We start from the raw sequence: 72089 nt of genomic DNA on the forward strand, positions 1-72089 counted from the left end.
GAAAAAATGTGTTTCCGCTAAATAAGGATTCCCAATTTCATCATGGTTAAATGTTGATTGGAAATTGACCAAGCGTGATATTTAACAGTACAGACTTAACTGGCCAATCACTAATTTTTTTATATATACATCCTATATGATCGTAAGTTTTGAGCCAATCAATAAAAGGATTTATCTATTTCATTTTTTTGCAATGTTTGGAACTTTAACCTTTTAAGGACTGACTGTCCCTAATATGTCCATGGAATATTTTTAAAAGGTTAATTTTTACATTTCGTGAAAATATATACTTATTACGCGTTGACCTCATTTTCCTACCTCCTTTTGCAGCGTCGCTAAAAGCATTTGAAAATTCGTCCTCTTCATCAGACAATTCTTCACTTCGAGAATCTTTCGATATAATTTTATGACCTTCTGTTGGCCTGTCCTTTTTAGCTCTTGTGAAACAAGAATTAAACACTAAGAGGCCAAAATGATCATTATTTCGACGAAGAAGCTTCGCACAGGCGTCGTATAAATTCTTAGGCTGTCTCTCGCCATTCGGAAGAATTGTAAAATCACCTTTCAGTTTCTCAAGTTCATGGTCATCGAAGTCATTTTCTATCAATACGACAGGTGCTGACACGCCAAGCACTTCAAACACGATAGTTAAAATGGTATCTTTCCTTTCTTTCATCTTGTCTTTCCATTTACTCAAATTCCGGTACCCAACAGAGCAGCAATGTGTTACAACCACAACAAGATTTGAATGACTTTTGTCAACCACTTCAAGAAATTTTATCCCTCTAAGACATTTGGAAAGATTGCTATTCTCACTCTTGATCCGGGTATCAAGCACGTTCACCACCAAAAAGACAAGATTCGGATAAGTAAGCTGTTCTGGTAAATCTGGGTGCGTTTGGAAAAATCTTTTGATGGAAACAAAATTACAAGCATCTTGCTTCACACCAGCAATATCGTTGAAACCTGGTGTATCTATAACACTCATTCTTAAATCACAAACCTCGTAATCTGGGTTGTCAGTGGTAAGTACATATTCACATGTTGTTCTAGTTTCGGACTCAGAACTACTGGTGACCGCAACAGGGTTTCCTTCTCCTGTATCAAGCAAATGGTTTATTGTAGACGACTTTCCAACCCCAGTACTTCCTACCAACAAAATCATGGCAGAATTAAATGGACGTTTTATCTTTGCACTTGAAAATAGCAGTGATAAAGCTTTGCTCTGGGTGGTGGGTCGGAGTCTCGATCAAGGTTTTCAAATAATCTCAGTTCCTCCTTAAAATCTTCAGCTGAAGCTGGCAAAGGTTTCAATTCACAAGGATTCGTTCCCATCGCCATTCAAATCTATCAAAAAAACCTAGGCAACAAAAATATGTCTTATTACCAGTGTGATTATGAAGTATTACATATATTATGAAGTGATAGATGATGATAGATGATAGAGTACTAGTTGACCACCACTAGCGACAAATTTTTCAAATATGTTGAGATCGTGGTTAATTGGTTAATCTAATGGAACAAATTGACGCTGTGCTATTCATTCGACAGTATATTTAGCCGATTTGTCCTATTGTTTTTAACATTGCATATAAAGGAAAACTCTGATAATCTGACAATCCTTAGTCAACTTGTGCGATATCAATGGTGTTGAACTACACAGATCTGCTGCACGCGTCACCTGATAGAATGGGCAGAAAATCCGAACAACATTAATATTTTACTTCCGCCGAAATTTGCATTTAAATGTCAAACTATAGCCTCTCGAGTTTATAGTTAACTGTGCAATATAAAGTACCGAAACGCTAAAATATAACTCAGGATTAGTAGTTGATCGCTTATAATATGTTGCCATTGCCATTGCTACTCCAAATAGTTGAAAATAACATAAAAACGATGACGTAACGTATAAAATCGTTACTATATTAATGAGGCTTGTCTCAATTTTGTGACACGCATGGGTGGAAATCATGGCTTTAGTTTCCATGGCACGTTCAGCCCTGCAAATAGTTTTTCCATTGCACGGTTGCTTTCACTAGATTTAATCACTCAAAATATTAATCGTACTGTGCTAGCGCTCGCATTTGATCACGAATCCAAATAATATTGCGGATAGGATTATCGTTGATAAATACAAATGAGACAATATACGGTTTACTTGATAAAAAAAATTCATCAAGTTGATCTATTTTGGTGTTATATAAAACAAATAATGAATGTTCATGACTGCAATGTCCAGACATGTTGAGTGTCAGTGCAGGGGCGGATCTAGGATTTTTTTTACGTTAGTCAAAATTTTCGTAGGCCAATTTTCGTCACCAATCGTCCTCCCCCCGCCAGATTTATGAAATTTGTAAGGCTTTCCAAGCTTAATGCCAGGTTATAGTCTGCTAAATTCCTAGGGCACAGCCATTGAATGCCACACAAAACATTGTGTAGCAGTGTAGGCACTGAAATGGAAGGTTTAAAAAGGGACGTTTTGTGTGTATAAAATGCATGTTTTTATAGCAATAGTCAAATCTCAATAATGGCAGAAATTTACCCCTTCGAACAGACCGCTCAAGAAATTTTCAGCTCAAAATGTTATTGTCTAGTGAAATGTAAGAGCACAGGTTTATCACGTTATCATTGAATTTGGTCAAAGCGAAATTGCTTTATATTTATATATTATAATGATTTCGCAAATATCCATAGCTTTCTAAATCTTTCAAACTGCAAATTACAGATTATTACACTAGCTCACAATCTATACAATGCCAGCAAGAAAAATCTGGGTAATGCGAATAATTAATACAACAAATGAGAATATGAATAGGCTCGAAATTCTAAATCGATTTGACGGGCGACGGGCGAATGCAAATATATGCTAATAACAGCAGCCTCAAGCTATGGTAAAATATATAAGCTAACAATAACATAGTTAAATTATCGGACCATTGTTTATATGAACTTATAGTATTATCAGAGTATAGTTTACATAAACATCAACATTAGATAATTTACCTTATAACAGTACACTTCTCCCATCTGTCGACGACATGTTATTTAATAGTCTTAATAGTGTCATGAATATAGCGCCCGCATTAAAACTGCTCTATACCGGTTTTTCTTTTGAATTCCCTTACAAAGAACTATACACTCGACTGCAAAACACGGGCTCTGATCGGTCATGATCGGTGATATTACTCACGGTCAAATATAAATGCATAATATAAATACATAAGAGATGCCTGCGGAGGAGGCTAGTCTGACTCTGATCGCTTGATCGGCGTGATCGGTCAGGAATTAAACAGCCAATAAGAAATGAAGATCAGACCAACCTCCAAAACGATCACAATTTGTGTCGCCATGGAAACTATCGATCTGACCAATCAGATTGATGAAAAACGCCCATAACCAACCTCCAAAACGATCAGACCAAACCTCCAAAACGATCACCATTTTTGTCTCCTTGGAAACCACCGAATGGGCCAATCAGATTGACCAGAAACGCCCCTAACCAACCTCCAGAACGATCACGATTGTGCAGTTTGAAATTTGAATTCAGAGCGGGGAAATCAAGAGAGATCAGTGTTAATTTAATTCATTCGGCCAGAAAATTAATTATGCCGCTGCAAATTTACAACTGGACTGCGTTCGGAAAAATAAATATTATTTCACTTTGATTGAATCAAATTAGTGCGGAATTTTTACGTTAGTCGCGTGATTAGTGTGACTACCCCTAGATCCGCCCCTGTGTCAGTGTGCCAAAGCCTCCAAGACTCTAGGATATGTTCGAAGGTCAACATTTGACATTAAAGACACCACAGTCCGTCGCACATTGTATTTGACGCTCGTTCGTTCCCAATTATGCTATGGGTCACAAATCTGGGCACCTCAAACCATCAATCTCATCCGACATATGGAAAGGCTACAACGACGAGCGACGAAGTACGCTCTGGATCTACCGTTTCGTTCTGATACCACCTACACCCAGAGGCTTACACTTCTGAATCTCATTCCTTTGTCTTACTGGCATGAATTCCTGGATATGGTGTTTTTCTTCAAACTTGTCCACGGACTCGTGAGCATCGACAACAAGTTGTTGCCATTACCACCCATCCAAAACAAAATAGAAACGAGATCAACAAATCCTAACAACTTCTCATTTAGAACAACACGATGCAAAACCACCACATTCCAGAAGTCTTACTTAAATAGATCAACTCGTTTATGGAATGTCCTACCAAGCGATTTAACGGGCAATGAAATCAGCCTAAGTCGATTCAAAAGTGGACTTTTCCAATATTATGAAGTAGCTGTGGCAACTGTATATGACGTTGAAGACCCAAGAACATGGAAATCTATATGTTTGTGCTGTAATAAGTGTCGTAAACTGTCATGTGAATTATCGTGTTGTTATTAAGGCCTGTTTAAGCGGGTGCAATGCTGTAACAACGCTCAAAAAAGGAATTTATCTCAACTTTTGTTAACTAGATTTGAGTAAACATCATGTAATGAACTGGTCAAAAGTAGTAGTATTTATGTCATCATTTTGTTTGATGTATTGCATCCGTTTAATTTGGTTTTTAGTTTGTGTGTTTATCATTATATAATGGGCCGCTGTAATTGGCTAAAGCTGTAGCGTGCACCTAGCCAATTCTGTTTAGATGTATGCGTGTGTGTTTCCATAACTATATCTAGTATATGTATTTATGTAAATGTCAGTATATTCATTAATTGGCGAAGATGAATAAATAAATAAATAAAGCAATGGTAAGAATATTTCAATTCGGTGAAAGATGGAATGCTTCATTCAACTCGGCTTCGTTTTTCACCTCGTGAAAATATTCTTATCATTGCATTGCAGCACATTTAATAGAATATATACATGGTTTGGAGACCACATAAAACAACAATACAACTCATTAACTATGTTGAGGTAGATTTATGCAAAAATTGCACCTTTCCCATCACATGTCTATTGTATTTTTGCATAGATAAACCAATAGCAAACTTATAATTAACATATTTTTCAAGTGAAGGTCGATGAGCTTATAGAATAGACAATACAATAGACACGTGACGGGAAAAGAACCATTTTTTGCATATACGTGGACAATAACATAGTTAAGGAGTTGTTTTGTACTTTTATGGCTATTTTTTCTACGGCTATTTTTAAAACCAGGTACGGGGAATCAAGGAAAGAACGGCGAAGAGAATGGGGAACGATAAAACAAGGAATAGGAAAAGCCAGTGGATTGCTGATGAACGTTATATAATATTAACGAAATATAATAAATTAAAATTTGATTGACAGTTAATGAAGTAGCACGTAATTTGACGCACATTATCGAGTATCCGGATAAGTTACCTTAGTTTTTACCGAAAAGCGCGTGCTAGCCTGTTTATAGCGAAGCTGTTTAGCTATCTGTAATTTGTATGAACGGATTGAACTACTGTTGTAGAACGTGAAGACCCGGCAAAGAAGTAAGTTATTATGTTATTGAATTTGGAACGCGCAGATACATCGGAGGCATTACTTGTTAATTTACATTTATATTCTTACACTTATACTCATATATAATTAATAATTACTAGATCGAATAAAAATAATACTTGAAAATGGTTTATACGATTCCGTGTCTCGCGTAATACCCGTGTTGCTACCCTGATAATCCAGCCAGAATCTTTAAAAAAAGGAATGAGAAAAGCCGGAATCTTTAAAACATGGAATGAGAAAAGCCGGAATCTTTAAAACAAGGAATGAGAAAAGCCGGAATCTTTAAAACAAGGAATGAGAAAAGCCGGTGTCTTTAAAACGAAAGAGAAAAGCCGAAATCTTACGGCCGGAAGTTTGTAAGTAAATTAGTTACGCAATTTCCGCGCGTAATAATCAAATATACCAATTTGGCATGGCTATATTTTCCGTATTTTACAAAATTTCGCAGCCAATGTACGTTTGGACCTGCTAGTTTATGTTGTGTTCGTTAGTGACAACTGCGCTTATTACAGGAAAACTTATATCTTAATCATTTATCTCAAGTACCATAGGCATAGGAAATCACGTTAACTAGATTTATGCATGGGTAAGGCATGCAGTTGGACCAAAAACTTGGCAGTATAGTTGACGCCATATGATTATGTATTATATTCATTATAATTTATGTGAACATATGTTAGTGAGAGAATCACGTGAGGGGATTCCTCTTTCCTTTTTGTTTTGTGTTTGTCTTGAAATACAACACATGGTATTTACTCCTCGTTTGAGTCCTTTCCTTTATACTGGCGTGAGGTATTCTGGCAGTAGGGAGCTAAAGGTTCGCAAGCCAAAAGCAAAGTCTACAAGCTAAAGTAAAATTCTGAGTTACTGGGAAAACATCTGTAAGTCGTCTTTTCTATTCGTATTTAGTTATTGTAAGGTTTGGTTCTAGAGTTACACTATATTCATTTAGGTTTATGTTATATTTGTTCTATTTAGTCGAACCACGTTCACGTTCAGGGTCACGTTTCACGATTTACATATCGTCAATTTCGGGTTTGAATATATAGATATACAGATTATATACGAGTTTAGATCTATTATTGTCGTTACCATTGGCAAAAGTGTATCTACCCAATCTGCGTGCGTTTTGAACTGTTTTCCCCGCCTCAATTGTGCTCACACGTAACCATATTGGGATTATTGTTTGCGTTCGATGGTGTTAGAGTTTACACATATTATAATTTTGGCCCGCAAATAAGGTTTTAGTATTGGAAAAAACTTGCTGGCTTGACTCTCTAATATGTCTGATTTGTGCTAGAGCCTTCGAGGCTGAACTCGTACATACTAGGCGGGACAAAAAGATCAGCCCATTGTGATATTTGGTTAAGACAACTTTTTTAGTCCAAGGCTGTAAAATTCTAACATTATTTTTCATTCTCTTCAAAATCTTGCTGTCTAACTTGATTTTGAATTTACCTAAACTGTCTGGAGACGTCTTTTTTAATTTCAAGCGCAATTAAATTTTCTCTTGAGCATTTATTATTGCCTTTGTCATTCAGAATTTCTCTGTTTTTCATCTCGTAATGGATCGGCGGTCGAAAAAATCTCGGTCTGATATTTCACAGTACATTTTATTGGATGCGTTCAACCGAGTTGAAAGCAATACTCATATGGCCTTTCCAGGCTTCCGTAGTACACATGCATATTCTGTGACTAATTTGGTACTCGATCTAGTTATTATATTTCAAAATTTAACAATATATCATGATGCTAAATTGGGTATGGGCAATCGACGATTCACAGAAGATTCCCTATTCCTCTCTTAAAGATAGCCCTCGTTTTAAGTTAACCTGAAAGCAGCCATTTAGCTCGAGTAAACTCTTAGCAAGCGTCTTCTTTGAATATGAACGAAACATAATACTTCTAGTTTCAACAAAGCTAGACATCGGGCGAAACCTCAAACAGGAAAGGCCGCCTCGATTTGTCCGTGCTAAATATTCCAACGAATTTATCATCCTTGGAGAGATTCGTAGCGTTGCAAACGCGAGAGATGTGCTTGAGGATAACAAATAACAATATGAACGTGCGAATGCGCTCACAATTTCTATACATTGGCCGGCTGACATTTGATTTTGTCATACGTGTCCTATCAAACGACGTAAATGTACCAGTAGTATCGAAATGTTCGTCAGAACGAAGCGATGATGCTTAGGTAATTCACGTGTACACTTACAAAAATCTAGTAGTCCATGCCGAAAAGCCGAATATCCGAATGGACATATCAACGTGTGAATGCGCTAACAATTTCTATATGCTGCCATACATTTTCTATCAAAGCTCGTAAATGCAATCGAAATGTTCATCAGGACGAATGAGTACAAGCGTATACTCTTAGGGCTGCTTTCCACTGTCGCGCGTTTTTGCACTTACGTACACGTGCGTAAAACCTTCTAAGTTGTTGTATAATCAATTTTATGCCGGAAAAAATACACCAAATATCAAACGAATTCAACCCTGTGCATCTATTCATTCGTTGATTTATTGATCACTTGCGGTATATATGCGTGCATACAAAAATGCGACATCTAAGTATATAATCAACAACTAAAATTCAAAGTGAACTAATTGGCAGAGATAATTTTGAACCACACTATAATACCAGATAAATTTTACTCCAAAGAGTTTATAGATCAAGCAACAGAAACTACGCCATAAGTAAATAGCAACCAAAATAGCAAACACTGAGATGCAGGGATTAAATGCTCTTTAGAAATTGGGTTAATAAACTAAACAGCCTTTGTACAGGATCCTCGTAGAGAATTTCCTAAACAGCCTTGTTACTTGCAGAGTTTAGTGACAGGAGCGGATTAAAAGGCTAAAATCTTACCTGTAGGTAATATTCGCAACTGATCTTTTACAATTTTTTAAAAAGAACCGTTCAGCAGATTTCTAACAGCGTTATCGCCAACAACGAAGTGTTGTGTTGCAACTGGAATCTCAAGTATGGGAAATTTGCTTAGAAATTCGTGTGGGCGTACTGGTTTGTGCCACTGATCTGAAAAATCCTGGGTCGCGCATCAGCTATGCATAATATTATTGCAGTCATCTTGATGTGACAACTTTTAATTTACTGAGGGTGGTAATGCTGACGTACGATTTGAGATCGAGAGTTTCGGGGGAATTCCTGACTTCTATTAGGAAACGTAAAGCCGGTTTCCACTGGGCGGGATTTCAACCGAACGAAATTTTTCGTCTGATATTCTTTTCAATTATGAGTATTTGACCGTAGCGGCCTTACGAAAATATTTTATAGAATATTCTACTGAGATATTCTATAGAATATCCTATAGATTATTCTAAAAGATTTTGGTACTATATCTAAGAATATTCTATGGGGTATTCTATGGAACATTCAAGTATATAAAATATTCTATTGACGATTCTATAGAATAGAATATGCTATAGGATATGCTATATACAGTAGCATATTCTACAGAACATGCAATTTTAATGTTACACAAGATGTGCTTTTTACTCTTCTGTGCAATATTACCAATATATTGTGTCTAGCCTCGAGAAAACACCAAAGATGGAAATCACTTCATGAATAAAAATATATCTATTAGGAACACTGCCACTAGCTGCATATGTGTCAGTGCATCAAAAGTTAATTGTGGTTATTGTGCAACATATTGAATACTGTTTTATTGTCTAGTGCAATTACGTTTGATGTATTTTGGTAATATTAAACTATACGTAGGATATTTTTAAAATGTTTGTCTGACCAGTAGCTCATTACATTTTTTTTCACAGGACTTTTTAGCATTCTCAACCTTTACAATGTTACTGATTCTGCGTATCATTACTTGTTACATTTCGACACTGAGACAATGACTTCAGATGCAGGACAACCATATCTGTTTGAAACTGACATATTCTACAATAAGGAATATGATAGGAAAATTATTGAAAAATGCAGGACTTGTCTTATTATGGCCTATATGCTGTGAGTGCTGGGATAGTATACATTATACAATAGCTAACTGAAAAAAGTTACCAGCTTTCCACATATGCTATTGACTTTTCCTGGTCTAGTTGTGCTTGTTAGCATCCTTCTCCTTGAAAGCATTGGAGGTCTTTCCTGTCATGGAGTGTGTGGACAGAATCTCCCGGCTCCAAAACATACCCATAGTCGAGTACAAGAAATCCTTTAAATTGCCTTTTCCTTTTAAAACCTTTTGTTGACTCTTTATTAATTGAGACACTGGGACTGTAACCGTCTCTTCGTTACGTAAAAACTCGCTTCGACAGTAAATATCCAAATATCAATAATGGTTTATTAAAGATCAACATGTAAAAACGAAAGAGAAAAATATACATAACTCAGCTACGCTACGTTCTGATCACTTTAAATAATCCGTTTAGCGTTTATCCTACCTCTGTCCCCAATAACCAACCCTTTCAAGAAATGTTTCCAGCGATATTAAGCAACGACTCGATCCGAGCTACAATTTTCGACCAAGCGCAACACAAAACCACGCTTTTCTCTACTCTCCAAAGCTAACTTATGCATAATTAATTTATGCAGCATACATTATACGCTTCCCTAAATTGTTGAGTGTTATCGGAGCAATTTACGAACATTATGGCTAACAGTAACAATAAATATAAATTTATATATCGTGAATACGAGTTCACTTATCGTTTTATGGTTCCTCGTCGGGGAGCCCCGGTCTTCTTCATCCTTATCTTCTTCAGCTATCAACTTGATGAGTCACCAGCTGAGTATCAACAGTACGAGTTCGTTGATGGGTCTTTCCATAATCGTTGCGGCGTGGATACGTTTTCCCTTGTTATCTCGGTCACGGTCTCCGACTTCTATTTTCACCTTTCGTACCAGTGCATCTTCGTCCCGGAAGGTCTCTTGCACGCGGGCCAACTGCCATTGATTTCGTGGTTGGTCGATGTTTTTCACGATAACGTTGTCTCCAACGTGTAGATTTCTTTTGGGGCGTATCCACTTCTGGCGCGTTTGAAGAAAACTCTTTTCTCCGCTGATTCCAAAACATGTTTGCCAGGTGTTGCACGCGACGCCATCATTTTCGTACATACAAATCGACTCTGTTTCACGATCCATGGACCAAAGTAGTCGACGGCACTGTATGTGAATGGCTGGCTCGGCTCGACTCGATCTTTGGGTGGAGCCGCCATTTTTTTATCTTGAGTGGCCGTGCGTAGTTTGTGACACGTGGTGCATTTAGATATGTGTAGTGAGTCTAGTGACTGCCGAAGTACCTCCGACGATCCATAATCCGGGAGACCGAATAGCGGCGAGGGTCATACCACGTCCTTGAGGGTGGGTCTGGAGATGGTGATGGCATAGAATTAACTTAGTGACATGTGCTTTCTTCGGTAATGGATATGATGCTTCGCGTTGTCCGGTAATTCTGCATTTCGTATTTGACCACCGACTCGAATGGGACCGGGTCGATGAACGGGTCGAGGCGGGACAGAATACTTGCTCGTTTTGTGACTCGATTTATCTTTCTTGGTGCGTCGCAGCTCCCTTTCGCTGCTCTGAGTATCACCAATTCTTCTTTAAAGGCTTTCTTCTGGACATTTCTCACTATCTCTTTCTCTGCGTCGAGGATATCTTCAACCGTAACTATTTCGATCATTGGGTTTGAACATGGCAAGTTTTCCTCCGAGGATGTTGGATCTTTTCCTTGATTACCGTCGCCGACGGAGGCTTTTGAGATTTTGATAATAGTTTCCCTTTAAGGCGCAAGCACAAGACAATCGACCTCTTGGCCTTGTGCCAATTGGACAGATGTCGGTCGGATACAATCGGCTATATCAAATTCTTCTGGAATTTTCATAGTAAATAGACATATTTTCTTGACCACCGGATCATCGGGTGACAAAACTCCAGTTCTTCGTCGATGTTCCTTTGATTGGGTTCCAAAAGGTCCCACAAGAATTTAGGGTCGTTCCACCACTCTGTTTTTGAGACGAAATCGTTCGCTGTCATGCCGCGGGAAGCATAGTCGGCAGTGTTGGTCTTCGTGTCAATGTACCTCCATTGATCAGGGGATGTAAGCTCTCGTATTTGCTGTACTCGGTTAGAGACAAAACGACGGGCCTCTTTCGCGATGTACCAAAGGAGGACCTTACTCTCCGTGCAGAAATATATCTTCATTTCGTCATACCGCAGTTCTTTTCGCAGGAATGAGCCAACTTTAGCAGATACCAGAGGTGAAGTGAGCTCCAGCCGGGGAACGGTTACTTGCTTCAGGGGTGCTACCCCTGATTTGGCCATTACCTAGGCGCAATGTATTCTGTCTTGATTGTCTGTTAGCCTCAAGTATGAGCATTGGCCGTATCCCAACGTGCCAGCGTCAGAAAAATTCTGCAATTCCACGGACGTGACTTGACTAAAATCGTGAGTTGTAACGTCTGGGGAGTTGGAGGTTACTCAGCATGTCTAGGCTACTGTGCCATTTCGTCCAACTCTGGGCAAGATCGCTTGGGAGATTATCGTCCCAGTCCGCTCCTTGTCTACATAGCTCATGGAGTATTCTCCAAAAGGCGAATGGCGACAGCAGGCCAGGGGGGTCAAATATGGAGCTTACGGTGGATAATACTCTGCGCCTAGTCGGGAGGCGATTAGATGGTTCGTAGTTGAATCGCAGCGTGTCCGACTCGACGCACCATTGAACACCTAGAGCCCTTCCCACGGGAAGTTCGTCGTCGTCCAGATCCAAGTCCTTAAGATCACTTGCTCTTTCTTCTGGTGCGATTGATTGCAGAACTTCTTTACTGTTCATAACTACTCTATGTAGGTGAAATCCTCCTCGTTCACATAAAGCTCGCGTCTGCGTGATCAAATCAATGGCTTCGCCTGGTGATGGGACTGACTTTAGTCCATCGTCCACGTAAAAGTCATCTCGCACGAAGCTGGTGGCCGTTTTCCCGAACTCTTCCTCGTACGCGTCTACGATAGCTTTTAGGCTGACGTTGGCACATCTGGTCGAGGTTACCATTTGCCACCAAAGGAAGCGCAGCAGATATCTGTGCTCACCATTGACGTATACCTGGTGAAACATGTCTTTGATGTCGCATGTAACTACGGTTGTTGCTTGGTGAAACTTCACGAGTACTCCGAGTAGATTATTGGTCAAAGTATAAAATGACTTCCTACTTGCTTTTCATAAAAAAAAATTGTGATTACGCTTGCACGCACAACGCAAAAATGACTAAAACCGTCCCAGACGAGGACGGTGACTAAGAGGAAAACCCTGACGCCTCGTCCCAGTCCTAATTGCCTCACGTTCTTGCCCAACACGGTGGAATACTAGAGTTCCTCCTCCGGACCGTCAACGTCAAGTTTTTTGAGCTTCGAATCGCTGATGAAACAGACGTCGGATTGGACGTCCGACAACGCGTAAGTGAACTCTTTCCCTTCCGGGTCCTTGGAGTGGTAGAACCAGACCGGCATTATTAGTGAGTCTGTTGTGACGACTTCGTTGCTGGTTATTGTCCCCAGGACCACACGGTTGCAAGTTGCGTCTTTTTTCTGGGGCGGTTCCTTGGTGTTTGCAGCGTCGCCTGGCTTGCCTTGTCTGGGTGTGGGCTCACGCAAGTCACCGTGTAAAGCGGTGGAGTGTAGTTCGCCACATGCGCGGCAATTTCTCTTTCTTCTACAAGAGCGGTTGCTATGGCCCAACTTTAGACATCCCCAGCACAGGCGCTTCAAGAAGATGAATGCCCATTTGGGATGCATATTCACAAGGTCCAGTTCATAATCTTCTCCGTAGTAGACGCCCTTTGGCTTTGCCTAGTTGTTTTCTTGCTGATCGTCTTTAGACCCTGATCACCAATTTTCTTTAACATTCTTCGTTCTTCTCGGCGCTACAGATGGAAAAGGCCCTGGCGTAAGTGTTTCCTTTATCCGATGCTATCTTGGATGAATAAAGTTCGTTTTTGTTGAGAACAAAGTTATCTTCTGCTCTCACGGGGCCCTGGCCTGTGATGGGATGACACGCGATCCTTGCTTCCGATGCCAAGAAACGACAGAATTATCTGAAAGTTGGGTAAGTACCCGTGCCCATAGAGTCGCCAAGTTCGTTATCAGGAACGTCGTCTGCCTCTCCTCTTGTAGACTTGTCGACCAATCGACCCCATCTGCTGATGCTGTAAGGCGGACGTTTTCTCAGGATCTTCTGGTTTTCTTGGGGATCGTCCAATTCTCAGCCAATCAATCCTGTACTAAAAATGTTATGTTTTAAATTGCTTTATTACATAAAGGTCACATTCTGTATAACATTCTGTAGAATATTGTGTACAGCATGTTCTATAGAATATATTATTGGATATTTAATGTGAATGTACAATAGAATATTCTATAGGATCTGCAAATTCTATAGAATATGGCAATGGAATATGCTATAGGATAAGAAGTCCTATGATATTCAATAGCATTTAGAATATGCTATAGCATATTCTATAGGATTCTATTGAGCGCCCCCTTCACCAGTAGAAATTGAAAAGAAAATCGCGCAAATTTTGTCGGATCGAAAAATTCAGCCCAGTGGAATACCGCCTTAACGCATACAAATTAGTCCTTATTTGTTTTTCTTTCGCTTTAAGCGGTCAATATTTTACTTAATTAATGAACGGAATACAACTGTTTTCCGCGCGTAAGAAAAAGCGACAATGGAAACCATCTCGAAGTGGAAAGCAGCCAATACTTTAGCAAAGGAAGATAAAACAACATTGCAGCAAAGGCAAAGAATTTCCAAGCAATATTTTCGTCAAAATAAAGCATATTCTCCGTCTCTTTCCTTTTTGTAAACCTAAAACTGTTTTATTGGACCTCGCGTTTTCATTTCTAAGGCCTCGCGTTAAATATTTTGCTCCGATAGCTTAATATAACCTTTAAAGGCATTTAGTTTTATTTATAGGGCTTCGCTTTTTGGAGCCACGTTATTTTATTTTGTGGCCATGCGGCTTTGGGGCCCTTTTTCCGTCCTCATCGGGCCGAGCCCCCAAAGCGCGGGGCCAGTGAGCGGACGTCCTCTCTGCCATATTGTCAATCCGGCCCTGTTTCCTTTTGTAAAGTGGGTGTTCCTTTTTGTAGCCTGCATGGGTGTTCCCTTTGGTAACCTAAGTGTTCTCTTTTGTAATGTGTCTGTTTCCTTTTCTAACCTGACGGTGCTCTTTTGTAACCTGACTCTCCCCTTTTGTAATCGGGATGTTCTCTTTTGTAACCTGTCTGTTTCCTTTTCTAACCTGGGTTTTTCCTTTTGTAACCTGTCTGTTTCTTTTTGTAACCTGACTGGACCACTAAGCAATGTTTAAATTTCTGGAGGACTTGCTCTCGGCCAAATCTGACGCCACATGGTTCTTTTTGCTCATGGTAGTTACCTCTGACATAACACGATACAAAGTGAAAAACAGCGGCCTTCACCCACCTAAATACTTACACCTATTTGCTACTTTTCTCGCTTTTTGCAACTTAAACAAAGAAGTGGCTTCTTTCTTTAGCCATGGTTGCCACAACTAACGTCTAAAAACCGGACCTTTCATCTTTGGATTTCCCTCTCACTGCGACCTCTAATTGGAAACAAGCTTGTGAGAGTTTGAATAAACTCCATTCCAGTACAGTCCGTTGCTTCTCCACTTGGACATTTCACATTTAGACATGTAAAATGACACCATAGTGCTTCGCCGTTTTGCTATGTTCGACTTCAAAGGCCCGAAATAGGCACAAGATGTAAAATGAAGTGGCGGTGATTGTGAGGCTAGACGCTGTGGTGGTAGATTAGCCATAAATTGAGACTCTGATTTGGGTTCCATTCTTTTGCATACAACACATTTGAGCTTGATACGTTTAGCGAGGTCGTCGTCTCTTGTTATGCAATACACCCGTCTTGTTTAATTTTGGCTTTTGTTGTTGCAATTCCCAAGTGTCAAAATAAAGCATATCATCCGTTCACACAATGTATAACCCGACTGACGACATTAAGTAATATAATAATAATAATGATAATTTAAAATCTTATATAGCGCATCTTCTATAAATACCCAGAAGCGCTTTACATTAAAAAGGGTATAAAATCACAATTGATGATTATTTACAATACTTAGATAAAATCTTTATATACAGTTCTAAACAAATATGTCTTTAATCCTACTTTAAAACTATTTACAGACTCGGACAGTCTTAGTGTCTGTGGTAACCTATTCCATAGTGTTGGTGCAACTACAGAAAAAGACCGTCCTCCATTAAATTCTAAATTATATTTTGGGACTACTAATTGTTTATCTACTGAAGATCGTAGATTACGTTCAGGAATATAAATCTTGAGCATATCGTTTATATATGGCGGAGCTAGACCAGATAGTGCTTTATAAGTGAGTAATAGTATCTTATATTCAATTCTTTCTTTCATCGGCAGCCAATGCAGTTTAAACATCACAGGAGATACATGATCCCTTTTATTTGACAAAGTGACCATCCGTGCAGCTGCATTTTGGACTTTCTGAATTCTTTGTAGGAGTATGCTTGGTAATCCATACATTAAGGCATTGTTGAAATCCAATCGGGAAGTAATCATAGCATAGCATGTACCAAAGTTTTAGCAGATTCAAGGCTAAGATATTTCCGTATTTTACCTAATTTTCTCAGATAGTAGAATCCAGATTTGCAAACAGTTATTACTTGCATTTCCATATTTAAGTGCGAGTCCATCATAACTCCAATATTCTTTGCCTTTGGCGATAAATCAATAAGTTCGTCACAAACTGTTACCGAAAATGAGAATGGACAAGGGCGATATCGAGACGATAGCAACATTATTCTTTTTCACTTCAATTTCAGTTTATTCCCAGATAGCCATTTATTCACTTTTCTGATACATTGCTCAATCTCAAATTTAGGCTCACAAAACTTAGTACTTGCACCAGTCGATTTAAACGTCATGTATAATTGCGTGTCATCAGCGTAGAGATGATAGCCAATGCCCATTGATCGTATAATATCTCCTATGAGTGCAATATATAAAGTGAGAAAAGCATCGGTCCCAAAATACTTCCCTGTGGGACACCAGATCGTATAGTTCGTTTTGTAGATTGGCCATCAAGAACATATACCGTAAATGACCTTTCATCAAGATATGATTCAAACCATCTTAAAGCCTTTTCGCTAATCCCGTATTTCGAAGAGAGTCTGTGTATTAATATTGCATTGTCTACAGTGTCAAATGCCGCAGAAAGGTCTAGGAGAACTAGGATCACTGCACTTTGACTGTCCAAAGCTTGCAGAACATCGTTTTGAACCTTTACCAAGGCTGTTTCAGTGCTGTGGTGTTTCTTGTAACCAGACTGTAGAGATTCACTTAGATTGTTTCTCATGATGTGTTGATCTAATTGAATTACCACAACTTTCTCTAGGCATTTATAGACACAAACTTGAGATTTGAGATCGGTCGAAAACTAGGATATTCATTAGTGTTCATGTTATCTTTCTTCAGCCTTGGTTTTAGAGCTGCACATTTTAGGTTTACAGGTACAGTAGCAGTTTCTAATGAGTTGTTATTATATTCATAATCGGCGATAACAAATCAGTCAAGCACTCCTGCACGATCTTAGAAGGAACTGGGTCAAGAACACACGATTTTTGGGCCATTTTTTTCATTATGACAGTCAGATCCTCAGTGGATGTCGGTATAGAAAGGATTTAAATTCACTGTATTTCATCGACGATGACTCTATGGTGTTGGTACACACTGCAACTAATCATTTCTGATAGCGTCAATTTTGTTTTCAAAAAAGTCTGCAAAATTATTTACAAGTTGTTTAGATGAACTATACATGGTGGATATTTTCTTTCTATTGATCCATTAAACATTCTCTCTACTTTCTTAAAAAGTTTCCTTTGATCAGATCCGCAGTCATTTATTAACTTTTTATAATAGTTGGTTTTTGCATTTGTAATAAGCCTATTAACATCAATTCACTTCTGAGTATATAATTCTTTATCAACGGTTAATCGTGACCTTCTCCAACGATGCTCCAACCTTCTTTTTATGATTTTTTGTTCCTGAATTTCGGGGGTATACCATGAGGTATCAGGACGTAATACTTTAAGCTTACTTTTAATGGGTGCATGCATATTCAGTAACGTTACCAGTGTGTTTTCATAGGCATCAACAGAAGCAAAAGTGTTGATCGCGGTGTTGCTTTTTTGGGCTAAAGCTGATCTTCTTATATCGGCACAGAACAAATCAAAATTTATCGACTTGATGTTCCTGAAGCTAATGCTCTTCTTTACAGAATAAGGTTTAGTAAACAGTAACTTATAATTTACTGCGAAATTGTCCGAGATACCAGGATCAGTTACATTTACGCCGGACACAAATGTGTCATCTGATCTTGTTAATATTAGATCCAGCGTATGACCTTTTTTATGGGTAGCGACAAGCACATGATTTTTATAGTCAAACGATTTAATGAAGTTGTTAAACTTTTTCGCCGACATATTGTTTATATCATTAACATGAAAATTGAAGTCGCCAGCTAGTAGGACATCTCCAATGGCTTGGCTCGAAACCAGTATTTCCAACAAATTAGAAAATTCATTAAAAAAATAGCTTCATTTAGTCTTCTTTTTTACATAGAAGGACGGTAGACAATAATAATTCTCACAGTCTTCGATACCGATTTCATAGTCAGATCCATATATTCGAATGATTCTAACTTTCTAATGCTCAGATTTCCGTTGATGTATAAGGTTCTTCTAAACACAATAGCTACACCACTACCACGAGATTCTCGAGGAACATGTAAGAATGAATATCCATTAGAAGTAGCTTCACTTATTTCAAAATCGGTCTTTTCAGGGGAGAGCCAGGTTTCTGTTAGGACCAAAATATCCAGTTTGTTATCTACGATAAATTTATGAACAAGACACATCTTGTTTTTTAATGATCTTACATTCAGTATGCTAAAATGTATCGCTAAGCCTAAGAAATAACCTGTCTCCTTACTTTTGTAACCTGTCTGCTCCTTTTTGTAACCTGACTGTTTTCTTTTATAACCTGGGTGTTCCCTTTCGTAACCTGGGTTTTCCCTTTCAGGGTCGGATTAACCTTTCGCGGGGCCCGTAGCATTTTTTTCAGCGCGGAGCCCCTCGATCGCGTGATTCCTTATAGTGTTTACTCAGGGCCGCCCAGAGAATTTTGAAGACCCGTAGCAAAATCGGCAGCAAAAAATTTGCCATAGTAAGTTCATGTAAGTTTGTACTGTTGTAGCGCGATAATGCATGACCAGAACATTGAGAGGTGTAAGAAAGGTAAGTTTTCGGGAATAAGCAGTATTAGGGGGTTATGAGGGTATTCTCCTTCAAGAAGAGATTTCTGCAACATCCAATATAATATATTGCATATTAAATAACCTAAAAACGTTTTCTGAAAGAGGATTCTATACTTTCAACAACAGTTGAATTTTATTCTTGTAGCTTTTTTGAGGACCTTGCAACCCTGGTTCCCGGGAAAAATTGCTCCCTTTGACCCCACCCAGGGTGGCCCTGCCCTACTTCAAGTCTTCCATTTTTTAAACGTTCCCATCAGCCAACAATTTTCTTGGGAGAAGCCTTATCTGGTTGCATTGCAGGGGTGCCTTAATGAACCTCACGTTTTGATTTCTAAGGCCTCGCGTTAAATAATTTGCTCCCATAGCTTAATATAAGCTTTAAAGGCATTTAGTTTTAATTATAGGGCTTCGCTTTTTGGAGCCACGTTATTTTATTTTGTGGCCATGCGACATATTGTTAATCCGGCCCTGTTTCCTTTTGTAACCTGGGTGTTCCCTTTTGTAACCTGGGTGTTCCCTTTTGTAACCCGTGTGTTCTCTTTTTTAACCGGATTGTTCCCTTTTGTGACCTGACTCTTCCTTTTTGTAACCTGGGTGTTTCCCTTTGTAACCTAACTGTTCCCTTTTGTAACCTGGGTGTTCCCTTTTGTAACCCGTGTGTTCTCTTTTTTAACCGGATTGTTCCCTTTTGTGACCTGACTCTTCCTTTTTGTAACCTGGGTGTTTCCTTTTGTAACCTGACTGTTCCCTTTTGTAACCGACTGGACTCTTTTGTAATCTGTCTATTCCTTTTTCTAACCTGACTGTTCCTTTTTCTAACTTGACTTTTCCTTTTTCTAACCTGACCGGCTCTTTTGTAACGTGACTGTTCCTTTTGTGACCTGACCGTTCCGTTTTGTAACCTTAGTGTTCCCTTTTGTTACCCGACTGTCCTTTTTTGTAGCCTGGGTATTCTCTTTTGTAACGTGACGATTCGCTTTTGTTACCTAGGTGTTACCTTGCTTTAACTTGACTGTTTCCTTTTGTAACCAGCGTCTGTTTCCTTTTGTAACCTGTTTGTTCCCTTTTGTAACCTGGATGTTCCCTTTTGTAAGGTGTCTCTTTCCTTTTCTAACCTGACGGTGCCCTTTTGTAGCCTGACTCTCCCCTTTTGTAATCTGGATGTTCTCTTTTGTAACCTGTCTGTTTATATTTAATACACCCGTTATGTTTTGGCTGTTGTTGTTGCAATTCCCGAATGTTCACATCGGTGGGCTTCTTCGGTAATGAGACGAGATATTCTGTGATGATAGGGCAACAAGGTAGGATGTCTCGTTTCGTGAGCAATAACATCGTTATCCACGCATCCTCCAACTCGTATAATGGCTCCAGGATCAACGACTGGGACAACAACTTGAAGTCGTTTCCCTTTGGCCTCTCTTTCAAACTCATCTGGGCCAGTTTGATCCAATAAATGGGACCATATTCAAGCTCCTCTGTTGTCAGCGACCCGTGTCTGGCTTTATCGTCACACTTTATTCTCGAGAATAAGTTATTCTTCAACCTTAATACCCATGACATGACTCTGACTAACTTCTTCCAACTCGAGTATGCGTTGCCATCGATAACACTATTTGTTACTGCTGCTGACGCTACTATCTGTTTACTCCTAACTTCTTTCTCCATTTCATCGACATCTGGTTTCAAATGAAATCTTCATGTGGCCATTCGCTTTAGGTCTGCATGCGTACGAATTCTGGGATTTTCCTTCCATCTACCGGACAATTCAGATGCTTTTATCCCGGGGGAAACATCGTCTGCAAAACTTGATGTTCACTTGGTGTTCACTTGGGATATGTCTCCATCGACAGGGCTGTACATTGCTTTGTATCTCCCCGACTCGGTTCGATACAAACGCCTTGAAACGTCTCCGTAAACAGAATAATTTCTTGAAAAATTCCACTCGTGTTTCTTCTTGTATACTCTTACATAGGCTGCTTGCTAATACCGCTGCCCGAAGTTCGCGTCTCGGAATACTTAGCTCCTTTAGTGGCGCCACTCGTGACTTAGCTGCCACAAATCTCACTTCGACTGAACCACTCGAATCCACGTTTCTAATATGCGCAAGTTCCGAATATAATTTATTAAATAATATACATTAAAATGTTTTGTGTCACTATGCGTCATAGAAAATAATATATTAGGAAAGTACCAATACCATTGTGCCATAAACACGCACAAGACAAATCTCAGCCAATATATTAATTTTAACTTTAATAACAAGTACGATCGTGCTACAGGGTGTCGCAAAAAAAACGAAAACTATTGAAATCACACATTGTTAAAATTTGAATGCCCTGTGCACGAATTTTAACCCGTGGGGATTTAATGCAACTCAGTAAAATGCTAAATGCTTTGTGTTGCTACAGAAAGGGGACATGTCAAAGGTCTTGGTGATTGAGATTTAAATATTTAAATATTGTTAATAAATATCATTTTCGCGTACGAGCAAATTTTACTGCATCATATGCATGCATAAAAATGCTTATGGCAAACATTTACACACTCGTGGGTCCCAACAAAGTGCTTAGGCATTCAAACTCTAACAATTACATTGTTATGGGTGATTTCAATAGTTTTCGTTTTTTTTGGGACACCCTGTATAGGGACCAGGAACTGCGTAACCGTGTTTAATTTCTGAACTGCATTGTATTTATAACAATGGAGAGGACAATGTATTTCTAATCGTTTCCGTTTACTTATATATAGGCTGAATATTAATGATATGTATATATTATTTGCTGCAAATATATCAAGAATTGCTTGTAACTTGCTTCAAAGGTCAAAAGTAAAAATTCGAACTCCGTCAATCGATGCGGAATTATGCTTAGAATAATTGTGCCAAGTTTCATTCCGATCAAACAAGTAATGATAGAGCCTTAGGGTTTTTTTAAAGAGCGTCGCCCCCTAACAACAACAAGATTAGCAGCGGTTAGGGACCAGTTCCTGGTCCAACAATAACAATTACTACAGCATACTGGTAACTTTGTCAATAGTCCAGTTCATTGTTCAATGTTCAAACAACTGTAACATCTAACAATTAGGAAAACTTGATTTTATTTCGATTCTGAAGCTAGTAAAAAACTTAACCGCCACCCAACATTTTGAAATATAATATAAAAGTGATCAATTATGTCGTTGGTTATTTCAGAGTACACATATACCTGTGCTCTATGATGGGCATTTTCTGAGGTCTAGGGCGATCAAATTTCATCCTGCACCCCACCCGCGACACCTTTCTACGCCACTGCGTTTGAAGAAAAGTTGCGAGAAAAATTGCACCGTATATTATTTAACAATTAGACAACGAGGCGGAGTTGTCTAATTGTTTTAGTATAAACTATAACATTAATTTACAACTAGGAAACACAATACAAAAATACACAAAAGTATTAAAATTGAATTTTGAAACTTTAAACTCACTCCCGTCTTGTTTTCTTGCAGCGGCATAAAATTTTTTCAGACAGAGAGAAAGCTCGACTTTTTCCATTTCTTCAATTTGTGTACAAAATTCTTGTTGGCTTGCAAACCATTCTGAAATTTATTTCGTATATTAAAGGGAAGAAAATATTCTAATTGTTGTTCGCGTAAAATGTTTTAAAATTCAGTTTAAATATAAAAATTCAATTGAGTATACGTTATTTTTATGTATTTTCTTACCCTTAAAAATTGCAATTCCGTATTTTGTTGCTTTTTTTGTTTTTTCTGGTACGGAATTGTCCAACAAGTCGTCCAAAAAATCTTCAGATACTTCGGCGAAACGCGAATTTTCCGCCATTGTTTTGAATTTTGCTACTAGTAGGCTATCACTAATAGCCTACTAGTAGCGTAGCCAATCAGAACGCAGGAAAAGTGATAGCCTATTAGTAAGTTTATACTAATAACCTTTATTCTCGTTCTGATTTAGCTCGTGAGCATTACTGTCGTAAAGTTTCGTCAGTTTGTCTTCCTTTGTCTTTCACTTTCACGGAAGGTTTCCTTATATTCCAGGGGTCAGTTCGACTTAGTTGTATTATTTGTATACAGTAGCGTGGCCAGGCTGATGATTTGTCCCGCTATGCTAATATTTTGGTGTTCATTTACTGTGAAAACAATAAATTTCTAAAGAAATGAATAATTATAATAACTCGAAATTTACATAGCAGGAGAAAATCGTCATGCTGGCTATATGCTACTGGTTGTATAACTAGTGAACTGCATGTAGTTAGTCACAGAATTGGGCAATCAGAGTCTTGTATTCCTGAGTTAACTAGGATTTAACTGTGCAAAATGAGGTTAAGAGTTTTATTCAACCGGGCCCAGCTGATTTCGCGCTCATATTTTAGCCCTTCAGCGCTCAGAAGAGATGGCGAAATGGAAATCCATTTTGCAGCATTTAATCGATTATATCTTTTGTTATTCTTTGTGAAACGGGTCTTAAATTTTGTGAATATGTTTAGTGTAAGAGCTGGCCTCTATCTGACTATCCCTGACATATATATTTGAAACCGAAAAAAAATATACTCACAGTTTTATAGGGTATTCTTTCAATGTATCTTTCTCCAATTGCCGAATATTTTGACTAGTTACGGTGACTCAAAACAATTTTTTACATAAATGTAATTTACAACTTACAAATATTATTCACTTAAATATTATGCCGCATACTGTAGTAGCCTGGAATGTTTTTGATTTCCTTACAATTAGTGACTAAAGGCAAGGTGACTACTAGCCTATGTTCACTGAGGAGGCAAATTATTGCAAAAATTGGCTTGTATCATGAGTTTGTCTGACAAAATCACAATGTTTTAAGTTTCAACATGAAACATATTTGCTGTATATACAACCTGTATTTAATTGAATAGCCCAGTGTTGCTTTCTGATTTTTACTGCCTCGCGCACTGCGCGAACGCAGTCTTAAATTGCCGTCGGTGTTTTTTTTTTGTTTTTTTTTTCGTGTATTTTACGTTTTCGACCCGGTCTTCCTGGCCGCGCAGGCCAACTAAGATACTCGTATTTTGAACTCGTTTGATTTCGTATCGAAATATTTTCGTGCTAAACACACTTCAAATAGTAATCTAAGCCTAGTAACCCCGACAAAAGAAATATTTTACTGAAACAAAAATTGAAAAAGTTTGTTGGCGCCGGGATTCGAACTCGGGTCGTGCGAACCAAAAGCAGGAAACTGCATGCACGATATAGGTCGTATAAAATAACACGTACACGAGTCGCTGTGCATGGCCGATAGCGCAGAAAATCCAGACGTCTGTCGTTCGAGAAAATACGTACAGGTAATCATAATGCTGGATTCTCGTCTTGTCTTGCTTGATATTCTCACTCTGCATACACTAGCACAAACTGATTCCCAGAGTACATGATTCCAAACTCAAGCCTTATTCACGTATATCGTTAGCTACATATGCCTAGCACTAATAATGCAGTTTTAACCCTATATTCTGTACGAAGTGCTCTATTTACTAGAAACCCTCAGAAAGAAACATTTTTCTAAAGAAATAAATATTGACAGGAAATGGGGCACAGTTGCATGCAACGATTGGCGCGACGCAGTAACCGCCAGAATTGGCGTCTTGTTGGATATGAAATGAAGTGCGCTATGTCCATTTTATATTTCTATGGTGATTGTATCTGGTTTTATTTATCCTGGTTAAGCGCATGTTGCACAAGTTTGTGCAAATCAAGCCCCGGATGCTACATCCTACATGCCCTTTTTTGTTAACTCCAGACTTACTATGACGATACAAAAACTATGAAACATCCTTATTTGTAATATCTATTTTACTTTTTATTGCAGGCTTTCTTTTAAAAAACAGTGGAAATAACACAAGATTGCAAACACACTATTTATTACAATTATTGATATAATATTTTAACAACAAAGTCACATTATAATTAATTTAATACAGCTGTATAATTACTCTAACGACGGAGTTGAAAATTCGCCGAGGTTTTGTTTTGGTTTTTTTTATTATTATTTTTCGTCGTTGCAAGTGTGTTTGGGCGCGAAATATACTAGTATTTGAAAAGTGTATGTGACCGTATTTAGCTACGTCAAAGTTTTGTCTCCCTAGAGTTGCAGTGCACAGCTCGAAATCTTTAGCTAATTTCCGATGCGCGATTTCCCTCGTATGATTCGGCAGTCCCTCTAAGAAGAACAAATAAACCGTTCTTTTGATACCGTTTGATTAAGTTTAGATTTAATTGGGGCAAGAATATATTTAATACATGTAGATTCTGGATCTATTTTAATAATATCGCTGCTATTTCGCCGTTTAACTGTATTGTTTATGTTCAGAAGCTTTATATTGAAAACTGGCACGTGCGCGGCACGCCGGAGTTAACGCCAGAACAGGCGTCTTGTTTTGGAATGAATTGCCGCCACACAAGGAATTCATTATTAAAATAGAGAAGGCAATTGTTTTTGAAATTAGTCAAAATAGTTTGACTTTCACTTTCTTAATAAATATGAAATAAGAACTTTTATTTTATCACAGGTTCCAACCCACTAAAATCAGTATATTTCAATATGCTACATTAATTTGTGACTGCGTGTCACTCCTTCGCACTAATAAAAATGTACGCATGGAAAATTATCATAAATTCTCCAAAAGTCAGTAAACAGCTGTCACTCAACACGAAAACTTTATCAAACTTGTAAATTCAAAATGGCCGCGAAGCATATTTTAGCGAAGGCCTGGTTGCCACGTTTTGAGCGATTTTTGTGCAAAAATACGCGATTTTCTAAAAAATCTCCTCTTAAAAATAAGAAAAGTGGTGAAATCTAAGAAATGGTGGAATAAAGTTAATAGAATGACTGGAAGAAAGGGAAGCAATTTACGAGTTAGTTCTGTAATAGAGCCAAGTTACGCCACTGCATGGTTATACCGTTCAGGTTTTGGAAGACGTATGCAGTGATATTGACTCCTAACGAGAATATTTAATACTTCCTTGAAGTACGGGAAGATTCCGAATGCTTGGAATATGGTTGTCATTTTGTTGCAAAATTCAACTATTCATCTTTACGTATTTTGCATGCATCTCCAACGTTGAATAATTATATTCAAGCAATTATTTCATTCAACTTCAACAAATGTTGTACATTTATTCAACTTTAAACGTTACAATGGTGTATATCTATTCAACTTCTACAATGGTGTGTATCTACTCAATTTAATGGTGGGAATAGGTGAGGGAGAGAAAGCATTTCACTGGCATCGCAAAAGCGTAGGTTCGATTCCTGCCGGAGGAAGAACTATAGTTGCATAATTGACTCATTTTCAACCGTTCCGTGAAGTTTGTATAGTTCCACTTAGTCTAGGATCTGTAAAGGAGTTTGTATGCATTTCATTTAGGACAGATTATCTCAATTGTTTTAGGGTAAAATGACCATATATGGCGGTCAACATGGCAAATGTGCAAAAATCTGAATCCGGGACGAAAGTCCTAAAAATGACCTCACCCAGAAACTGCAAAGTCGACATAGCTCTAAATCCTGAATTATAAAACTCCCGATGAACTGAAATTTCACTCCCAATGAACGAGGGGAGGCTTTTTACTTCCAAGTGGGACAAATGCTTTTATATTTTGGATAGCTGCTATTGTACTATCAATTATTTATCGATGCTGAGAAAAAAATACAACTGATGATAAAAAAGTGGCATATATCGTGCAGAAAAGCGGCGAAACATTGCAATGGCGACATAATTGATGAAATGTCAACGGACAAAAAAATGAAAAAAAATTTATATGGCATTATTTCAAAACCCATTGAAAATTGGTTGAATAATTCTTGAAGAAGTCAACTAGAATCGTGTTAAAGTACAATATTTGGAAGGCGCTTGCGAGGGACGGCGAAGAACGGCGATTAAATTTGAAAAATAATGCTGAAATCGTGTTCTGGCGGAGGGTAAGTGAAATAAAATATGTCATATCGCAACAGAACATTGGTATTTCTTAGGAAATTGATAATAAATATACGAAAATAAGCATGTTTTTCATCATATGGTTTACCCTCCTGTCACCACCCCTAAAAGCAACCATTCCGAACCATATAAACAATTCAGAAAGACTGTAGCTTTGATAAATCAGGATTTAGAGCTATGTTGACTCTGACGTTTCTGGGTGTGGTCACTTTCAGGGCTTTCTTCCCGGATTCAGATTTTGGCACATATGCCATGTTGACCGCCATGGTCATTTTATCCTAAAACAGTGAGATAATCTGTCCTAAATGAAATGCATACAAACTCCTTTACAGGTCTTAGACTAACTCAAAATTAAGACCCTTAAAACCCCTAAAATTTATGTGCATCGAGTGAAGTGCAAAAAATCACACTTAACTATTACTTAGTCTATTAGTTTATCGTTTTGAGTTGTTTATCTATTGTTTATCTATCGTCCGCCAGTCCGCGTCCCGAAAAGCTACTCAATTAGAAGTGCTTTGTGCTAAAAACAATATTAATATTAAGTGTTGCCTTTTTTGTACACCCTACTGTAGATAACACATTGTCATTGGCATCGGTTGTGCGACAGGTTTGTGAAGCAGTCGAAACAGTAGCACAAGAATGTGGTTTGGGCTAATCAATATGAATTTTAATCATATGGGAAGTGCTGATTACTGCGTTGAAACTGTATCAAAGGAGGTCTAAGTTGATATGTAAATTACCAATACAAAAAGATTTGCATTATATATACATGCATAACTAAGGTAGTGACTAACAATACTACATGTCCTTTTACTTATATGATTTATGACTTACATTTAACATATTGGGCATTAATTAATAGAATGAACAGCCTGTAAATGCCAGACCATACAACAATATTGAACACCATGTAAAATCCATGATCATGTAAAGACTGAAACCGAGTATATGCATATATGTTAATTTTAGCGGTTTAGGAATAAAGCTGCAATAAAAGCACCTATTGCCACAAGAACTCCACCAACTGTGTAAACATTTCCTGTGATTGTTTCCCACCATCCCTTAGTATCAGGCTCTATTGTTGATCCTTCTCTTGTGTTTGATTCTTTTCTACGTTGCTCTTCGAGGTCTTTGTCTTTCTTCTTTCTTTCCTCCAATTGGTATCTCTCTTTTTGATCACGAACAGGTTGTGGATCTTTATCATCAAAAAGATTACGCAGTGCTTGATGGCAAACTTCTCCTTTCTTCTTATCAATGATGGCGACCACAGAAGAAATATTCTCCAGATTCATTTCAGTTGTCAGCAACACTGGTTCTCTGGACAGGGACAACTTCCACTCCAGGAACTTCTCTTTAGAGAGTAGTGTGCTTTTACTATGCAGGTCACTTCGGCCTCCATACCACCGTGTTTCGGTTTTATCCAAGACGGTATTCTTTGCCCTCTCGGTCGATGTTTGGTTCTTGGAGCCCACTTTTTTCGATGCTTCCAAACCTTCAGTGAAGGTTTTTACCTCAACTGCTCCGCCAACATAAGCTGAAGTGACTACGAATTGACCGAAACGATTAAAAAAATTCATAAACGCTCCCCTGCATTTTTCGTCGTCTGTATATTCGTGAGGTAATTCCCTTACAGCGGACACAAAATTATTGGTGAATGAGATTTCCTGCGACTCCAAATTTCCAAGAATGATCTTAACAATTCGATGTTCTGTCAACGATATATTCGTGGTCTTCGTAGACTCTTTACTGCCATTTTCCTTCTGATTTGCACTCGCACTGAAGTTAGGTGCCATTTTCAACATGCTCTGTGCAATATCAAGACTTATGCCGAGATTTTTCAATTTATTCTCTAAGAACAATTCATCGGACTGAAAGTTCCTTTGAAAGTTCTGCGTCTCATTAACTTTTATGATTTGAGCACAACTAGGGATATTAAAACCATACTTTGTTTCATTCACAGCTGGAAGCTCGAAAATATCAGAGGACACGGTGTTGTCCAATAAGATATTATATCCTCGACCAACCAGTTCAGCTAAAAAAAAATGATGTTTATTAGCAAGCTTATCCGAGTTTAAACGAAGCCTAAAAAAAGTTGGTAATGTGGAGTTAAACTGGCAATAATAATATAATTCGTTTGCTTGTCAACCTTGTTTCACATTGGTCATGCATACTTGAGCGAATTACCGTGGTAGGGTTGTTGACGTCACGCCGAATGTTTTGAGGTCTATGGAGGGTCAGTGATATTTATGTACAGCCTATTCGCAGGTAGTTAAGCGTTTAAGCGCTACAAAATATACCCGATTAAGGCAATTAATTCATCCAGCTGTAAATAATACCCCCAATACATTAGAGTAAAAGGAAATTTAAACAAACAGCATGTTTAAAAACAGCAGTTACAAAACATAGTCCGCATAGCCATAGATGTGGCTCAGATTACTTACAGTACTGTTTAGGGATAACACTCCGGTTGCGGTTCGGCTGCATGATAGAAAGGGAAAAAATACATTCGGAGTGGCCGTTCTTTTCCGAAGGAATTGTAATGAACAGCTGAGAAGGACAACAAAATAACCACATCGATAAAATCTTAAGAAATGTCTGTCAGACCGAGTTTGGCCACTACAGTCAGTAGTCGCAGAATATATTTCAAAGTTTATGAGTGATGTGTCAAAACTCATTCAAACATTTAGCATGGACTCAATATTGATTAGGGCGGGGGCGAGGGGGGGGGGACAGAAATGTTGATGTTTCGCGTAAAAACTACAAATCATTTAGAGTGTATATAGTTTTGGCCAGGATTGTAGCTTTTAAAAAAATTAAAAAATAATTTCAATTCACAAAATTAGCTACTGCCTAAAAAAGGTAGTTAACATGCACTCATGTTAACGGAAAGATTCCAAGCATATTTATATAATTATATAAATCACGATCATATTTCTGCGCGTACTTAATTCAGTCTTAAAAAGGAGCAATGTAGAGTTCAACTTATTGTATCGTCGTTTTACAAAAATAGCAGAAACGACCATGCGGCGCGTGTTTTGCAAATCGAAGAATCGGTGATTCTTTTCGCTCTTGTTTGTAGTCTAGCCTGGCCTTTTTTCCCACTATCAACGATTTAATACTTCTATAATTTAGAAAGCCGTCTAACTGTCCGTAAAAAGTGCAGATATGTTGCGGCAGGTTTTAGTTTTGTATCGGACAATCGCTCGAACAATGCAATCTTCAGCTATTTGAAGGTAAGAAAAATCTTCAAGTTGTGTTTTCTGGTCTAAAGATCTTTATACCGTTGATCAGATCGCAAATATTTAAGCAAGAACCTATTATTGCACTAGCACACCTTAAAACTTTAGTCAAGACCCAAGTTAATATTATATCAGTCGATTCTACCCCAAATCTGTGTACACGTCATCAGTTCATACCAAGCTATTTCGGTCAATTGTTGGCAGAGCAAATATCCCGTGTATCGGGAACGAGGTTGTTAGTTTGATTCATAAAATCTTATTTATATTTCACGATATCTTAAAATCGTCTCACGCTTCGTTGAATCTCGGGTAACAACTAACCGGGCAATGATGTAACTAGCATTTTTGTACCTTCGCATGTTCTATACCTACCTCAATGACAGTCTAAACATTGTAAATACAAGTAAATTATCAAATGGTATCCTAACTATTTTAGTTCATGAAACCTGAAAATTTACAAGATGTGTAATTTATCAATACCTGGAATATATGAATTCCTTTCATTTTCAATTTCAAATTTCTGTTTCAGCATTTCGATACAATGGTCGGAAATCTCTCCGTCATAAGAACAATTTATTGCTTCCAATGTTACAGACTGTAATCTTCCTTCCTTTGACAAACCCATAGAGTTCATCCAGTACCCAAGTTTTAAAACTTTCTCTTCTTGTGTTTTATCAAGTTTGTTTTCTTTAACATATTCCCTCACACAAGTGGCGATTGGATTCAAACCTTAAAATAATTTTTTACAAGGTTTTTTAAAGCGTCTAAATCTCGAGTGGAATCATACGCAACTCAATTCAAGCCAGGAAAAGTTGAGAAAAATTAGTCAACTATTGGTCCTCCGGCAGGACCGAGCCTACGCTTATGCGATGCCGGTGCAGTGCTCTTGTCACTGAGCTACAGAGGTAGCTGACAAGAGCAAGCGTGGTTAGTATGTATTTTAAGGTGGTAATGCCGAGGTAAATAGGTGAAGGTAAATCAAGTACGATTTTGTGGCGCTTCACTCGATGTTGGTAATTTCTAAAAACCTAATTTCAAAAGGTTTTTCTAAAGCAGATGAGTTGAGTATGATTCCACTCGAAATTGAAACCCTTTAAAAAACCTTTAGAAATTACCAACATCGAGCGAAGTGCCACAAATTCGTAATCAATTTTTCAAATTTGAACAATTTATTTTGCAAATTTACTATTGGGATACTGACGACGCACTTGCAAACAAAGAAACACCACACGCGAAAAAAATGTACTATGCATAACTTGTGGTCCCACGACAGCGTTAACATTCTTACGACACCTTCAAATGAGGCATTTTCACGGCTGAAAGCAGAAGCAACGCGTAATAGCAACTGCATTATCAGCTAAACAACAGGGGGTTCTTAGCATAAATGAAACGTTTGTATATTTTTTCAATGTCCTGGCAGAATTATAATTTCCCGTAGCTTATATCAAACAAAATATTTCATCATATCAAATATTTCAAACCAATTTTATCATGGTTCTTTGTTGACTGCATGGAAATTGACCATGGTCAATTGTGATATTTAACAGTGCAGACTAAACTGGCCAATCATTATTTTTTATATACATCCTATATGATCACCAGTTTTGAGCCAATCAATATAGGCATTCACCTATTCATTTTTTTACAATGTTTGGAAGTTGAACCTTTTATAGGGATGCTCAGAATAATATCTTGTCTGACTGTCCACAATATGTTCATATGGAATATGTTTTAAAGGTTATTGACGTTTTTATTTCGACAGCAAAACAAGGTTTGGTTTCTAAAATTTTGCCCCATTTTCACGTTTCCAGTTCATGGTTTAAACCGCTGCAAATGTGTTTTAACGTAACCTATTTACCTCAGGACTCAGCGTTTTATCATTTCAATTTAGTCTCGTATGACGTAGTCACGTATGGTCATATGTTATATATATAGTAGTCCTACAGAGCATTTTAAATATCCAAAACTTGATTTCGGATCTAGTTTATTAGCACTGATTATAACATGCAAGTTTGGTAATAATATATGGTGATCAATTTGGTGAAACCGCCATCCTAAAACCGCAGTTTCCGCACATGCCAATCTAAACGGCTCTATTATTACCAACACTTTACGTCTCGTGAAAATATATACTTATTACGCGTTGAATTCATTTTCCTACCTCCTTTTGCTGCCTCGCTAAAAGCATTTGAGAATTCTTCCTCTTCATCAGACAATTCTTCACTTCGAGAATCTTTCGCCTCAACTTTATGACCTTCTGTTGGCCTGTCCTTTTTAGCTCTTGTGAAGCAAGAATTAAACACTAAGAGGCCAAAATTATCCTCATTTCGACGAAGAAGCTTCGCACAGGCGTCGTATAAATTCTTAGGCTGTCTCTTGCCATTCGGAAGAATTGTAAAATCACCTGCTTCCTCAAGTTCATGGTCATCGAAGTCATTTTCTATCAATACGACTGGTGCCGAAACGCCAAGCACTTCAAACACGATATTTGAAATGGTATCTTTCTTTTCTTTCATCTTGTCTTTCCATTTACTCAAATTCCGGTACAAAACAGAACAGCAATGTGTTACCACCACAACAAGATTTGAATAACTTTTGTCAACCACGTCAAGAAATTTAATCCCTCTAAGACATTTGGAAAGATTGCTATTCTCACCCTTGACCCGGGTATCATTCACGTTCACCACCAAAAATACAAGATTCGGATAAGTAAGCTGTTCTGGTAAATCTGGGTGCGTTTCGAAAAATCTTTTAACGGAAACAAAATTACAAGCATCTTGCTTCACACCAGCAGTATCATTAAATCCTGGTGTATCTATAATACCCATTTTTAAATCGCAAACTCCGTAGTTTGGGTTGTCAGTGGTAAGAATATATTCGCTGGTTGATTTAGTTTCGGGCTCAGAACTACTGGTGACCGCAACAGGGTTTCCTTCTCCTGTATCAAGTAAATGGTTTATTGTAGACGACTTTCCAACCCCAGTACTTCCTACCAACAAAATCATCGCAGAATTTAATGGACGTTTTATCTTTGCACTTGAAAGTAAGCAGTGATAAAGCTTTGCTCTGGGTGGTGGGTCGGAGTCTCGATCAAGGTTTTCAAATAATCTCAGTTCCTCTTTAAAATCTTCAGCTGAAGCTGGCAAAGGTTTCAATTCATCAGGAATCGTTCCCATCGCCATTCAAATGTATTAAAAAACCTATGCAACAAAAATATATTTTAATACCATATTTCATGGAAACGTTCAGGATAATGAAGTGATAGATGATAGAGTACTAGTTGACCACCAGCGCCAAATTTCTCAAATATGCCGGTTGAGATTGTGGTTCATTGGTTAATCTAATGGAACAAATTGACGCTGTGCTGTTCCATTCGACAGTATATTTAGCCGAATCGTCCTATTATTTTTAACATTGCATATTTAAATGTGACAATCCTTAGTCAACTTGTGCCGATATCAATGGTGTTGAACTACACAGATCTGCTGGACGCGTTACCTCATAGAATGGGCAGAAAATCCGAACAACATTAATAATCCACTTCCGCCGAAATTTGCATTTAAATGTCAAACTATAGCCTTGGGAGTTTATAGTTAACTGTATAATATAAAGTACTGAAATACTAAAATATAACTACATTAAATCGGTTATAATATGCTGCCATAATTGTTACTCTAATTAATGAGGCTTGTCTAAATTTTGTGACACGCATGGGTAGAAAGCATGGCGCTAGTTTCCATTGTAGGATCCTAAATGATACCAATAACAAAATTAGCGAATCCCAATTTCGAGAACTTGCAGGAATGTCTGCTGTATGCATTAATTTTTCAACGGCATAAGTGGTATCTTGCGAAGAAAAAGAACAAAATTTTTCGAATTACATTTCTCGATTTCCGTAAAGCCTTTGATCTAATTGATCATAATCACCTCTGGGAAAATTTCCGCGATATCAGTATACGCCCTGGCTTGATTGGATGGGTAGCATCGTATTCACAAGGACGAACACAGACGACTTCATATCATGGTATAGAATTAGAGCGAAAGGAAATTAATGGAGGGGAACGCCCAGGGAAGTAGATTGTGGCTAAGCGTTCATCATTGAAATTGTAATATAACGGAAATTGTTTGTCATATGCGCACAAGGGTTTTGCACGTAATGGACACACGGAAATGAAAACACTTTGCACAATGCACAATGCACAATAACGAACTATAGTTGTAGAGTATAAAATATCACGGGCTGCACTATTTTAGAGAAGGTTGATGACTTGGTCTGGGGCACGACAGTAAATATACCGAAAAGTTGTATTGGTGATATCTTGATCGAGCTGTCTGTCCCTCATACGGCCCCGACGATCCCGCGGATAAAATAATATAGAAAAAGGGGTCGTTTAACAAAATAAACCAACTTCCCTCAGTCACAAAATGGAAAACGACTGAAACAACCAACAAAAATGATATAATTTTCTTGTATGATTGCATGGCGACTTTAGTAATTATAATAACTTGTAGGTACACCACGTAAGTACACACTTACGTGGTGTACCTACAAGTTATTATAATTAAAAATGATATAGACGAGGGGCAAACAGTAATTTTTATGGATGATACGGCCTTATCTGAGATGGTTGATGTATCAAATCATATATCTGGGACATCAGTCTGAAAAACCAACTTGTAGGTACACCACGTAAGTACACACTTACGTGGTGTACCTACAAGTTATTATAATTAAAAATGATATAGACGAGGGGCAAACAGTAATTTTTATGGATGATACGGCCTTATCTGAGATGGTTGATGTATCAAATCATATATCTGGGACATCACACTTACGTGGTGTACCTACAAGTTATTATAATTAAAAATGATATAGACGAGGGGCAAACAGTAATTTTTATGGATGATACGGCCTTATCTGAGATGGTTGATGTATCAAATCATATATCTGGGACATCAGTCTGAAAAACCAACTTGTAGGTACACCACGTAAGTACACACTTACGTGGTGTACCTACAAGTTATTATAATTAAAAATGATATAGACGAGGGGCAAACAGTAATTTTTATGGATGATACGGCCTTATCTGAGATGGTTGATGTATCAAATCATATATCTGGGACATCAGTCTGAAAAACCCAAAAAAACGTGATGGTGTAGTTGAGTCAGCCTCGTACCCAGGTGCTGTCATAGTAAAATATATAACGTTGCATTCAGGTATTGCATGAGGTCAGCTGAAAAAAGCAAGCGCGCAGAGCGCAAGAACCCCCGCGCGCGGAGTCGCGTTTTTTAGCTAATCTCTATACAACTACTGAATGCAACATTATTTTTTTACTATTAAAGCGCCTGGGTACGAGGCTGTAGATGAGTTTGCAAAGACTGAAAAAGTTAAACTAAATGGCAACAAATGTAAGGAGATGATTCTCGACTTCATAAAGAAAAAAAACAACCATTTCACCAATTAATATTGGCAACCAACCAATTATACTCGGGTAAAATCATATAAGTCGCTAGGAATCTGGCTAGATGATGATATGAAATGGGAGATAAATACTGAATTTATAAAAAAAAGGTCTCCAAGTAGCTTCACTTTTTAAAGATCCTTAGGAATTATGGGGTGTGCAAAAGAAGATCTAAAATCCTTCTATTGTGCCATCATAAGGTCCACTCTTGAGTACGGAGCACAGGTGTGGGCCCGTGTGGCATGGAAACCTGACTCAAGAACGAAGTAGCAATATCGAAAGAATTTAAAAAAGAGCGCTTAGGATCATCTACCCTGGAAAAGAAGATTACGAAGCTTTAATAGAAGAGCTCTAGAAGAACGATCCAGCCCAGCTATAAATTTCACAAACTGCTTCCTGATAAGCATTCCAGCATAAAAAAGAGGCAAGAAAAAGCAAATAGTGACATAATTTATATTTTTACTTGTAGGACAGATTGTTTTAAAAATAGTCTTGTGGTCTATGCGATTAATAAATATAACGAAAGTATAGCTTGAAGAACTCGACCGATATAGGCTATAAACTGTATATAATTCTATAATGTTTTTTAAAAATCCTAGTGTATTATACCTATTGATAAGTCTAACGAAAGTATTGCAACAACTGTATAAAATTATAGCTAATTTTTAGATTTACTATATAGATACATTTATATACTTATAATAGTTTTAAATAATCTTAGTGCATTGACTCTATTATATACTGATAACTCCAATGTTATTTTTATAGATAGTCATTATTATTAATGTATATAAAATTTTACAAAGATGTAAACACGTAATAATTTAGCTGTATCAAGCTATTGTAATGTGTTCAATAAACCATCACTAATATTTCATTTCGGTGAAAGATGGAATGTTCCATTAAACTCGGATTTGCCTTTCACGTCATGAAAATATTCTTATCATTTTATTGCAGCACAGTTAATAGAATATACATGGTTTGGAGACCACATAAAACTACAATACAACTCCTTAATTATGTTGGGGTAGATTTATGCAAAAAATTATGCCTTTATCTTCACATGTCTATTGCATTTTACACAGATAAACCAATAGCAAACTTATAATTAACACATTTTCCAATCAATGACAATGAGTTCAGCAAGACGAATGCCATTGGTAAATTTGGCTTATACAATAGACACGTGACAAGAGAAGAACCATTTTTTGCATAAACGTGGACAATATCATAGTTAATGAGTTGTATTTTATTGTATTGTATTTAGTCTCCAAACCATGTATATTCTATTAACTGTGATTGCAGTCACATGCATTGGTTATTGGTATGGCAAACATAGCTCGCAGAAATGTTTGCAATTGATTCTCACCTGGGTACAGTACTGAAAACATAAAGTACTGTCCAGAAATAATCTAACAAAAGCCGCGGTTAACCGAGGCCAGACCAAGGTCGAACCGCGGCAAGACGGAAGTTTAACCTCGGCTTAACGTGGTCTGACTGGCATAACTTAAGATGTTTTTGATTTGATTATTGTGTTGTCGTTCTCAGCAGTTCATTCGAAAGCGAACGGCAACCGCTATCGTACTTTTTCTCTTGCGGTCGTCTCACTCGTCTGCGATTTCTTTTGGTTGACCGCAACCGAACCGCGACCGAACTGCACTGTTCTATTTCTGTATAGTGCTGCACGTTCTTATTTATTTTTAGACATGCGGCGTTTGTCATGAATTTAAAGCTATGTGCACGTGAGCGTCGTTTTCGAGCGTTTTCAAAATCGTTTTTGTCTTTTTTTTTGTTTTGACGCCCTGTCCACACGATCCAAGGAAAGATATGCTTTATGTTTTATATGAGCTTCGAGTTCTATTTTAAATTTACGGTGTTTGTTTGTACTGATTTGTTTGAAACCGAATGTGAAAACGCTCGAAAACGCTACCGTGCGATAGACTAAATGTCTGCGATACAAAACGAACGCCGTGCAGTATATAAAAATAAGCATACCTCGGTGTGTTTTAATCTTGATTTAAGGAAAACAAAATTTACTCGGCAAATGTATACTTTCTCGTGATGTAAGTAAATGTTATTCAATGTTTTTGAGGCGCAATCAGTCGAAACAAACTTTTCACGTTTGTCTGCTTTTTCAAGCGGCATGCATTTTGCATTTTTCACAGACATCCAGAAATAGGCTATTTGTTTTAAGGAGCAACATCTCCATGAATGTTCGGTAAAATTCAGCTGTAGTAAGTTAGTCTTCTCTGTAGTTAGTTCTAAAGCCATTTTAAGTCAAACCGGAGTAATTTGGGGGGTACCCAGTAGACAATAATTAACATTTAGAAAATAGTTTCCTTTAAGCTTTTGTACTGTTTTGATGTTTATTCTGACACAAAGTTATTTTAAATATGTACTCCAATATTATGAATATATAATATGATTATTCTTTGTTCAAAATGATAGAAATCATGAGTTATTTCACAATAATTATATCTGGCTATATATGTCTTCAGGGAATTCTGTTTCTTAAATGTTTTTAAATTTCACCTTTTTTATCATGGATGGCCCAGAAAGATGCGACAATGTCTACGGTTAAATATACATGCACCTTGTAATACGCCAACGTTTAGCCGATTGAGAGAATAGAAAGTTTACGATCTACAACGCGGTCAGCTCGACGTCGCTAGTCACACTATTTGCTTGAAATATGTTACAGGAAGCATGCAGTGGCATAGACCGTATCGTTGGGTTTAGTTTGGGTTTCGTTATGGAAATTTTTAGTTATTGTAAATCCCTCCCTTTGTTTATTCTGATAATCCTTTAATTGATTGTCGAAGGAATCTGGATTATTACTGAGTGGGATAGGGAGACTAAGGCTTGTCGTAACAGTAGGATTTCGTGGACTTATTTTAGCTCTTTGTTTGTTTTGATAGTCCTTTAATTGACTGTCAAAGGAATCATTAGTTTTCCCATTACTACATTGTTGTCTACCCGTTAAAACTACAACTTCTGGTGATTTATCTTCATTAATTTCGTTGAAAATTTCTGTATTATTATAATGCGGAATGTTTATACAGGGTTGTTCAACGCGGTTATTTCCATCTTTACTTTTATCTTCCCTACTGTATTGTTGTGAATATCTTGGAGCTAATACATCGGGTTTTTCGTGATAATTCATTTCATGGGTGGTTTGTACTTTATGCTGTGAGTAGCTTGTACAGAGTTGTACAGGACTGTTAACATCCTTCGGGAATTTATGTAAGGGGTGACGTGTTTTGTATCCTTCATAACAACCTTTAACAGCAGGCATACCGTTAAGCTTGTTCTTATAGTGCATAATTTGTTCCCCAGATCTTTAATGCGTGATTTTAGATGGATATTTTTATTTGTTAATTATTTGCATATATTTTGTTGATTTTTGTGAATAATATAATTTTGCTGTATCAGTTTATCTTTTAATACAGCTAAATCAGTCTCCATCTTCTCTTTCAACTGACAAAATTCAACATTTTGTTGGTGAAATTTGGTAGAACAGACAGTACTCTGCACAACGTTTATATCGCCTAAAGTTGCGTTTATACTGAGTGAAATGGCGTGGAACAGTCAGCATTCTGCACAGCGTTATAATTATTCTATATCGGCTAAAGTAAAACTCGATAGAAATTCTGCCTGAAATGATTCATCAATGAATTTCTGCAGGTCCTGAATAGTTGGACTAGTCTTTCCGCGGCTTATTTTATTTACGGTATTAGCTTTGACACTACTTAGTAGGGATTCAGATATACTTCAGTGTGACTTACAATCTTACTTATATCCGTCGGCCGGGTTTCAGCTTGAATGGCATTGTTAGACTTAGAGAGCCATCTGCCATTGCGATCCGGTAGATTTCAATCATTGTATTGTAACTTTTTAGCGCTTCCACCAGGCGATATCCATTTGCCTTCAAGCTGTAAAACTTTGGCCACGAATATTTTCAATAAATCGAAGTTTCCAGCGAGCGCGTCCCTAACAACAGACGTATTCAATGGCGTATGTAGCGACGATTAGGTTTCACTTTTCACATTTTTAATTATTATAAGCGAGGTTTTTTTACGGCATATTCTTCACTACTGAATTTTTTTCAGTTTTGGTATTCCTCCTGTTTAAGCTTGCCTATCTTAGCTGTAGCATATTAGTTTTATTATGTATTCACAAGAACACTATGAAAAGTGCGAAAAAAAAATTCAAAAACACATTGAAGAGAATGTTTAAAAACAAATATGAAAGTAGTACATTACAGCATAAGATCGTAACAAATAGCACCGACTTACGAAGTACCTTTCTTTAATCATCACTTCGATTTCCTCTTTCGAAGCGAGGTTCACATTTGATATATGATGTCAATAATTTAAATGATTTAAATTTGCCAACATTTAGTGACACGTCCAGATCAAAATGTTAAATCTTACCTGTGGTAAATATTCCCAACTGATCTTTTCCGAAAAACCTGTTCAGCAGATTGCTAACTTTGGCTTGCGTTAATAACAACAACGAAGTGTTGTGTTGCTAGACAGGTGTCTCAGGTATGGGAGATTTGCATAGCAGTTCGTGTGCGCTGGCTACCACCCCAGTAAGACTTTCCGGGGGGCTCCAGCCCCTCAGCGCCCCCCTATTCTACGCCTATGGGCCGCAATGAGACTTTTTTAAATGATCAGCGGTTTAGAAGCACTTTTAAACCAAAACAGTGGATTAAGATTTAGCCCAGGGTTAGCACTAACCCAGCATTGAACAACTGTCCCCTGCACCAGCCTCGTTCCCAGGCGCTTTTTAAAAAAAAATATAGGAACACTACAGACTATTGCATAGATCAGTGGCTAAGCTGAGCGAGCGCGCAAGGAGTTCTGGGGAGGACGCGGGAAAGGAAGCGCCTGGCAGAAAAGGAAGGCACTAGATAGGATCGACTAAAGCCCCTTGAGCCTGAAATCATTAAATATATTATCAGCAGTAATTACCATATTATTTTTATTCTATTTATGAATGCGGAATATTTTAATTATAATTTCCGGTCCTAAATGTAAACAAATTGAATTTCGTGCAAAATTTAAATTAAATGGCGACTGCAACATCAAGCGACCCGTGGGCATCGTTTTTTACAGAACAGTTTGATCGTTTCACAGGATATGTTAAGGACGAGATTACAGCATATGAGCTCATTAAAGCGTACGAAATTGCCACCACTAGTTGCTTTACTGTATTCAAAGAAACAACGGGGTTCAGTGACACAACGGGCAACGAAAATGCCAAAACTCATGGAAAACATCGCGTGCGATGGCAAGACCCACAGGAGACCACAGGGTTCAAGCTCGAGTTTGACGGAATCCCATTTGAAATTGCTGGAATAAGAATTCTAGATTGCCAAAATGGACCCGATAAAAATAAAGCGAAGAAAGAAGAGGAGGCTTTAAAGAAGTTTGAACATGCTGTAAGTACCACAATTGTGTAATCTAATACCAACTAATGTAATACTAATGTAATACCAATGTAATATTACAAGGCCTGGGAGAAAGAAATAGTAAACTCATCGCTCTTTAGTACCGTCCTCTTTTCTCCTAGGGTGCATGTAACTCCACAATAAGGTTAACTTCCACAGCTCATAAAATGTTTTCATACCAAAACTTCCTACCAAAGGGCAAAAGGTTCTTGTATAAAACCATTTAACATACTATACTTAGTTTACTTTTTAATAATAAAAATAGGTTGCTCTTAGGATGGAGTTGATCACAACTATAATCATCCCAAACGTCGTTTTTTGGTACAAGACACGAAAAGATGCGGCTGTCCTGCCAGAATTCACATGAGAAAAATAGTGAAGTTTCCAGATTTTAAGGTGAGGCTAAAAAAGGCCAATTTCCACTCGGGAAAATAATCCGTGGATTGTACCGGATAAGGAAAAAAAAATTCGCGTGCATGCGTCTGGAAAAGAAATCTTCTGATAAAACAACGTCGCAGGGCGTGAAATAAAAGGTTGAAATATTTTGGTCCTGAGATATGGAGATTTGCAACTTTTTGGTCCTGAGATATACTAGGAAAATAATTTGCGAATCGGACCAGATAGAACATTTCGCTCCATATGGAGCGTTGGCAGAGTTGGTCTTAACAGAACATATAATGAGGTTGATGAACAGAATGTTTTATCAATAGTGTGACACAATAGGTCATTGAGTCAAATTCAATTTAGAACTTCATCTCAATCGCGGAGTCCTTTTTTCGAGTGCTTCGCAATTTGTTGCTTTATTGTAGCTATGCACTTGCTTTGTCTGCACGAGACTCTTCTAAGCGAAAAAGGTTCCGGTTTGATTTTTAATGTTGGTCAACGAGAACAGGGAATACATTAATTTGTACATTCTTTAGATTACGGAAGATAAGAAAAAAAAGAAAGAGATGATGTCAAAAATCTTGCGTGATGCTCGCCTCAAAGATGAGAGCATCGTTACGGAGAAAAGAATATATATTACTCTGCCTCGGGAAAAGGACCATTCGTTTCACCTGACAGGAAAGGTACATTTGTTTTGCATAAAATAAATTACAGTTGTCATACAATACTTCAATAATAATCACACAGGTAATGCAGTTCCCTATAAAAAATCATAAAGTATAAGTGTAGGTAATAGTATAATTTCGAGTGCAATTACGGATTAACAAGCACGAGTGAGTTTTTAAAGGCTGCAAAATAGCGCGAGTCCATTGAACATTAACATGAATTAAATTCTTCAAATCTATATTCTTATATCTCTGGACTCCTTCAACCTATTGACGAGAGACTGGTGAAGAAGATACAGGAATTGGTATCAAACGGAGTTAATCGTGTCTCTGAGATGCAACGTCACCTGCTATTAATATTACGTGAAGAAGGAAATATTTGCTGGACAACAACCACCAGAAGTGACAAACAGGAGATTCTTCCCTACTAGCGTTGATGTACGGAATCATATGTACAGAGCAACAGTGGAGCAAAGAAACTCAAATATTGATCAAGAAAACTTAGAATCCAAAATTAAAGAATGGCAGAAGGAAAATCCAGATGACAAATTCTATTTCCGACCGTACAGCCATGTGAACACCGGCGGAGATGATGGAAAGAATGATGGTGATTATGCAGATGATCATAGTTGTGATGATGACATCGTTGAAATAAAACAACAAGACCAATTAAAAAATCTTCTTCTGGTCCACCAAACACAGTGGCAAAGGAAATTCTCTAGAGATATGGAGGTGATATTTGCCTACTTGATGCGACATATAAAACGTCTCGCTATGCTCTTCTTATGTTCTTCATGTGCGTCAAAACCAATGTCGATTACTGCGTTGTTGCTTCTTTTGTGGTCCAACAAGAAGATGCTAATTCCATTTGGGAAGCTTTGCATACTGCAAGGTTGGAATCAAAATTGGAACCCCGATTTCTTCATGGTCGATTTCTGTGAAGCAGAAATTAATGCCATTGAAAGACTTTTTCCAGGTAAGGAAATGCTGTTATAAAAAATATTTTGTCGATAGTCTATGTAATATTGAAGCAAAAACTCAAGGCACTGCACTTGCGCAATTAAATTAATCTACAGACAATGTTTTTTCTTTCCAGACTGCCTTGTGTATCTGTGTGATTTTCATCGCGAACAGGCCTGGGTTCGATGGGTTAACAAAGGCAAAAATGGGGTTACAAAAGAACAAAAAGATAAGCTTCTGACAAGATTACGTGCAATGGCAAAAGCTCCTAACGAGAAGAATGAGTGAGTTTGTGCAAATTGTCAACACTGGGGCCCACTGGGTTTGTATGAGTACAATATCATCTGGTCCTGGTACTATCAAAATTTATGATACTCTTTACAACACAGCAAATTCAGTTGCAATTCGCCATGCCTGCCATATGCTCATGTACACAGGTGAAGCAATATCGTTTGTCAATGAGAGAGTTCAAAGACAAATCACTTACAATGATTGTGGCCTTCTTTCACTAGCCATTGCAACAGATTTATGCAATGGTATTAATCCATCTACACAATCATATGACCAATAAGGCTTACGACAGCACTATGTCAACTGTTTGGAGTCCAGAAGAATGGCTTTGTTCCCAAAGACTACCCGAAGAGTACCACGTCATCTAGGCTCCACAAGAATATCTGTTGCAATCTACTGTGTCTGCAGGAGGCCTAATGACATGAAAGAATATGTACAATGTTCAAATTGCAATGCTTGGTATCACCCATTGTGTGTTGACATCCCTGAGTGGGCTATCAAGACTAAAAGAAAGTGGAGATGTGATACATGCAAAAGCAAGTAAAAAGACCATATCTGCATTAGTGTACCAATGTAGACTGAATACTTGTTTAGTAAAATAATGTGATTTTATTGATGTTATGTGTTTTGTGGTTACATGATACTTCGATAGATGTAGTGAATATTAAATATTTAATATAGAAAGGGCCTATCTATGGATATAAATACTTAAATAGGATCATCAACTTATAAAGAAAACAACAAATATATAGACAATGTCTTCTGGATTGTCTATGATTCTATCAGGGCGCTGGAAAACACGGGCGTAGAAACGCGCTCATTATGACCTGATCTATGTGTGATGCACTCGAGGACTGGATCTAGCGCACGTTTAAGAAGAAAAGCAAGAAGTCAAACGAAATCATGGCGGCAAAAAGAAGTTTATGCAACTTTGGGAAACAGGGTGATGAGAGAGGTAAGATTTACTTCTATTTGAAATTGGCATATTAATTTTCAAAAAAAATACTCCCTTGTGCAATTTAAGAACATCTTGATGAAGGAACTTTCCCCATCAATGAGAAAATATGTTTCGTTTGCCAGTGATTTCATATTCAGTTTGACTAACAGCAAACTTTTTTACACACGGTGAAGAAATCAAAATAGATGCTGCGTGAACACTAGGTAGCCTTAGGTGAATTTAATGACATTAAATGGTTTAAAATTTATTCAGCTTTACGATGCAATATATGCCAAGATCGGCTTTTGCCGGCTTTTTTTGCTATCATGTCCAACGCACTTTGCATAAACGTAAAAGTTCGCAAAAAGGAAAAACATGCAACGTAAACTGTCAGCAAATTGCATTCTTAAAATAGTTTTATTATTAATATAATATAATAAAGCTGTAACAAAGCAGCAAAAATGTAAATATCACTTAATTAGGCTTTAAAAGAAGACCGGCTTTTTTGTTTAAATCAGTTATTTCGCCCTCGCTCTGTCTTGTTTTGACTCGAAACAGACAAAGGTGATGGAGCAATGTTTGGCCGTGAAATCCGAATCGCGGAAAATTATATTTTGATTTATATCTTTTTCCCTAGGTGACAAAAGTTGCCTTAAAAGGAGACCGGCTTTTTTTTAAGTAAGTTATTTCGGCCTCGTTTTGTCATGTTTTAACTCGAAGAAGACGAAGGCGATGCAGCCATGGTCTGTTTCGAGTCAAAAAAAGACAGAGCGAGGCCGAAATAACTTACTTAAGTAAAAAGCCGGTCTCCTTTTAAGGCCTGTGACAGATAATAACTCTATCTTTGATTGTACAAAATTTTAGGCAACTTTTGTCACCTAGGGAAAAAGATATAAACTAGGTTACCTGCAAGGTAGGGATTGCTGCGAGCATTTTAGGGTCCAAGTGAATTGTTATATGAAATGTTAGTAAACTAAATCCGTTTTAACTAATAGCAATAGCAGGTTTAAAACACGTAAAGTGAACCTCTATTGAGCGTTAACCCGCTGGGGCTGTACATGAATTAATACCTGTTAGCGAGAACACTGTCAATGACGTCATTATGTAGGTCAATATGTGCTATATCAAGTTCTAACTTTTATCTCGAAATTGTTTTGAAATAGGCTGGTTTATATTATGATTAAATTCGAGTAAATTCGCTATAAAGAAAAAAGATTTATAAATGTTCAATTACCCAAAGGATTTGTAGATTGCACTCGGCAAAAACGAATCGTCTGAAAATAGCCATTTTACAGTGTCATGAATACCAATTTCCCCGGTGTTAGATAGACCCGAGAGTGTTTTTCCCGCTGTCGAAGGGTAAAGGAGAGAACGCTGTCTTGCGAGTTGCAGCTCGTTGAAGTCAAAGTCTTTAGGGCCTGTTTATATGATCCCGTCTAGCCGGGACGGGATGTTTTCATCCCGCTTAGCCAGGAAACTCGCCTACTAGGCGGGATGGCGTGTTTATATGAAGTTCATTTTGTAGCGCAGGTTCCTTCGACGGCATGTTTTATTGGAGAAAACGAATATGCCAATATATACACATGCTCCTAATGTATGTTAATCGCGAATCATCCCGGCCAAGCGGGATGGAGTGTTTATATGGCAATTTCTCGTCCCGTCTAAGCGGGATCCCGGCAAGAAGTGCAAAATTCCGCCTAGCGAAAATACAGGCCCTGAGCACTGCACATGTTTAACAAAATAGAACATTTTTTGGTAACATTATATTTGTTTTTGAAATATGCTATTTGTTTTTGTTGTAAGAGTCCATGTAAATGTTTGGCTTCATGTGAAGAGTAACAAAACATCACAAAATACTTTGAACTTTGAACGCGCTCGAGAAGACGTGTAATCAGAAACCACGTGAAGATCCGGTAAAAGCACTAAATAACAAAAACATTTAGCTCATTGTAAAATAGGAATAAAAACATATGCCTATGCTTACAGTAATCTAGTATAAAATAAGTCAAACATTGCACGAATCTGAGTGATTCAGTCAGGCAATTTAGACGATCAATTCAATTGCATATTTTATCTGCATTTGATGCAAAATATGGAAATCAGCAAAAGAATACAAATGTCAATGGATAAAAAAGACTTTAAGGCATCTGAATGTAAGACTTGATTTGCTTCACAGCACTGACAGCTCAACTGCTTAAGCAAAGCGAATTAGCAAATTGGATAGTACATCCTAATATTCTAGAAGAATTTATATAGTTCGTATATAAACAGCATGAATCTAGCTGTGATCGATTGTATGCTTTTAGCGTTTCATAAATATAGTTAAAATTGTAAACAACTGTAAACGTAACATATGAACGAAAGATGAAAATATCTTACCTTGAATAGTCAAAATAGAACAGAAGCTTTAAAATTTAACAAAAATTTGAAGATCCTGTCCATCGAAGTTAAAAAGCACATGGATATGAGCGAGTATAAAATTTGTGTTCTACGCATAAAAAACGCGCACGACCACAATTCCTTGCGCTAAATAAAATTTAGTTCAGAACCCCCTCTCTGCACAAATTAGACTGCTGCTACGCTCGCTCGCTTCAGGCTCGCTCGCTCCGCAGCAATCAAAATATAATTTCCGCGATTCGGATTTCACGGCCAAACATTGCTCCATCGCCTTCGTTTTCTTCGAGTCAAAACAAGACAGAGCAAGGCCAAAATAACTGATTTAAACAAAAAGCCGGTCTCCTTTTAAGGCCTATGTGACAGATAATAACTCTATCTTTGATGGTACAAAATTTTAGGCAATTTTTGTCACCTAGGGAAAAAGATACAAATCAAAATATAATTTTCCGCGATTCGGAATTCACGGCCAAATATTGCTCCATCGCCTTTGTCTGTTTCGAGTCAAAACAAGACAGAGCGAGGGCGAAATAACTGATTTACTAAAAAAGCCGGTCTTCTTTTAAAGCCTATTAAAGTGATATTTACATCTTTGCTGCTTTGTTACAGCTTTATTATATTATAATGATTAAAATAATAGAACTATTTTAAGAATGCAATTTGCTGACAGTTTATGTTGCAATGTTTTTCCTTTTTGCGAACTTTTACGTTTATGCAAAGTGCGTTGGACATGATAGCAAAAAAAGCCGGCAAAAGCCGATCTTGGCATATATTGCATCGTAAAGCTGAATAAATTTGAAACCATTTAATGTCATTAGTTATGGTGGTTCATTGACCCAGACATCTATCTGCAAGAGAAGATAGCTTTATATAGTTGCTTGCTAGACTACATTTAAAGAGTATTAAAGCAGACATCTCCAGCAGGAGATAACTATATGAAATAGCTGGAACTAGCACACAGTCATAAACAAAAAACAGCAATTGTTGCAGGATTTTCATTCTGGTTAAAATGATCTCCTACATTGTAGAGTTCTTTTACACATTACACATTGGTATATTATGGTGAACATGTGTACAGTATTTATTGTTAAACACAGGAACATGTCGGGATACAAATGAAAGACATACTGTGAGGCAAATCAATGTAAATGTCAACTTCAGGTTTGACTGGCAGAGCTGGCCCAGTTAACATGCATAAAAAGTATTTGAAATATACATGCTGTATGACATTTAAAAACAGAAACATGCGCATACATATATTTTAATGTCAATGGAAAATATTATTACCAGCTTAATGTACTCAGCAGATAGAATAAAATTCCAACGCTTATACCAACTGACTTACTTTGAACATTTTGTCCCCCAAGCGAGGCATGCTGTAAAACATGGACTGGACTGGACTTGTAAACTATGGGCTGGACTGGACTGGACTTGTAAAACATGGACTTGTAAAACGTGGACTTGTGAAACATGGACTTGTAAAACATGGACTTGTAAAACATGGACTTGTAAAACTTGGACTTGTAAAACATGAACACCAATCTTCGAATTTGTTGGTTTCAGCTCATTAAACACACAAAAACACATTACAAAATATCTTGCCACTCTCTGCCCCAACCTTTATTTGCCCTCGAAATTGGACGGCGATAACGAAATAGAAAACGTCTACTATTTACAGGCATACTTTTGTATCATATATATAGTTAGATTGCGGTAATTAGCCTTTCTCACGTCGATGTTAGAACTGACTTGGTTTGTACGTGGGCACTCCGACTAAGCCCAAGGTCACTCAAACGGCAGACATTTGGACAAGCGTGATAAGCTTTACCAAGAGAAGTATCATCACTGCTATTGCACAAATGTTGATTACATACCAAAATGTTCTCAGGTTTCAAATCACGATGCGCTATATTATAGCTGTGAAGATAGTCCAGACCAGTAATGACATCTTTCATGCATAAAGGCAAAACCTCCGAAAATGATGAAAAATTATATTCCGCGTCTACAAACTGGAGAAAATCGGCTAGAGAACTGACGCTGTTTTCAACTCCAAAAATGCCAAAGTTGAAACAGGAATACTGCATCATGATTGCATATGGTTTGGTACACAGCCCCAAAATTTCTGTGATGTTTCTGTGCCCTTTAATACTATTCAAAATAGTCGCTTCTTTAACAAATCGAGCCGCAGAATCAAGAGAAACATTCTTTAGTTTTTTGGCTACGGCATCCTGTTGGCTGGTAGCGTCGTGAACATATCTCGCCAGGTGTACGGAACCAAAACTACCAGAACCGAGCTTTTTCTGCTTTATTATATTAGCCCATTCAAATTTTGGTAAAACAGGCTTACCGTTTGGCTTTTGCGTCAGTTTGGGAAACATTTTGGTTTACAGACCTTTACATTGTTGGAAACTGACAGAGATTAAATAAATAATTTGATATACTCGTGTGATGTACTTGCGCAAGTCAAAGTCTGGGCAGCCTATGATTTGATATGAAATAATAAACCGGCATGCGCTTAACGCTCGCGTAGCCATTTTACATTTAATTTATTTTTCAATTGAATTGTAGTGTCTGCTTGATATTGACACAGAGGAAACAAATAAAACAATAGATACAGAGCTGTCCATTACTTACTCCGTAATATTGGCAACAGAGAGTGTTCATGTCTTACAAGTTCAAGTCCATGTTTTACAAGTCCATGTTTTACAAGTCCATGTTTTACAAGTCCATGTTTTACAAGTCCATGTTTTACAAGTCCAGTCCAGTCCATAGTTTACAAGTCCAGTCCAGTCCATGTTTTACAAACATGCCCCCAAGCGACGATAAATCCAAATCATCAGAACTTGAAGATGCTATTGTAAGGATAATTTTATCATCAGAATATGTCGATGGATATTATTATTAGCATAATTAACAACACGAAAGATTCACTGACAGTCTGACAGTCTACTCTATTAAAACGTACTAAATATTATATAAAATGCAACCAAATTCTGTAAAAAAATATTACCGTCAAATGAGAACTTCTTCAGCGATTGCTCCAGGTCATCCATAAGGCCACAAACCACCAAAAACGCAAGAATGCACGAGTAAAACGCCTAAAAGCTCGATTTGTCAGAAATCGTATTTCTGGCAAGAAATATTTGCATTTTCTGCCAGGCGCTCCATTTCTCTGTCGCGTCCTCCCCAAAATTCCTTGCGCGCTCGCTTTGCATAGCCACCGATCTATGTAAAAGCCTGTAGTGTTCCTATATTTATTCTATTTAAAGCGCCTGGCAACGAGGCTGCCCCTGCACGCTAATTGATCGAATATGCACGATCGAGTGGCACATGTGTCACTAACGCAGTGACAAAAACGTTACCAACACCAGCAGCTATTTAAATCTGCTGACAGCTATAAGCGCAGCAGAATACAATAAGTTTTTACAAAATTCGAAACCGAAAATCTCTTGAAAAAGGATCAATAGTTGGAATCATGCATATCGTGTCTTAGGATTGCTTTTAAATTGTCCTTATGAAAATAAGAAGAGCAAAGCACATACTTCGCGTTAAAAACGTCTTATTTCAGGTTCAGTATCTTCAGTTAACCGAACCTTGCAGGCTGTAGCTTACTTGTATTAGTCAATAGAATCCACAATATTGGATTTCATGTCCTGTGTTCTGTCGCTACAAACAGTTAATAATTAGAATCCATTACTCTTACTCTTAATCCATCGGGATGACAATTTTAGACTGGATATGTGAAAAACAGTTAATAAGTTTATTTTCGTTTAAATTCCGCGTGAAAGCCAACACATTAGGAAGGAGGATATTGCTTAATTGCTTTCTAAGCACACTTGGGTTTTATCTACTTCATCAAATATTATATTCACCTGTTATTTTTAGCCAATACTTCTAATCAACGTAAGTTAAATATGAATGCGACGAGTGTTAACTGATAGTTGGTGTACACATTTAGTTGGTTGACCTTGATCTTACAGCTGATTCAATAAAATTTATAGCTTTAGTGACATATCACATAGCAGGCGACATGTCAACGTGTGAATGCGCTAACAATTTCTATATGCTGCCATACATTTTCTATCAAAGCTCGTAAATGTAATCGAAATGTTCATCAGGACGAATGAGTACAAGCGTACTCTTAGGGCTGCTTTCCACTGTCGCGCATTTTTTGCACTTACGTAACGTGCGTAAAACCTTCTAAGTTGTTGTATAATAATAAAACACACCAAATATCAAAAGAATTCAACCCTGTGCATCTATTCATTCGTTGATTTAAATTATTTTAAACTTTTACGTGCGTATGTATATGCGTTCATACAAAAAACGCGATATCTAAATTCTAAGACTAAGCATAATTATAATCAACAACTGAAATTCACAGTCATACAATTGGCAGAGATAAATTTTGAACCACACTATCAGTAATACCAGATAAATTTTACTCCAAAGAGTTTATAGATCAGCCAACAGAAACTACGCCATAAGTAAATAGCAACCAAAATAGCAAACACTGAGATGCAGGGATTAAATTATCTATCGGCATATAGAGATTGGGTTAGTAAGCTAAACAGCATTTGTACAGGATCCTCGTAGAGAATTTCCTAAACAGCCTTGCTACTTGCTACTTGCAGAGTTTAGTGACAGGAGTGGATTGAAAGGCTAAAAACTTACCTGTATTTAATATTTGCAACTGATCTTTTACAATTTTTTAAAAAGAACCGTTCAACAGATTTCTAACAGCGTTATCACCAACAACGAAGTGTTGTGTTGCAACTGGAATCTCAAGTATGGGAAATTTGCTTAAAAATTCGTGTGGGCGTACTGGTTTGTGCCACTCATCTGAAAAATGCTGGTCGCGCAGCAGGTATGCATAACAATTATTGAGCTAATTGCAGCCATCTTGATGTAACTATAGACCTAATATGACACTAACGATATAAACATTGACTTAGATAACACACTTCTTTTTAATAATTTCAATTTACTTTATGGAACCTAATGTATTAAACATAGTGTGGTCGTATGAAAAGAAATAACCGGTCAGGAATATTCAGAAATGAATAAATTTTTATTTTATATTTTTATATTGAGACATGTTGTTGATACATGTGACGTGTTGTCGTTAATCTATATGTCTGTGATAAAAAAGTGCAGTAGGCTATAATATAGCCATATACAAAGTAAGTGTTACGTTGTGTTCCATTTATGTTATATATATGATAAAACAGTTTTCACAAACAGCCCTCACATGTAAGCGTCGTATATGGCGACACTCGTAGGACCACATTTTAATGACAACTTTGTGCCGTATGAGATATTTGTTTTGCGAGCGCGTCCCTAACAATAGACGTATGCAGTGGCGTATGTAGCGACGATTAGGTTTCGCTTTTCAAATTTTAATTATTATAAGCAAGGTTTTTTTACAGCATATTTGAATTGACGACCCTTGTTACTGCATTCATCCGCATTTTCACTACTGAATTTTCTTTCAGTTTTCGTATTTCTCTTGTCTAAGCTTGCCTATCTTAGCTGTAGCATATCAGTTTTATTATGTATTCACAAAAACAGATGAACTGTGCGAAGAAAATATATTCAAAAACACACTGAAGAGAATTTCAAATGTTTAAAAACAAAGTATGAATAATAGTACATTACAGCATAAAATCGTGACAAATAGCACCGACTTACGAAGTACCTTTCTTTCATTATCACTTTCGATTTCCTCTTTCGAAGCGAGGTTCACATTTGATATATGATTTCAATTTACCGACATTTAGTGACAGCTAGGTCCAGATTAAAATGTTAAATCTTACCTGTGGTAAATATTCCCAACTGATCTTTTCCGAAAAACCTTCGGCTTGCGTTAATACCAACAACGAAGTGTTGTGTTGCTAGACAGGTATCTCAGGTATGGAACAGCTGGGAAATTTGTTGCGCATGCGTTAGTTCGGCTTGCGTGTACGCCACGAATATATTTCGCGCACTACACGGCGGGACCTTTAATTATATAAACAAAATCATGGTAGCTAAGCTTTCTTTCGGTATTTTGCTTGTTTTTAATGCTGTCTAAAATAAGAAGGAATAAAAAGGGATAAATTTTGTGCCGTGTGTTGAAAATGCTTAATGCTGCCAAAAAAATTAAATGCTACAAGAAGTAGCCTTTCTCAAAGCACATTTTTGGAGAGTTGCTTTGGTCTTCGCTTGACGACGACGTACAGACACAGAGATTATATGCGAAATTACACTTCTAGGGGCAATTTATAAATAAAAACGATTATGATATATTTGTTGCTACACCTCTAGGGAATTCAAAAGTACAATTAGAATTTTGGAGATTTCGGCTAATTTTCTTTTAATCTGGTCGAGTAGGGATCACGCGTAAATACAGAATAGGACGGAAAAATACAAGGACATACTTTTAGAATATTTCTTGTTCGACGGAACGTAACGGGGCTGACTTTTCTGTACAACATTTATTAAATTGGTGCCAAGGAATATAGCAAAAGATGTTCGCAGTTCTTCAAATAGTTTCATGATTTTTTAGCTGAACACGTCAACCGGTAAAAGCACACAAATACTCAATATATCAAGTACAATCCACGATTTCATTGGTAAGGGCAATTTTCACATCAACAAAAAGCTGTTCATCTCAAACAACAAACAATGTGGATGCCAAATTTAGTGCAAAAAGTTTGGAGATTTCCTTGAAATTTCCAGCTATCCGGCTTGATCAATAAATACCCGTGACTCAGGTTTACAAACTTCACAGCTTCTTAGGCATATGTCCCCGTAAAAATGCGGTATTATCCGGGGAAATATCAATCAGAAGTGAAACTAAAGGTTGTAAGAAACATATTACGTACTTTTTTTTGGTTTTAGAAGTCAACGTTTGGGCGAGAGACTTTGCTCAAACTCACGCGCGCCAATATTGTGTTCAAGCCATCGGTCCACTTTGAATGTACTTATGCCGCATTTGAATGTACTTATCACTCGCCCATATTCAGTCCAAGCCATTTGAAAATTATATAATATAATCTATATAATTACAATTTATATAATATGTAAATTTAGACCGCTTAAGCATGAGAGTTTCCAAGCCATTCACAAATAAACACAGCCGTTTGAAAAATACAACCGCTCGTCGAAGCAATGGAATCTTTGTCGGCAACATTTGATCAAAATCCACTGTTAGAAAGTCCATTTTTAAGAGCAAAGCAATGTCCGTGAGCTAATAAGGAGCTTCCATACTTTAAACTTTTCGATCATTGCCGAAAGAAGATCAGATCTCCATAAAACTTTCGCTTTGTGAATTTCGTTAAAAATTCGAATTCGAATAAACATGGTGCTATGTGCCAGCGATTTTTTGCACAGCGACAACAAATTCCCCAGCTGTTCAAGATATGGGAAATTTGCATAGCAGTTCGTGTGCGCTGGTCTGCAAATTGCGGGCGTATTGGTTTCCGCCATTGTTCTGAAAACTGCTGGATCGCGCATCAGGTATACATAAAAATTGAGCCATATTTGCGGCCATCTTGATGTGACCACTTTTATTATGTAATTGTAGGGAGGTATTGCTGACGTACGATTTAAAAGAGTCGCGGAATCCTGATTATATGAATTATGAAACGTGACGTACCCCATGAATACAAATTAGTCACTATTTGTTTCCCTTTCGCTTTAAATCCCTGTGTGTATAACTAATGAGTCACACCAATGTCGCCGCCTAACATTAGAATACTGCTGCAGGGTCATTAGAATGCTGGCGCCAATTGTTCAAAAGCCGGTTAGCTTAACCCGGTTAAAGCAAATCTTTACATCAATTTTCTTCTTGTTTACAAAGTTGAATATCTTTCTTCATAAATATTTTCTTGGACAACAAGAGCAATATTTTGTGAAGTTTTTAAAGGTGTAGAGTTTTGTTTTCTTCCGGTGGGGGGCTCAAACTTTAGATACATGATATCAAGCGAGCAACACCTTCTGACATTAGATACAATTAAATAGGAATTTTCCTCTTGATTTATAGTTGCATCGTGGTCATGGTGTATATGGCCGATAGGCGGAGAAAACAATTATTTACCATTGGTTATGACCTGTTGTGGGTGGAAAAGCTAGTGAAAAATAAAATGAACAAGCTGTATTTCGCAATTGCTTTTCCGAGTTGTTTGATATATTATTATATTTACTAATAATACCGTTTAATGTGTATTTAAGGATGCCTTTTCAAAGATTCAACATTGCTCTGATGCGGCTATTATCTTCCAAAGAATTTCTAGGGGGGCTAACCCCCCAGTTAGACTTTCCGGCGGGCTCCAGCTCCTCAGTCCCTCCCCCACTATTCTACGCCTATGGGCCGCAATGAGAGTTTTTAAAATGATCAGCGGTTCAGAAGCACTTTTAAACCAAAACAGTAGATTTAAAATTCAGCCCAGGGTTAGCGCTAACGCAGTATTGAACAAATGGCCGCTACACGCTAATTGATCGAGTATGTGTCACTAACGCAGTGACAAAAACGTTACCAACACCAGCAGCTATTTAATTTTCTGACAGCTATAAGCGCAGCAGAATACAATAGGTTTTAGACAAAATTTCGAAAACGAAAATCTCTTGAAAAAGGATTAACAATTAGTTGGAATCATGCATATCATGTCTTAGGATTGCTTTTAAATTGTCTCATTTAAAGGTTCAGTATCTTCAGTTAACCGAAGTTGCAGACTGTAGCTTGGTTGTATTAGTCATTAGAATCCTCCATTTTGGATTTCATGTCCTGTGTTCTGTCGCTACAAACAGTGAATAATTAGAATCCATTACTCTTACTCTTAATCCACCGGGATGACAATTTTAGACTGGATATGTGAAAAACAGCTAATAAATCTATTTTCATTTTATTAATTCCGCGTGAAAGCCAACACATTAAGAGGAAGGATATTGCTTTCTAAGCACACTTGGGTTTTATCTACTTCATCAAATATTATATTCACCTGCCATTTTTAGCCAATACTTCTAATCAACGTAAGTTAAATATGAATGCGACGAGTGTTAACTGACAGTTGGTGTACACATTTAGTTGGTTAACCTTGATCTTACAGCGGACTCAATAAAATTTATAGCTTTAGTGACTTTGAGTATTTGCTATACTTGCCAATAATGTGAACTTTCTAGGTTTAACAATCGTAAGTTGATTCAGTTTTCCGGCAAAAATATGCGTAATGATGTAAGATACAACTATGTTAAAATGCTATGACTTTGGAACAGTAATATGTTTGTATCTCACTGAAAATAAATACAGGATGTAGCATCTATACCTAGCAATAACCGAAGTGAAAAGCCTTTCTGTATAACTATGTGTTTTCATGGCTAGGGTAAAAGTTTGCATGAGATTTTAAAACGTTCGTGCGCAAATATGACGATACCACCCCTATAGCCTACAACAAAACTACTCAACTTGAAAGGCTTTGAAACGGCTCGAAACATTTGGCAGTTTTGCCATGAACACTTGTATAATCAAACCGTCACGAAAAAAAAAATTAAAACCAGTTACAGGAGAGTATACCAGGGAAGATTTATTAAAATGCAACGACTCAATCATCGATATAAAATACGGTGATGAAAACAAAGTTTGGAACAACTTTTCAATACTCTATAAGAACAAGGTATTTATGTAGGTTCAATTACACTGAGTATCGTGTTCTGAATGATAGCGTAAAGATTTGTAACTCAACCGATGACTACGTACGCAATATTTGGAAAATGCGAAATTATGGGTGGAAAGGGAAACAAAAGGTGAATTTCTTGGCCTAAAATTGTATGTCTTGAGCAAAACGTTCCACGTCAGGGTGAAAGATAAAGAATTATATTTGAAAAAAGCGTACACTAATAGAACAGTCGGCGAACATCACCTACAACCAGGAGTAATTGGAATCGTATCACCTGAGTATTCCAAGGAAGATCTTTCAACATGCAACGATTCAATCATCAATATAAAACACGATGATCAATACAAATTTTTGAATAACTTTTCAATACTCTATAAGAAAAAGGTGTATGTGTTAGCCTTGCGGCCACAGGCTCTTTAAATATCGTTGCACACACCAGTATTACACACGATTCTACTCCAATTCTTTACTTTTATTATCTCAACAATATGTTAGTGATCTACACTTCTATAGTATCTGACTTCGACTTTACTTCTCACACACGTGTGTATGTTATCTGACACCTGTCCGTTCGGTTACAGTCTCACCGAGTCTGGCTAATTAATGCGGCTTACATATGATTATACTGAGTATCGAGTTCTGGATAATGGCTTTGAGATTTGTAATTCCACTAATGAGTACGTAATAAAAGCTTGGACATCATATACTCTCTATGCGAATTATGATTACTAACTTGGAAACTGCAAGAAACCTGACCTCACTGCTGCATTATCATCCCATTTTGCGTGCAGTGCTTTGAATATTTACATGGCATCATAGGGTAAAGAAGATTTCTTACCTTAACGAAAATATCTTAACTAAACGACGTTTCATAGTAATTAAATCGTCATGAGATGTCAGATCCTTCCAAGAAAGATCGATTAACATGGAACGACTCAATCATCAATATAAAATACGATGATGAATACAAAGTTTGGAATAATTTTTCAATACTCTATAAGAACAAGCTGTATGATTATTCTGAGTATCGAGTTCTGCATGATGGCATAAAGATTTACAACTCCAGTCAAAACTACGTACGCGACATTTCGAAAACTCGTAACGACAGAATAAAAGAACGAATATCGAGTTATAACGATTGTAACAAAACCATCACCTTTAATTATTATGTTGTGGGAAAACAGTTCCAAATCTACTATGCAGTAGCTGGGCAAATTTTTGGAAGAAATGACTATGAGGTGATAGATGGTAAAGATTTTGGGGTGAATAACGGTCAACCGCATATATGCAAAGATAAGTTAAGACCAGTAACAACAGAGTATACCAAGGAAGATCTATCAACATGCAACGACTCAATTATTAAGATTAAATATGATGATAAATACAAAGTTTGGAATAACTTATCATTACTCCATCAAAACAAGGTGTATGATTATACTGAGTATCGTGTTCTGAATGATGGGATAAAGATTTGCAACTCAACTGATAACTACGTAAAGAATATTTGGAAAATGCGAAATTACTTGATAAAGTCGTTTATTTATTTTGGAAACTTGTAATAAATCAATCATCACGAAGACGAACAAGCGAGGTGATTTCCCTCTACTGAAGGGTGTAAAGGTGGATGGTAAATTTATAATCTGTACTGATAAGCGTGCTAAACTCAAAATATTAGGTATTAGACTGTCATTCCTAGCACCATTTTGTGCCTTAGCTCTTTCAATTATTTCTTTATTATTTCTGTTGATAGTTTATGGAATGCTTCGAGAGTTGCGCACTCTTCCTGGTCTGAATTTGATGAGTTTAAGCTTCTTCTTTCTATTGGCATTGTTTAGTTACGTGGTGTATCTGTCCCTGTACCTGCGTGTAGGTAAAGAGCTGGACTTTCCATGTGCACGCCTGAAAATTATAAATAAGTTAATTACATATAACATACTCACGAATGCTGCTGTTAATATCTATCACTTAAGAAAAACCTTTTGTGGCAATATTCTGGTGAAATCTGATGTAAACAAGCTGAAAACTTTCTTGAAGTACTGTCTCTTTAGCTGGGGTGTTCCTCTCCTTATAACGTTTATCAACATCGTTCTTGTGGTGACGGAAGTCTCCAGGTTTCATCAGCATGTAACTCAGGAATCAGTTGTTTGTGCTAATTATTATAATCTTCCTAACTGGTTGGTTGTGGTGGAAAATTATTTTGTTCCAAGCTGTCTTCTTTTCTACATCATTGCAATGTTCATCTTCACCGCTTATCGAATTCGCCAAAAACTCAAAGCAAGCAGCAGCATTGTACAGAAATCTAACATTGTAAAGAATCGCAGAAGTTTCATAATGTTATTTAAGCTCTCAACCACCACAGCTATAAGCTGGGCACCTCTTATATTTGAGGGCTTAGTGTTTAATTCTGACGTAATGATAGCATTGCTGACGGTAGCGTGGCTTACTGGGGTCTATGTTGGAATCGCCTTTGTCTTCACACGTAAAAATCACCAGCTACTTAGGAAGAAATATTTTGGCGAGCAAATAAGCAAGTAGAAAATAGATGGATGCGAATATATAAGTGAGTTAGTGATTTTGGAAATTATAGCTAGAAACCATAACGTACAAAGAATCGATCGTAATTCAACTTTGAGGAAATGCTTCCATGTTAATTCATGTACTTGCTGCCGATGATGGAAGGATAATATTTAAGCCAAGAGTCAATTTATATTAATCGTTGCTTGTCGCAACAACGAGAAGTGAGGGATGTGATAGTGTCATTACATCTCTGCGATCGTTAGAGACTGGTTTGTATACACCACCCAGAACAAAGGATAGATTTAGGCTATTTCACACCTACCACTGCACTTGTCGAGATTTTAAGAAATGTTGTATAATATTACTTTCTTTGATTACTTATGATGGCCTTATTAGATTAGATATGGTCCATCTAGCAAAATAAGTCAGTCGCAGTAGCAGAATAGATTGAAAAAAATCAGGCGTGAATATTTAGCACAGAATGAGGCCCCAGTAACAGTACACGATGCTGCATTAGTTTTCGTATCGCATTACCTTGTTGATTCGATATACGTATGATATCGGATTTGTTTTTATTACACGGTACCGAATACAAACAAAATGGTCAAAAAATAAAAAAAAATAATATCCTCGTGTACAGACAGTGAAATAGAACTTCTTTTGGAATCGGTAACCTTTGCAATCGTTTGATCCGGCCAAACATATTATAATTTTATACCGTGAACTATGACAAGATTATAATAGGTAAAGCAAGAGAGCATTGTAATATGTACTATACGATAACCAAAGTATGTAAACTGATCAGTAATGTAAGATGTAAGAATCTTTTATGGCTTAGAATAGTTGTTAATTCAATATATGCTTGCAGTTTGCACAGCAGCAGAGTAAAAATGAAATGTACTAGAATAAGTTTGCATATGGACAGAAATACACTTCAAATTTAATGTTCTTGTATGTGGCAGCAAATGCATCGAGCATAAATTATCGACTACACGCTTATGCAGTCAATTGTTCCCTTCATGGGAGCCTCTTCAAAAATCACCAAAACTGTGTAAATAACGTAATGCTAGAAGATTTATTTATAAAACAGAACTTTGTGTCTCAGTTTATTTTTTTTAAATTTCGCTTCAAAGCTGACTAAGATAAGCTAAGTAAGGCAGCCATCTGTCTATAAACCTAAGCATGTTTAATGACTACAGTTCATGTGAAGGAAGTAGTAGTAAAATGGCATTGGACGTGGCGGATATACTTTCAGTGTGAAAGAACAGGTAAAAGCAGGGGTGGACCCAGCACTAGTGCACTAATTTGCATGACACAAGAAAACCGCTCAAAATACCCATTTTGCAATTGTTTTGTAATGCAAATTAGTGCACAAGTGCTGGATCCACCCCTGGGTAAAAGTAAAACTTTTTTTTGATTTATCAAACACATTATTTTTCTATCTTTGCTTGTTTTAACTCGGTTTACGGCTGATATCTATTTTTTTCTCTTGTCGAAGAGAGAAAGTAACGCATAAAACGGAAACCCGTCACAAAAAAGTAAAAATGTAGTTCCTGAACGCGGATATAAATGTCGGTTACTATCACATGACACCGGCCCCACCCCCAATCACAAATTGCTCGCTCGCCTCTGCGTACAAACTTCCGATTAAACTTCAGCCTTGTAAAATATGCTAATGCTCAAAATTTTTTGCCCCTAAATATTTCTACTTGTTGAGACTGTATCAATGGCGTTCAATTTATTAGCTAGACTACTAAAATAGAAAAAAAACTAAAATTAAAATAGCTAAGATTAAGATGATGGGTAAATTATTTTTACAACCATATTTGCATTTTCAACTGTTGAACAAAATCATGGGTGGAAGTTATTATAGAGTGATCAGCACACCACGACAATCAAGGTATAGTGATTAACAATACTACATATCCTTTTATTTATATAATTTATAAGATTTATAATAAGCAAGTCGAGTATTAATTACTCAAAACAACACACTTTAAATTTCATGCCATACAACAACGTATTTGAACACGATGTAAAATCCACGATTATGTTAGTCGTCAGTACATTCATAACTATATGGAAATTTCAGCGTTTAAATAATAAACCTATACCAAAAGCCAGTACCGCAACTTCTCCACCGATTAGGTAATACTTTCCTGTGACGATTTCCTGCCATCCCTCAGTATCAGGCTTCTTTATGGAATCTTCCCTCGTGCTTGATTCTTGTCTACGTTGCTCTTCCTCTTTCTTCCTTCTTTCTTCCAATTGGCATCTCTCTTTTTCATCATGAATGGGTTGCAGATCTTTATCATCAAAAAGACCACGCAATGCTTGACGGCAAATTACCCCTTTCTACTTATCAATGATGGCGACCACAGAAGAAATATTCTCAAGACTCATTTCAGTAGTCAATATCGCTGGTTCTTTGCACAGGGACAACTTCCACTCCAGGAATTTCTCTTCAGAGAGTAATGTGCTCTTTGTATGCAAGGCACTTCGCCCTCCATTCCACCGTGTTTCTGTTTTATCCAAGACAGGCTTCTTTGCTCTCTTTGTCAATAGTTGGTCAGGAGTCACTTTAGCTGCAAGACAGATCCGCAACAACTGATCAATCCACTGAGTTATCACCTTATGTCGATGTTTCCAAACCTTCAGTCGAGGATTTTACCTCAACTGCTCCTCCAACATAAGCTGAGGTGACTAAGAAATGGCCAAAACGATTAAAAAAATTCATAAAATCGTCCTTGCATTTTTCGTCGCCTGTGTATTGGTCAGGTAATTTTTTAACAGCAGAGACAAAATTATTTGTGAAGGAGATCTCCTGGGACTCGAAATCTCCAATAAGAATCTCAGCAATTTGATGTTCTTTCAATGGTGGTCCTCATAGACTTACTACTGCCATTTTCCTTCTGATTTGCACTTGCTCCGAATTTAGGCGCCATTCTCAACATGCTCTGTCCAAAATCAAGGCTTACGCCGAGCTTACCATTTCAATCTATGCTTTACACGCAATTCATCGGACTGAAAGTTCATTTCAAATTCCCAAGTCTCGTTGACTTTGACGATTTGAGCGCAAGTAGGGATATTAAAAACCATACTTTGTTTCATTTACAGCTGATAACTTAAAAATGTCAGTGGTTAAAGTTTTCCCCAATAAGATATTATATCCTCGACCAACCACGTCAGCTATAAAAGAAATAAAATCGATCTTAATGGGATGTTTACATGTATGATCCACCTAGCTTATGCAAGTTGAGGCGTAAAATGATTTTGAAATATGAAAGGTGAATATAAAATGGAGTATATTAAAATAGCATAAACTAGTCATAATATTCTTACACGTTTGCGTGGTAACATCAAATAAGTAAATTAGCTTGCAGGTACACCACGTAAGTATTTACTACTGCAAGGCTTTCGGTCCGTAAACCCGGGACTTCGTCAGTGTAATAATTAACAATTATTGAACAAGACGCCTGTTCTGGCGTTAACTCCAGCGCACGTGCCAGTCTTCAATATAGAGCTTCTGAACATAAACAATACAGTTCATATTCGCATTTAGATGCCTTACGAACCTAAATGTTCGATCGCGAAATTCAAAAGGACATTGTACTTTAAAAAGTATAGAAGTTCAATTGTTCAAAAATGTAAATAAACCGCATGATATATTCGCTTTGTCTTACACTTTGCCTTTGGAATTCGCGCTTATATAGTTATATTAAATGTTCAATCCTGTGCAAACTACGACGTTCAACGCGCCCATACACGACCACATCATCTTGTTAAACGGCGAAATAGCAGCGATATTATTAAAATAGGACCAAAATCTACATGTATTAAATATATTCTTACCCCAAGTCAATCTAAACTTAGTCGAAAAGCGTGAAAAGAACGGTTTATTTGTTGCTCTTGGAGGAATTGCCGTATCATGCGAGCGAGATCGAATCGCGCATCGGAAAATTAGCCAAAGCTGTGCACCACAACTCTTAGCAGATAAGACTGGGACGTAGATAAATACGGTTACATACACATTATAAATACTACAATGTTTCGCGCCATTCAGACTTGCGACGACGAAAATTAAAAAAAAAAAAAAAAAACAACAGCAAAACAAAAACAGGGCGAATTTTCAACTCCGTCGCTGACGCCGGAGTAATGAGGGTGAACATGATATAAAAAATTATCAAGCCGAAGTTTGTGGTTATTAACCGAAGCCGAAGACTGAGGTTGATAATAACAAACTAAGGCATGATAATTCTTCATATCACGTGAAAACCGAATTAGTAATTGTGATGAACATTACAATTTTGAATTGTTCTCTTGAAATTGTGTCGGTGTCACATTCCCGCTTCTTTTGGGCGTTGATGTCTTCGCCATTGGTGTGACGTCATAACGTGGGATACATTGAACTGTAAATAAACTGGAATGATAACTCAGGATGGAAAATTGAAGCCAGTGCTTTTTACTTTTTCTGAGTTATGAGTTGAATAACTTGACCCCAAATGTTGAGCCGTATAAGAAATTGAAGATGAGGTTAAGTCCGTTTTGCAGCAACACATTCCATCAGTGGGGGAGCAACTTTTGGAATGTTAATGATATGCGATGTTAGCGTGTTGTATTACAAACGGACAGTTCGGGAGCACAATTATTTTATTTTATGTCGCAAGGCGAAGAGGTTCGAATTGCGAGTGACGAAGATTAGGCTGCTAGAAAAAAGCAATATTATGCTGAAAGGAATGCTCCGAGAATTTATTTGTTGAATGAGGACACGAGATGGCGATGCTATTTGTCGTCGCTACAGACACTACTTTCTCGCTTGTCCTACAATTACAAATATATAAAGTTTTAAATAACGGCCAGTTTATTTACAAGCTTCGCTATATATTTTCTTCAAAATATAATAATATTTTTTTCAAAATATAATATAAAATAAGCATATTCATCACAGATCACAGCCGGTCGATCGAGCGAGAAGAAAATAAGAAAATTAAAACGGTACGACATGTAAAGATTATATAACCAACGTAAACAAACATTGTTATGCGCAGAATATATGCGCAAAACGGACTTTACATCATCATTAAAGCAATAAAAAGGTTATACTTCGTGTAGAAATTTCGAGAGTTTAGCTTAAAAGGAAATATCTAATAAAAAAAATTGGAAAATTTCTCGGTTTTTTGCCGGTGGTAGGTAAACCCAGTGAACTCTATATATATGGAAGGCTCGCTCTAGTACACTGCGTAATCTAAAAGTGAAGCCAAACATGGCGGATCATGAAGGTGCTTAGGTACCGAACCAGACTTCCACACACGAGCGGTTAAAATTCAATATGGCGGCAACGTGTTGAACTCGGTCAGTTTTGTAAACACAGCACAAATATACGGCATAAGTTACCTCTCTAGAAAGAATAACATTGCCAGGTAAGGTTGTAACAAATTGTATGTATTCATTTTTAAAAACGTCGTATTTTTAAAACTTTGTAACGTCCGAAATGTTAGCTTTTTATTTTTTTGTCATAGTTTTATAATTCTTGTTTTTAATTTCCACGCGGTTCGGTACCCAAGCAGCCCTCATGATCCGCCATGTTTGGCTTCACACTTTGAACTGTTGCGAGCCTTCCATATATATAGAGTTCACTGGGTAAACCTCCCCACCCAGCGCCAAAAACATGCGACGCGTGGGGTTGATGACATCATCGGAAATGGTCGGGAAATGTTCGGGCAAACGTCAGGTCACGCAACGCGTGGGGTTGATGACATCATCGGGAACGATGGGAAAAATGCTCGGGCAGACATCGACAAGCAGAAAAGCATGTAAACAACGTTAACTGTGAAAAAATAATATTATATTCCATCAGTCTTACCACCGCAGAGATTCCATGAGCACGCATGCGCTGCGCTGATCATAACATGTTTCGCTACTCACCAGTTTGGTTTGCTGATCGTTTCGATCCAAAAACCACAACATCACTCCCAGTCTCGGTCAAAACAATGAAAAAATATTTGACAGCGCACGTAGGAGGACTGGAGACTCCAATTACTCCTTCAATTTAATCCGCCACCTTTGGCTTCACTTTTAGCAACCAAGTTACTACTCCATATTATATATGTTAGAATAATGATAATTTATGCTCGATTTAGTTAGTGACGTCACGCTCACACATGTGTGTGTGCTCTCTCTCTCGTTCAACCCTTGTGAGATTATATTGTGTGTTTTGATATTTGAATAAATCCTTTGTTTAAAAAACGCTTTTCAACTACGCTCGGATAAAGGTTATTCTTTAATCGCATTAAATGTCGAAAAACAGTTACAAGTGCATATTTCGGGAACGACGAATCCATTGGAAGCGTGGCAAGGTTTCTAAAAGCAGTTCGAGTTCGTATCGGTATTCAAATCGTTCGTTTAAACAGAAAATTTTATGCGGCAACAATATGCCAGAAGGAGGTGACTTGATAAAACATGTAACTTACATGAGGTCTCTCGCGGAACAACTCTGTGAAATTAATGAAGAAATCTCAACAAAGAAATTCGCCACAGTAATTCTGGGAAGTTTACCCGAATCGTACAACAAGTTTTTTAACCAGCTTAAATGCAAGGAATGCAGAGGAATTAGATTGGGATAACATTAAAGGACTATTAATCCAGGAACACTTGAAACGGAAGGATAAGAATGAAAGCAGTAAAACTGACAGTGCAATGTATGCAAAGCGAAAGCCAGCTTTTAATCAAGGAAGAAATCAGGATCATGGTAGACAAGATGAGAACTCTCGTAGATGGGAACAAGATCACAAACCACCAGGGAACAGAACACATGAAACCCGAGTACCAGGTCGAGGTAATCCAAGAAAAGATCAAGTTGTGTGCTTCAAGTGCAATAGGTAAGGCATATTGTAAAGAATTGCCCATACAATAACTATCGGAACTACAAGGAGGAACACTCGAGTATGGCGCAAGGCGGAGACCAACATATTGCACTAATTTCGAATACAAAGCCTACAGATGAATGGTTCAAAGAATCGGTAGCAACCAACCATATGACGCATGATCGAAGTCTTTTGGAAGATTATGTTGAATACCAGACACCCACTCAGATATACTTAAAGGACAACACAGTTATTCATGCTATTGGAGAAGGAATTGTGAAATTACGAACTGAAGAGAAAACTTGATGTTGCATAGATCTCCATAGAGTACTATTTGGGCCAAAGCTAGCAAAGAACTTACTTTTAGTCCCAGCTATGGTTGCAATGGGAGCTGAAGTTCTTTTCGACAAAGAAAAATGTATTGTGTTGAAAGGTGGCAAAGAATTCGTTATTGGAAGATTGTTGGATGGCATGTTATACACAGTGAACACTGCTGAATGTGCAAATTCTTCAACTGCAACACAAGATATCTGGCATCAGAGACTAGGACACCTAAATAACAGTTATTTGCAAAAACTAGCAGAGAAAGAAATGGTTGAAGGAATGAAGTACGACAAAAGCGTTGATCCAAATGAAAAATGCAAAGGTTGCATAATTATTAGGAAAGATGCAACGAAGTCAATTTCCAAAAGTCAGTCAGCATCGAGCGACCAAACCATGCGAGATAATTCATAGTGATGTATGTGGCCCTATACAGATTGAGTCAAAGGGCGGAAGTAGATTAATGGTGACATTCATTGATGACTATTCAAGGTATGCCACAGCATATTTTATTAAAAGAAAGAGCGAAGTTCTGACAAAATTCAAAGAATTTGTGAATTGGGCTGACAACCAAACTGGAAGTCATGGAAGTGTTAAGATACTCAGAAGTGACAATGGCTGTGAGTACTAACAAATTTGCAAGCTATTGTGTTGAAAAGGGCATCTCGCAAGAGTTCACAAACCCATACTGTGCAGAACAGGATGGATTGGCTGAAAGATTAAACCGTACTGTGATGGAAGCAACTAGATCGATGATTCATCATGCTGGGTTAGCGCAATTTTTTTAGGCAGAAGCGTGCAATACTGCAATTTATCTTCATAATCACAGCCCTACAACTGCTGTGAAAGAAAAAACTCCATTTAAATGTTTTTTTGGCAAGAAACCAAACATTTCAAATTTGAGGGTCTTTGGCTGTTTGTGCTATGTGTACATTCCCGATTGTAATCGAAGGAAACTAGACAAGAAATCCAAGAAAGGTATTTTCTTGGGGTATCCAAAAGGAACGAAAGAATATAAAGTATATGACAATGAGAAGAAGAAATTCGTAATAAGTAGAAACGTTACATTTTTTGAAAAGGAATTTCACAATTTTAACGGACAGTCAAGTTGGACGATGTCAATCAACCAGATATAAGCGTAAAAGGTGATGATGTTATCAACCCAAGTAAGATGTTAAATCAGCCAGACTATGGCGTGAATGAACCGGACGATAACGTGAATAATCCAACGGTTGATGTCAACATACCTATACCAGAAATACCAGAAGTAAGAAATGACGAGTCAGTGGGAGAGGTGGAACATGATGATCCTATCAATGAGATTGTCGAGCAAGTTGGAGATAGTGAAAGAGCTGAAAAAGAGTCCCATTCAAAAACATACGGAGAACTGTTTATAGAAAATATCCAGAATTTAGGACGTGTACGTCAAAGAAAGCCTCTTAAAAGATTCAGAGAAGAGATTCACTGTAATTTCTTCTTTAAAAAGCTAAAATGGTCGAAGACCTGGTTCTAAGCAAGACTTTTCCAATGGTTAACCGTTTTGTACCACCTGCAACAACTGTTTCAATGTTTGATTTTTCATAGTTTCATCCTGAACTCTTTCGAATGTTTCATTTGATATCATAGGAGGTTTCAAATCCATTTCTGATATCTCTATTCGAAATACGGCATCCGACTCCAAATCCAATGAATCAGTTTTTTTAATGCTGCCCTTGACAACGTATCAGCTATATAAAGTTCTTTTCCTCGTTTATACACCACCTGAAAATTATACTGCTGAAGATAAAGCATCATTCGCTGCAGTCTTCGCGGAGCATTTCCCAGCGGTTTCTTAAAAATTGTTTCTAATGGTTGGTGGTCCGTCTGCACCACAATATTTTGTTTAGCAAACAAATACTGATGCCACTTCTTCATGCAAGTGGCGATAGCCAAACATTCGTTCTCGATTTGAGCATATTGTTTCTCAGTATCATTCAATGTATTCGACGTGAAAAAAAACTGGTTTTCTCTCCAGCATAAGTACCCCTCCAATAGCTTCTTCTGAAGTATCTACTAGCAGAATAACAGGTAACTTAACATCGTAATAACGCAAACTTGTACTTGATGGAATCAGTCGCTCTGCAGTCTGCAGTAACAAACGCACTCTTGGGCCCGTGTCCAATTAATTTCAACCTTTTGTTTAATTAAATTTCTTAATTGTAACATTGTCTCACTTAAATTGGGGCAACATTTTTACAAATATTGACACATACCCAAAAACCGCTGCAATCCAGCTTTATTCACATGTCTTGGCATTTCACGAATTGCACTGACTTTCTCAGGATCCGGTTTAATTCCCTGATCAGTTAGTCTATATCCCATGAAATTGACTGATGTTGACTTGAATTGCATCCTTTTTTCAGATAATCGAAGATCTTCATTTCTACCCTTATTCAATAATGCAATTAAATTTCTATCATAGTCTTCATTGGCTTCTTGAATTGTTTCACCACGACCAAAAATACATATGTTATCCGCAATATTAATCACGCCATTTAATCCTTCAAGAAACTCCTGCTGTCTTCTCTGATATTCCCCGGGTACCGATGAAATGCCAAAAGGCATTCGCTTATACCGATATCGTCCATTTGGCCCTGGAAAAGCTGTGAGCAAAGATGATTCATAATCTAGTTCGATGTTGTGAAACGCTTCCGAAACGTCAACCACTGGCACCGCGAAAACTTTAGCATTCGTTAAAATAATACGGTAACTGCTCTTCGATGGTTGGTATAGGATAAACCTATAGGGCGCCTTATAGGTTTATTTACAGTTCGACTCGGATCTATACATGTGCGAATTCTCCCATCAGGTTTTTCTCTCACAAGCATATTTGATAACCATTCTGTAGGCTGCATCACCGGAGCTATGGTATCTTCCTCACATAGCCTTTTCAATTCCTTATTTACTTTTTCCAATTTTGCAACTGGTACTCGTCTTCGCGGGGCTTGTACAGGTTTTACTTCTGGGTCTACTTCAATACGCAATGGATCTCCAAGTGGCTTTCCTCTTCCAGGCTTGAATACTTCCCCATATTGTAATAGAATAGACTCCCTTGTAAGCTGGCCGATGGGCGAAAATTCTTGAATGAATACTCTTACTTTTTTCCTCACTATTAACATCAACAGCTTGAACTTCATCAGCATATATCCTAAGTTCTGGATAAGTTCTACGACCACTTAAAACGCTGGTTTCTCTTTAGGCACATCAACAACAAGAAAATCCAGTAAATGAAATCTCCCTTTTGCTTCACAGCATAATGTGACCTGTCCCTTTGGTGATATTTACTGACTCCCATATGTACATATTTGTTGCCAATGTTCTCTCCAATTTACAGTCAGGAAAATTTTTTCCAGCCAATCTATGGGAATCTACAGGTAGACGCCGAATCAATGTGAGCTTCTATTTTACGTGTCTTGTTTTTGTTAAGCAATGTTAAATTCACAAAATATTTTTCCCATTCACGTTGTTGCTATCTACGACAAATAATTCCTCGTCAGACTCTACCTAGCTGAACTTGATTGGATTTCTCCAGATTCGCTCTACCGTTACCCGCATTTCTACAAACTCTGTCTAAACCCAGACTGTATTTCAAAACTGTCTTTGCCGACTTCATTAACAACGCTCGCAAGCAAGCCATCAGCCCATCACTTTATCAGGCTTAATCCATTTTCTGCCTCTATTTCTTTCGACGAATCGTACTAGTTGTTCATTACACAATAATCAATCAAATCCGCAATATAGACTCCAATGTCACGCTTGTCATCTCCAGTAGACTTCAGGTAAATTTAAAACAGCCATAACTCAAAACCTACTAGGATCCCACCATGATCTGCCACCATGTTATATTATTTATATACTAGAAATACATGCATCCAGCAATCTATAGGGACTAGAGTGACCGGGCAATCTTATAAACAGCTCCTAACTCCCAAGTAACATGCTGACGACACTGTTGATAGAAATCATGAAATGCATGCATTAGTCTATATAACATCTTTTAAGTGGGAACGGTAGAGTTTCTTCCAGCAAAAGCAAATGCGAATTTCGTCTCTCGTCAACATTTAATTTTTAACGAAGTCGGCTATAACCCGGATACGGTGTGGGTTCATATTTGGTAAACGCTAGATTTTAGGCGCCGTTTTGACAGCCTCTCAATAGCTGAGACTAGTTAAAAAAAACTAGTTAACTTTAAACTGTATAGTCAAGGACAGAATTGGCCAATCAGAGTTGTGTGAGTTAACTATAGGACTTAACTATTTATGTGAAATGAAGTTAAAAAGTTTTATACAATCGGCACCTGAATTGCGTGGCTTGGATTTTCCCTCAGAGTTTGCAGGAGCGGGTGCTAAAATAAACTTTCTATACATGAGAGGGTTATCTTAACAGTTGATGATACGTGTATGTATGGGTTGTTGTGTTAAGATTGAAAGCACAGACCCAGGATTGCGAAGGATTATAACTTTAATATAAGTGTGTTTCTGAACAGACTATATCACTATTTATATACTGTACAAGAAATGCACCCGCGCTCATTTAACTAAACAAATACTATATGTTATACTAATACAATAACACTACATGGGTAACGACTAAGATGACTCGGTAATTAAAACTCATATCTCATAATGAATACCTGTGATCTGAAATAGCGAGAAAGGACTGGGACTAGTTGTCAAATAAAATCCATTTCGAAATTGAAACAACTTAAGTTTATACCTCTTGAACTACCCGCAAAATATCACCACCTGCCATATTTACCCGAAAAGGGCCTGCGGAGGAGGTAGCCTTTTGAAATATCACAAAATTTCGACTGGTTTCATGAAGAATAACAAAAGATATAATCGATTACATACTGCAGAATGAACTTCTATTTCGACAAACCTTTTGAGCGCTGATTGGCTAAAATTTGCGTGCCAGATCACCTGGTAGGTGGAGGACCTTTATCCCTGCACTATAAAAGCATTTGAAAATTCATGCTATTCATCAGACAATTCTTTACTTCGAGAATCTTTCGCCTCAACTTAGATTCGGATACGTAAGCTGTTTTTGTGAGCCTGGATGTGTTTCAAAAAATCTTTTAATGGAAACGAAATTACAAGCATCTTGCTTCACACCACCATCATCATTGAATCCTGGTGTATCTATAATACCCATTTTTAAATCACAAATTGCGTAATCTTGGTTGTCAGCGGTGAGAATATATTCGCTGGTCGTTTTAGTTTCGGACTTAGAACTACTGGTGACCGCAACAGGGATTCCTTCTCCTGTATCAAGTAAATGGTTTATTGTAGATGACTTCCCAACCCCAATACTTCCTACCAGCAAAATCATCGCAGAAATAAATGGACGTTTTATCTTTGCACTCGAGATTGAACAGTGATAAAGCTTTGCTCTGGATGGTGGGTCGGAGTCCCGATTGTATGGACCGAGCCTTTAGGCGAGGTCCATACAAGCGAAAAAAGAACGAGGCCAGTATCCTCCTGTACGGACCGAACAAGCTCAGTCAATAAACTATTTATTATATGACTAAAACGATTAAGAGAAACCTGGCCGGTCCGTACTGTTGGTTACCGACCGCTCAGGAACCAATCAGAATGCTTGATTTTAGTTAATGGACCGATGAACTATTCTAGTCATATAATAAAATATTTTAACAACAAAGTCACATAATTTTATATTACCAATATTTTAATACAGCTGTATAATCACTCCGACGTCAGCGACGGAATTGAAAATTCGCCTAGGTTTGGTTTTGTTTTTTATTTTTTATTTTTCGTCGTTGCAAGTGTGTTTTGGCGCGAAATATACTAGTATTTGAAAAGTGTATGTGACCGTATTTATCTACGTCAAAGTTTTGTCTGCCAAGAGTTGTGGTTCACAGCTCGAAATCGATGCGTGATTTGATTTCGTTCGCATGATACGGCAATGCCAAGAGGAAAAAATTTACCGTTCTTTTGATGCAGTTCGATTAAGTTTAGATTTAATTAGGCTAAGAATATTTTTAATACATGTAGATTCTGGTCCTGATCCCCGAGCCGGTGCGGAGCACCGTGCGAGGGTACTAATTCCGCCCGGAGATTAGGAATTACACCCGGGACCCGGGAGAACA

The 72089-nt window shown here is 37.4% G+C and overlaps 1 pseudogene; it reads left to right on the forward strand.

Annotated features, from left to right (window-relative positions):
* Positions 1 to 41906: 41906 nt before the first annotated feature.
* On the forward strand, positions 41907 to 42864 carry LOC114532808 (annotated as a pseudogene).
* The last annotated feature ends 29225 nt before the right edge of the window (positions 42865 to 72089 follow it).

The sequence above is a fragment of the Dendronephthya gigantea genome, unplaced genomic scaffold (assembly GCF_004324835.1).
Source record: "Dendronephthya gigantea isolate DGI-Jeju-01 unplaced genomic scaffold, DenGig_1.0 000081F, whole genome shotgun sequence".
Taxonomy (NCBI): Eukaryota; Metazoa; Cnidaria; class Anthozoa; order Malacalcyonacea; family Nephtheidae; genus Dendronephthya; species Dendronephthya gigantea.